We start from the raw sequence: 72,089 nt of genomic DNA, 5'->3' as shown, positions 1-72,089 counted from the left end.
CAAAACTTTGGCTTATTGAACACAAACATAAAAAATCTTTTTTTTTATATAAATTTTATAATTAAATTTACTAGCCGATAGGACATAGGTACTAATATATCATTTGATTCATTCTAATGAAATACTCATCTTACTAGTCAATAATAGCTCTTACTTATTAATGTGACCTTAATTCATATCCAACCTATCCTTATATTTCATCTATTTGTACATATGGATACTTAGCCATACATAAAACTGATTAGACAAGTACGCAGAGACATATCTTGCTAATGCAAGTAACCTTGTTTCACTCCCCAACTCTTTCAACATCGTTACCAACTTCATGGAAACATCCCTGATGCCTTTTCAATTTCACCACTTATTCCATCTCTCTTAAGTTTTGCAATATAATTCATGCTAAGTACTTATCTTACTTTTAATTTATAAGTCAAAGAAACTTATACATTAAAAGTGAAGTACAAAGAGTACTTCAACTCAAAATAAGAAGAAAAAAAGGAAAAAAGGAAAAAGGAAAAAGAAAACAAGTACTTATCTTAGTTTCTATAAAATTTTCAACACTAATTAGTACTGCTATAAATGTGGTAAGGTTTTTCTATCATATGCTTTTTTAGTAAGTAGTGACAATGTTGTCTTAAAATGCTTTACCTCCTTGATTGTTGCCTTCATGATTTTTTTTTACGAATGTGTTAACAAAGCAGTTGTTGGGGCCTTCAACCACCAGAAGCTATTATTTTATGGAAAATGCTAAAGTGCACGAGATTTAGAAGCACGACCAGGCACGAGTATTTTTTATTTCAAAAAAATCAATTTCAAAATAAAAATAAAACATTGATTTGGTGCTACATATCGCTAGAAACTCCATGTTTTCTGCTACATCTACAATCTGCCTTCTGCACTGCGGCATCTCCATGTTTCCTGTGGATGTGCGAGCAAGCACTTGTCTCCGTCGTGCGTGGCAAACCTCACGTCCCTCTACGTCAGTGCGTCCGACATCAATTCCGCCAAACCCTCTGGCGCACCGCCATTAATCATCTTCCAAGGTTCTGAAAAATAACAGAGCAAGCCTTGGAGAAGCCACCATATGCGCTACAAGCATGGTAGCTGGGGAGGCTGCGGCACAAGCCTCCAGATCTGTAAGGGAAGGTGTATGCGGCGGTGTTTTCCGGCTTTGCGGTAAGAAAGTGGAGAGAATGAGGGTGACGTAAAGGAAAAACCCATATAGATCCACTGCATAATTGAGTTCCATTCTTCATTCATTCAACAAATGATTTCAGAAGTTGTAACTGTAAGTAGAAGAATTGAAATCTCACTCGATCGATTGAGGGGTTGGGGAAGAGGAATATTCGAAGGCACGGTGGTGTCGGGGTACCTGTGCCTGTGTCACTCAGTTGGGCGTGAAGCAGACATGTTGGTGATGGACCTGTGTGGTGAGGTGAGAGGAGATGATGGGTGGGGTTATTTCTGGAATAATATAATAATGAGGGGGATATTTTTGGAGTTGCACATCGACCTAAGGAAATATATCACTGTCGTCGCTCTCGTGCCTTATATTGCTCGTACCATATAGCACCACTCTTATTTTATAATCATATCCAAGCAGGTTTGTGGCATTTTCTACCCATGGCCTCCATTTAGTTTCATCCAATTAAGCTTCGTCTTGTCATGGATAGATCGCCTAGCTAGGTTTAGGTTCACAAGCAGTGACAATTGCCATATATGGTTGCTATGGCTAAATACTTATGGGTGATTGATTGTGAAGTAGTACCATGAGGGATGGGTTGAAAAACCCCCTAGCGGGGAGTGAAAATAACATGAAATTGTAAGCTTGTTTGAGCCTGTCACTATATATATAGCATCATCGTATACAACTTGCGATAAAAAGTACTTTCTCCGTTCCTAATTATAAGACCTAATACAAAAAATTGCGCTTATTAAGAAAACATTAAATGTGTCTAAGTGAATACCGTTGGATTAGCGCTGACTTTTTTGCCTGACTTTAGCGCTGACTTTTTTGCGAAATGAATACTGTTGGATTAATGTTGAGTTTACTAACACTTTCTTGATACATCGGAAAAGAAAAAAAATGTGGAGTTTACTAACACTACATTTAGTATCGGCCTAGAGGACAATGCTAAAAAATTATTTTCAACCACTTTAGTGTTGGATTAATGTTGAGTTTGCTAACACCAAATATACCCTCATGTCGGGCCCAGCACTTTTACCTCATTATCTATGTTTTGGCCCACTTTAATAATTGATTTTTAAGAAAAAAAAACTGATTAAAAACTATTTTTCAAGAATAAAAACTGTTTTAAATAAGATGTTTTTCAACCTTAAAAAAATTGTACTTTGAAAGTTAAAAACAAAAACTGAAAAACATCTTGATGTTATGGTATTTTAGTGTTTAAAACTAAAAATAAGAACAACTTTAAAAACAACTTTTGAAAATGAGTTATAATAAATAAGTATTTCAATTTTTAAAAACAAAAAACAGTTTTCAAAAACTATAATAAAATATACCCCTATATTTTTATAATTTTTTTGGATCGTCCTCGACGGACACCCTGATATATAAAAGTAGTGTGCTTTTATTTTCTCTGAAATGTAATGAGTGAAACTTCTTTTTAAACCGTATTGAGTGAAACTTTGTTTGGTTTTGATTTGCATTTTGAAATAAACTAGATATTTGTTATATTTAGAGATGTCTTTTGGAGTGTAACGATCAATGTCATTTTCATTTTTAATCCACTAATATTCAAAATATAAAGCTACGTTATTTCATCATATATATTAGAAGTTTGTTGTGATACCTTAAGTCAAATTAAGACACCTAGAATGAGTTGGTTTAGTAATAATGACTCATATATCGGTTAAAATTTTGATTTTATTCTATCTTAGTAACGCAACGCTTCATTTAGGGACGTGAAATTTGCGATGTGTGTTTTCTGAGTTTTATCATCCATCAACCATGGTTATTTTACGCGCATCTCTATCACCATCATTCGTTTCCACCACTTATCCATTTTTCATTAGAAAATGAATTTTATGAGATAAAGTTATTTGATAGGTAAAGTAAAATTTCAAAATGCAGTAAATAACATATAATAATATATTGAATTACTTAATGCAAGTAAAAAAAATTCAAGTATCAGAATTTGCCTATAAATTATAGAAAAGAAATCCAATGTTGAATTGAGAGTATAACAGGGGCATTCATTACAACTAATTAAATAACCAATCATTTATGTAATCAAAATATATAACAATCCTATATCTTTGTGTAATCCTTTGACAAGGACACAAGTCTTGAACCCATGTAGTGCACACAAAAGAAATGTCGCAATTAACATGACTCGGGTCTGTAAAATGATCACACAATCACAGTTAAGTTAATCAATTAACCAAAGAATGTTTTCTGCCTGCCAATACCAGATTATTATATATATCGAACGTATGGTAGAGTAGAATCCCTTTTGTCCTTCCAAAAAGTATAGAGGATATACCCCTGGCCAAGACGTGGCACTGCAATCTCTCTTCCTCTAGGTATAGAAAAACTGAGAGTGATAATCTTGCTTAAGTTATTAAGTGATCAAACTTGTATGACTAAATATTCATTCACATATGCATATTAATTTCACTGACAACAAATGAGAGATATGAAGAGAAAATAAAGAAATGGATATATGATGAGTGATATGATAGGAAAACAAGTGAGATATGAAAATAACGTGAGTTAAAATGAGTTGGAAGAAAAAATTAAGAGTAAATTATATTTAAAAAGTTTGATATGAACATACGTATTTAACCTTTGTAATAAGGGGATGATAGGCTTCTGGGGTCTTAAATCAGTCACTCTAACAACTTAATCTTTGCTCGGCTAGTCGATTTGGATGAGTTAAAACTTTGTTTTGGTCATCCCAACCAACCAGCCCGGCATTCATTTGGTTATAAGTCTTTCGAGGCACTGTCCACGACAATAATGGGCATGCGGCCATTTTGGGCCAGCGAGAACAACTTTAATTCATAATAAGATAATGAATTCTTCATATATTAAAGTGATTTTCTTTTTAAAATTAATTTTCATTTTTAAATTATTCATTACTTAAAAATTTAAGGGTATATGCTAATTATATTTTACATTTATCTCTTGGTATCTCTAATAAATAAAATGGGTCAGGTCAAACTCTTCCCTAAAATCTAGTTTATATGTGAAGGTTGCTTAACCTTTTAAAAATATTTATTGGGCTATATATATCTTTACTCTCTAGTCAATGTGCGACTTCTCAACACATCTCGTCACATTCATTGTTAGACATATGAAGCATGAGATTAATTTGCAGTTGTAGGAATGAATATTTGCAGGTAACGCTCCATATATGGACACTCTAATATTCACATATAAATCTAACTCTACTACAAAAATTAATTTAGGTGTGAGTTGTTCTACTCTATGGACTTTTAAACAAATACTTATAAGTACTTTACAAATACTTATTTATACATATATATCTAGTGACTTTTAAACAAATACTTTAATAAAATTAAATTTTATAAGTAGTGACTTTTTTTAAACAACCTCCATATATAAAAAGAAGAACTGAAGAAGGCACATATATCATTGAATAATGATTCATAGACATAGGAATAGTAGAAACACCCCAAACACCCCTTTTTCCTGCGGATTTGGCCAAATAATACACTGAACTAACCACCTAAATACACATGACTAACCATAAAGCACAGAACCGTGTAAAGTTGAAATTCCTAAATTAGGGATTTGGCCAAATAATACACTGAACTAACCACCTGAATACACATGACTAACCATAAAGCACAGAACCGTGTAAAGTTGAAATTCCTAAATTAGGGATTTGGCCAAATAATACACTGAACTAACCACCTAAATACACATGACTAACCATAAAGCACAGAACCGTGTAAAATTGAATTTAGGAATTTCAACTGAGTTTACACGGTTATGTGCTTTTATGGTTAGTCATGTGTATTTATGTGGTTAGTTTAGTGTATTATTTGGCCAAATCCGCAGGAAAAAGAGGTGTTTAGGGTGTTTCTACTATTCCTATGTCTATGAATCATTATTCTATATCATTATATCATGGTTATCATTATATCATGATGACTTCTTTAACTATCACTCCAATTTTGAAATGATGAGAGAATATATGATAAAGCCATCACTGCTTGACAAGATTCGATCTTTCTTTTTCTACCATGACAAAGTAAGGAAATTAGCTAGAAGTAGATGTCCATGTATAATTGATTAATTTATAAGCTGCCTCGAGATGACAATGAAGTAAAATGTATTTTACAAACATCTTAAATCTAATTGTGCTAATTTGTTGGTCAAATGTCTAGGTATCATGTCAGATAACCTACACTAATGATTATAAATTTAATATGTTTTCAAAAGAAATAAATTAATATGCATACTTATTGCCTATTGGGATAATTAGATTCTAGACCATACAAGCCTAGCGCATGCCATATGGCAAATGCACAACGAATAGTAACTACCCGGTTGGACTCTTCAAGAGTGCATATTTTTATATATCCAGCAAACAATGTTCATAATATATTTTTTGAACAATGTTCTTAATACAAACTAATCATCATACGTTTAATTTTTTAAACAGCAGAAAATTTCATTCATGTACCAGCTTCATGGAATCTCCTCAAGAGAGAGAGTTACGAAACAATGGACCATTAATGATTTGTCTATATATATATAAGATGCTTCTCTTTAGTACACCCTTGTTTTGCAAATTGCAACATAGTCCGACAATGTCTTTTTCTTTCAAAACATTGACAATCTTAATATATTTCACTTTGATCCCTCAAGAAATCAATTATATTTAATACATTTATCAGCTTCCAAAATCTGTTCTGACAATTATTTACTCATAGTATCGTGAGAGTCAAATCACTCTCAATCACAATCTATTTAAATTGAAATTGCGAACAGAACAATGAAGCATTAAGAATAGCAAGAACTTCAGTCTCACAGGGCCATAAAATTCTCATTGCTTTTGAAAAAAATCCAAGGATCTGAGGGAAGATTTATTCTTTCTAAAGGAGTGCTAACAATACTCTATTTGGTACTTTCTTTTTAAGAGTACTCTCCTTTTGGTTAAAATTCATGTAGATTCTACTAAATTGAGAGTAAAATTAAATTCATATAATTTAGTAGGCCCTACATGAATTTTGACTACTAAAATTAAAGGAAAATGTAAGAAAGAAAATGTCATAGCATTTCCCTTTCACTCCTCCCATATATGCTCAACCTCAAATTGCTTAGAGTTGAAGATTAAATCATTTCTTCCAATCCAGGTTGACCAACTTACTGCAAACAGGATGGATTCCCAATTGATGTTCTCTAAATTTAATTTTAGCGAGCCCCATGGCATCAAAGGACCGCACACATGTGAATTTAGTGTTGGTTGACACCGACGCTATAATCTGGCCATCTAATATAGTGTTGGTCTATAGCCACTATTAGTTGGCATCGAGCAAACAAAAGGTTGGCTAGAGACTTGAGCATCTGTCACAATTGACGCTAAAAGATGTATTGTCGACATTAATGTGCATCGGTCAAAAGCCGACGCCAACTTCAAGTGAGATGTTTTTCTTTAGTTGTTTGCTTCAACTTTGTGTCGGTTTAGCCAACGTAAATCAGACAAATTTAGCAGTGGTGTTGTGACCGATGCTAAATAATTGGAGCTAAATCATCTCATTATAGTTGTTCCGGTGATGATAATTTGAATGATCGACACTAAATGTCACTCTAAAATAGTATGGTTATCCATCCGTAATTTGCATGAATCTTTGTTCAGGTACATGTATTTTTTTTATAAATACAATTATGGAAACCAATGTTAGAGTGATTATATATAACCACACAATTTTAGAATGATGACATTTAATAGGCATACATATGAGCAGTGGTTTTTAACCACTGTTAATATTAGCTCGCAGCTAGAAACCACTACCAATGTGTTTGTCTATTGTATGTCGGCTAAATTCGTATTCTAACTAACATTTTCGCCCGTATTATATATGAATCTAAAATTTAAGACTACAAACCTCAAATTTGGCGTTGTGATTGCTCATATTGTTTCCTAACTATGAGTTATATATGGAGTTCAATTCTCACTCATAGGAATGAACATATTTTGTGGTTATTGTGGATGCACTTGTGTAAAAAAAAAATATAAAGCCTACCCATAATATTGTAGTATTACTTTTGGGGAATTTGAATAGCCGAAAATGCAATTGAGGTGTCAACTTGGACCTTTTTGTGGTGATGAAAAGGCAGAAGGTGTGTATCTAGACAGTATTATGATCTCTTTGATTGACGTCAAGTTATCATCTAAAATTTTTACAACATTTGGTCGATTCGGGAATGCCATGGACCAATCATGGGAAATCTTTTATGCTTATATGATCACAGATTCTTTATCCCGATCCAACCATGCAAGCAAATCATCACTATAGTCAGCGTATATCGATCATAAGATCTCTCAAAGATAAAAGATGCGCAGCTATAAGGAAAAAAACAAGTATACTGCGCATAATGTTTGTGATTGTGTGGGGTATTAAAAAATAAAAAATTCATTTAGATAAACATTAATCATAATGTTTTTTAACAAACAAGCTGCATGATGAGATACACTTCACTGTTCCTAAGCTTGATTATGTAAGCCAAATAGATCCCCATTGATAGCATTTTGACTTATCAAAATTCTCTCTGCATAATTTATATCCGATCTGCTCTCTAGCTAGTAGCAATTTAACATGTGAATCTAATTATTGGACTGCATGTGGATGTATTATGTAAAATAAAATCAGAAAGATTTAAATAGATTATATAGTTGTTCGAAAATATTTGTAAGTTTTTAATTTAAAATGTTATTAATATTGCATTATTGTAGTGTTTTGCATTATGTATCTCTTTGTGAAGAGTGATTAAATTAAAGTCTCAAGTCAAACCAAACAAACTAATTATAACCCGAAGGCTAACCAAATCCTTAGAGGCAGAGCAATATAGGTGAGAACCAATAATAATCAATCATTACAAGCCTTCCTCTAATTAGTTTAACATTCATTTTTTTCTATAAATTCAAATAACAAATTGTACATCATAATATATACTCCGGGCTTCCAACTTTTAAGTCAACTTATGTTACCCCGTAAGAGGCTTAAACTTGGGATCTTCACATTGGGCTAATAAGAGCACGTCATAAGTGGATTGAACATCATATATTTCATCCAAAATTTTAAGGCATTAAGTGTATGAGTTCTCTCACTTATAAAGTATTCATCACTCCTCTAATCATCCAGTTTGAGACTTTTTACTCACACTTGAATTTCCAACAATTTCAACATCTATTTTGTCCATGTAGAGAAAACATAAGGTTGTAGAACCTATTCTAACAATCTAACCCACTTCATCAAAAGTTAACTACTTCCTTACTGGTTATGCATTCTTTTTTGCAACTAGTAAGCCCTTCATATTTTAAGGAGCTACTGAACTACTAGGCGGCAATATGAACTAAATGAATGGTCTTCAGTCGGAGCTCGGCAAAGTGGTGGTGAGGAAAGTTTGAAAAGAGAGGTAGAAGGAGGCTAGTAGCAGACGTGGGTACGTACGTAGCAGCAGGGGTTAGAAAAGATGAGGAAAGGAAAACAAAAAGAGAATAAGAAAATGAGGAAAATCATATCTATAGAGGATAGATAACTCTTACATAAGAGAAAAGAGAAAAATCAACCTAAAAGATTACATTACAATAAAAGGTCCATTTAGCATCAAAATTTAGCATCTATGTTGAATTAACATTGGTTAGCAGTTGGTCAGTCTAACGCAAAACACTAAAAAAAGTTACTTAAAAGTAGTGTCAGTTAGCGCCGCCTGTACGGATATTAGAGTCGGTAAAGGTCGACGCAAATGTTACCGACAAAATTATCGTCCACGTTGACCAACGCTAATAGGCAATTGATTCAGCCCATTTGATCCGCATATGCATTAGCACCGACATTAATTTCTATCTTTATAAACTCTCTCTGATCCCAACCATTCTCACTTTCACTCCCACTCTCAAAACCTTAACCCCCGGCCCCCCTCCTTCTCTCTCAATCTCACACACCCTTGCTTCCCAGTCTGCATACACCACTGCCGCCCAGTGCCACCACCTCTGACATTGCTCTACGTTGTCACTGCTCACTCTCGTGCCTCAACCTCTCCATCCCTCTCAAATCTTAACCCCTCTCACTCTCAATCTCGCTTGCCCTTGTTCCGCAGCCATTGCCACCACACAAGTGATGCTACCACACTAGCGTGGGGATTGGCATTGTCATCGACGCTATCACAAGGACACACCCCAAATTGGATGTAAATTGTATTATGGCCATTTTTACGTATATTTGGATAACAATATTTTAGATACTTATTTGATTTATGTGCTTTATTTATATATCATTTTATTCCTCAAATCAATTAGTTTAATAAATGTTTGATCTTAGTATAGATATTGTGTTAATTGCATCTTTAATCCTAAGTTTTGCTGTAAAATGGAAGTGCAAAGGGATTTGAAAGCCAAAGGATGCATTATAAACGATTTTCTCTTAAACCAAGAATTCTAACTTTTGTGAGAAGTTAGTAGAGAGAAATGGCATTTTAAAAAGAATATCTCACTTAAACCCAATCAAATGAAGAGAAAAAAAAATGCAGACAAAAACCTCCACTATAGCTCAACTTATTTTTAGTCCTGCACTTGTATTATGTGTAAACAAAACTTTTTTTAATTTCTTAAAAAAAGAAAAGAAAAATAAGGCCAAAAGTGAAACCTAAGTTTTCACTTAATTAAAGTTGATGATCATCACAAGGTGGCAAAACGAGCATTATTGTGGGATAATTGGTAACAACATAGATAGTGGCTCCCTCTCATAGAGACAAAGATTGCCACCTAAATGAACCGAAGGTAGGTATATATCTACATGGTCAACTATGAATGGTGCCTGCCTCAAAGATAAGGAAAGTAGATATCAATCTCCTCTTGATGTGAAAATAAAGTGTTTGCCTTTTTAGGGCTTTCTATGGTAGCCCACGAATTCCGTGTCAACTTGGGTATGTCACCAGTGAAAGTGACGCACATGAAGAAATAAAATCACAAATATATGCATACTTTTTCTCTTTATAGCACTGTTCTTGGATGGCTGCCCTTTGCATTCTCAAGTGCCACCTTTTTGCAATTAGTGCATCGCGCTTTCCATAATGTACGCATAACTAACTCTTTCAAGTTTCAACATGGGTCATCATCATCACATGGTTTTGTACCTTTTTCATATGTTGAATAATGGATTAGATGGTTAAGAAATTCAATTAATTATCTCTCTAATAGCTAAGATAGACCTTGCTGGTGAGTTTATGAGTTTATTATATATATGATCAATGAAATAATTAAGAAAATGTTCCTGGTTGGAACATTGAGAGATAGGGTAGTACCTAGAGTGTGGTGTGATTGTACTAGAGAGAGAGTTTAGAAAAAGAGAGAGTAACTGAATTTCATGTATTATTGTGGAATGAGCCAAAAAAAATCTTTTACATTTGATAACCGTTTCCTATTTATAGGGGTGGGGGTGTGGGCCCCCGTGTGCCAGCCTATCCTAAGGACTGGTTGGGCTGCGTAAGCGGGCCTAAGTTATAAGCCAAATGACCCGCCGGTGGGCGGGCAACCTTAGGGCGTTGCCCCTATAAGGCTCACCCGGTCCATAAAATATTTAAATCATCTTACCACAAAATTTAATACTTTCCAATATTATTTCAAGTTTTTAATTGCTTGTGTTTTATTTATTTATTTTTATTGGGTGGGAGCTTGCTTGTATTTTTTAGAAAAAGCTCATGTTTATATATGCATTTGGTGCGTAAATGATAAATCCACTACTTAATTATATCATCAGTTTAGGCATTGAGTTAAGATCATATGTCTCTAAATCATAAAAGGCAACCGAAAAGACCCACAACCGATTAGTGGATTGTACATTGGTTAGCTAAGATGACTAGAAGTGAGTCTTTCGTCCAACTTATAACAAGTGACCTTATAAGCTAACATGTTTTTAACATAAAAATGAGGTGTAGAGACGTGAAGGAAGAGAGAGATAGGAAGAAAGGAGAGAGAAAGTAAAGATGTGATAGGTGATTTGAATGATAAAGAAAAGAGAAATAGATATAAATAAAGGTGGAAAAGAAGTGAAGATGTGTGTATATATCATAACTCTGTCCAATTTATAACAAGTGACCTTATAAGCTAACATGTTTTTAACATTACATCGAGGTTGCTTTTGGGCAATCATTGTCTCAGAAGGCTTGCATATTAAAGACTTCATATAGAGGCGTAATGACTCGGTTATAACTTTCATAGCACAAATAAATACATGTTTGATCATTCATTTATATAAACATTACTTATTTTGTTATCTCATGTTATTCTGTGACTTACTTCTTTCTAAGCGCCTTGATATTTACTTGAGCGTGGTAGGAAAAAAATCCCACCAAGGGCAGATTTGGCTAACAAAAACCCAAAAAAATGCTAAGAACACTAAAACTTGGAGCAAATGCTCGTTTTCCTTCATATCCATTAAAGAAAAAGACATACAAATTTATATAAATAGTCATATACCAAGAATTAAAGTGGACCTTAAGGGCGGTCACATCCTAAGAGAGAAACATTCTAGATTATTTAAAATAGCATACTCCAAGTAGAAAAATAAAAGCAACTAACAAAATGTAATTTGGTCCCATTGGGCCTCATGACTACTATTTCCGTGACGAATGGGTTTGGGAGCTAGCTTTCCTAATTGCATACTCGTGCAATTCAATAGTTTGTTCAATCAAGTTCATGCATGCTTAGACACGCATATCTGAGAAGATCGTTCTCAAAATCTTCTTTCTAATAAAAAATAGCTTCCAAGAAAAATTCAGATGACAAAGATTGTGAAGAATATATATGACCAGAATGCTGAGTGTCCTGCACATTCAAATCACAAATGTAATCACTTTTCTGTCGGCTGAACACAATCCATGCATCTTTTACAAGTTGCTAAAATTGAAATTAAAATTCACATACTCACTGTTCTCTTCTATATCCATCCATCCATATAATCCGTTCAGATTATCTTTTACATATAAAAAAATAGAACATGCAATCAAAAAGATATTCTAAACATTTTTTCAAACTTCATTTCAGTCGAATTAAATGAATTCTGATATGCCAATTATATAGATTTCATTTATTTATTTGATTCTTAATTATCTACGTGATTTATGATGAGAATCTTGAGTATCTTTTGATCCTTTAGTTGAAAGATTTAGTAATTATGATAATTAAGTAGGAAAACTTTAAATCACAAAAGAGTTATCCATTCAAATGAATTACATATGGATGTCCGAACACTAGAGGCAAAAGGCACATGCTAAAGTGGGAAAGAAAGAGACGTAGTGGGAATCAGATTAGCACACAGCAAAGTGATGTAATTATATAGAGACAACACATACGGTTTTCTATTTTTTGAAATAATTAATTAATTAAAGGACTTCAAAATCGATCCACAACGTTGCTGTGTATGTATACATCACACGAAGGATTTGGATTGAGACACAAGTGTGAAAAGTGCTTTAACCAAAATAAAGATGCATTAGACAACCCCTTTTGAAAAATAGAATGTTTCAAGTTAGTCATTTGTCATGATCCAAGGGATAAAGATGGATTTTATTTAAATAAATTATTTACAGGTTAGATTCTCAATTAACTTTTTATAGTAGTTCTGCATAAATAAGCTTTTGCGTGACTTTGGGCTCAAGGAAAACACTTTCATTAGTTGTGAAAGGAATCGAGCTCAGTCAAGGAGCTAGCAAGTGAAATCAGAGACAAGCATATTTAACCCAATCTACATTACTACATAGAAGAGAATGTTGGAGTGAGTTTCAATCATCAATAAAAATTATTCAGATAGAAAAAAAAATCATTTTTTTTTACGTTCAAACGATTACTTCATTGAAAATGAAAAGCCAAAGCATCTGAGAGAATACAATAGTTGAAACAAGAAGAAAAATTTCCCACCAAAACCTCATTACCTACAGAACCTAAATACTTAATTAGCTATGGTGTCCGCCACCTTATTAGCATCCCTATATGCATGTGCAAAGGAAACAAAACTATACATAGGTCTAGTATCAATTAGGCCTGATGGGCCAGCCTCAATGGCCCGACCAAAAATGTAAGTTGGGCTACTAAAATTTAAATCCGACCTAAATTTGGCATAACCCAACCTAACACAAAAATTAAATTAAATTTTTGTAGAATTAATGTTTAAGTGAAATTTGAAAGTAATGGATCATGGGCCAAACCGATTGACAGGGAGCCCGTTGAGGGCTTGGTTGGGTTGGTGAATCAGTATATCACTTCAATTGGGCTCAACCAAATCAGTCCAATAATATGTTGGCTCTTAGTGGGCCAAACACCGAACTGACACCTCTAATATGCTGGCATATTTGGTTTGACCCAAGGCTTTGCGAAAAATTAATTTGTTAACTACCCAAGGCTTTGAATAGTTCTAATCAAGTAGTTAATACAAAAAAGTTCTAATCAATGGGCATATTTTGACGTGTCCAAAAGACCAAAATATAGATCTTAGCAGCCCAGGTTGCGTGAAGTTGGGCTTGGCTAATGTGATGAGGTTATTGGCCCATACCACAATTAGTGGTCACATAGTTCAACAATTATTCGACCCAAAAAAAAAATCAACAATTACATTCTTTTTTAATTTTAATAAAATAAAATATAATTAGTGATGTGGCAAAAATCAACTGCATACATGTGGTGCAGTTTGACTTTATAAAAAAAAATTAATGGTTCTATATCAACAAAAATGACAATGATGTAAGAATAGTAAAAAATCTCCACCATCTTCAGGTCCTAACTTAATAAGGGCTGAGAAAGGGGGGCAGATAACTGATTCCCCAATGCTGACGCCCTCTGAATTGATCAAAAAATGGAATTAAGTATTACGTATGTCCTTATCCTTTTTCTTGTTGTTATATTTATCCTTTGATTTTTCTTTTTGTTGGATAGCAGGGATCATTATGATTGAGTGATCACTATCGCCTTAAATTCAACTTGGAACCTTATAACAAGCTTGGCCTAACAAATAAAATAGTCCATGGATAATCAAATAAATCCAAATTGATGTGCTTGCATTTCAAAACCCAGCTGTCTATATAATAGAAGGCACTATTTATGGTTTACAATTATTTGCAAAATCAACATATATAGAGTTTGGTCTGTGTAATCAGCACCACTATTCACGATTCATGCTTCACTCTGCCATGTCCCATATGTTGAGTGCCGCATGTAACAACTAAGTAATTGGCAGCGTGAAGTGTTCCAAAAAAGCAACATATACACACCATATAATAATTAGAGTATGTGGAATGGGAATTGCCAACGTATACTTTTTTGAACCACCCTCTCTGCTTGATTTACTCGTGTACTATGGAGAAGTGCTTGAAATGCAGGAAATGCTTGTCGTGTCGTTCAAGAGGATATAATTTTTGCAATATTATCTCAAATGTAATGGAAATTTGTGGCAAAATGAATCATTTACTGTTTTCCAATTTACTAGTTGTAGAAAAAGGACTTAGGCCCAGTTTGGAAGAGCTTATTTGAGCTTATCTGACAGCATAAGCTCTTATGCCAGTGTTTGGGAGAGCTTATGCAAACAGCTTATGGTCTGCCATAAGCTATTTTCAGCTTATTTTCATAAGCTACTCAGGATAGCTTATGAAAAACAGCTTATGCTTATACACAGCTTATTTTTAATTTATTTCAATAAATTTTTAAAAATAGCTTATGAATAAGCGCTTATGTCATAAGCGCTTATGACCATAAGCGCTTAATTAAGTTGTTTATCCAAACGGGGCCTTAATGTTGTTACATTATCAAAGTTCCCTAATATTCTCATATAATTGAAGTGCATTGTTGGAAAATTATTCCTTTGTTATAGGATGACTGACTGAACGACAATATATTCATGTCTTGAAGAGAACGATTTTTTAAGCACACTTTACCTTTCAAGCTTGGTGCATTTAGGTATGTGTTCCTACATCGGTTAACCAGTTTCTGTTAGTGATGCGTCAACCGACCTACCTAGAATTTGTGACATGAATCAACCATTAAGATGATATGGGAATGCCTTGCAATTAATGGAACCTAATAACGAGCAGTAGAGCCAATTACTCATCCAATTAAGGAGTGTATGAAGAAGACTGAAATTAGGGAGTTTTATGGAGAATGGTTGTATTTTTCTTTATTTTGTAATTAATGCTTCTATTATTAAAGGGCATATGGTTAGAGAAATAGGACATGCTAGTCATTCATCTTTATGACTAGAAAGTTGAGTTGGATTTTTCTGATCCAACTCGGTCCTCAATTTCACTATTTGAATACAAATTAATGACATTAATCATTATGTGAAGCCATAATATTCAATTAGCTTCTCAATTTCATAATTTATAATGATAAAAGAGAAGGATATCCTTGCATTTATGAGTTAGTGTTCAAGTTGAAATTTTCTGACTTTGTTGTGTGATAGTATAAAACATTTCCATAAGAAGAAAGGAAGACTTGTAACCTAGAACTCAAAACCTCCTTTGTTTCCGTCAATTTAATTCATAATTGAATTGCAATCTGGTCAATCTAATTCATAACTGAATTGCAATCTGATAATAGTCTTCCTATTACACCCTTGAATCAATAGTTGTATAATCAAAAGACTTTTATTGCATAAATTATTATGCGCTGACTTTTTCAGCCACAGATCTAACCTAGAAAATCCAACGGTGAAAAAGTACTCAACCGCAATTTCAATGGTATGGCACGTTGATGCTCTAGAAATCAAGTTTATAGCTAGGGTTATGAATCTGTTGTACTTTGTTACCACTTTAATCATATTTATTTTGAACTACAAATTATGGCATTCTTCAAGGAGTATATTGCTCTCTTCTGATTTTATTCATTATGATCAATTTCTAGAAGCAAAGTAGAAATGCCTGGGACATTTAATTTCATTATCTGCTTCATCATTACGTGCATTATTATAACGCGGTTCCATTCTTAGGCTCTTAGCAGAAGCTAATAGCTATCATAGCCTTTACTTGAGGACTAAATCAAAATCCAGAATTACCAAACCTGCCAGCTCATAATTAGTTAAATCTAATCCATGATTATCATCTACTCTGCTTTCCACTACTTTGCAAACTTGTCTTCTTGTCATTAGAAGGACTCGTTGCTTTATTGACTGGTAAAAATATCAAAAATGTTACTAGTATATACACATATTAGGCATACAACAAACATATATTATGCATGTTACTTGCTAATCACTATACACATACTCCTATCTACCATAAAAAAATATATCAGATCATTTTTTATGTACTTTTTTTCTTTTGATAAGGCATTTTCTTTTGTACACGCACTCTAATTTTTAGGCGAGCATATTTAATATGCAGAAGTTTATTCTTATTTCACTATAGGAAATAAAACACTTTAATAGAGTACCAATCTTTTTGTCAGTTTGTAGCCCCCACATGAAGCAAGGTACCAAAAATTAATAATGTTTCATCAAACACTGCTACTGCACCTAGAAGAAGAAGTTGAAGAAATGATTGCCCTGCTTTCACCATTATGGATGGAGCTAAAGCAATTATTTAAAATGGAATTCTGGAGTCCCAACAGCAACTACCTCAGGTGAAAGTGAAACTATGTATACATTAGGTAAAAAAGATTAATATATATAATATTAAGACCACAAATTTGGTAAATGAATTTGGTCGACATCAATTTTGTTTATAAAAAAAAGGGAACTATTTTATGATAATCACTATCGATCATAGCAACCCCCTTTATTCCGGGTGAAGTAAATGACAGAGTAAAGGGGTTGCTAAACAAATCTAAATACAGAAAAGAATGTATAACATATGATATAATAGCACTCACAAGTGGAAAATTAAACAAATCACATCCACACAATTTTACAAACACGTGGTGTGCTATTTAGTCGAAGAATTCCCAATTGAATTTGGGATGAACTGAATTATTGGTCATCACTGAGCTGGATGTGGATGATGAAGATGTGGAAGTAACTGGAATCAATGGTGGGAGAGAATCAAATGTCTCCCATTTTGTTGTTACTACAACTTCTGAGTTTGAATTTCCGTTTGAGTCCCTTTGTTGTTGCTCCACATTTTGTTGTAATCTATGATGTCCATTTGACACACTTTGTGGTTGCTCTTGAATTGTTGCTAGTCTCTTCCCATTTAAATGCTTTTGTTGAGGTTTCATTTGGGCATGACCTCCATTGGTTTTAGCCATAGAATTCTTAACTTTCAAGATATCAAGGGTTTCAACATACTTTTGAACTCTTTTCACCTTCAAAATGATTAACTAACATAAGAACCAAGAATGTATATCCACTTAAATGCATGTTTAGATACACGGTGAACAAAATTCACGATAGACAGAAGCAACTTCTCTCAACTTTTGTGGTTGTCCACCTTAATTTTCACCATGTATCCAAACATAGACTAACTGATCTTGAAAGTGACACAAGAGAAAGGATTTAAAAACTGTACCTGTATTTTCCTTTGCAATTTAATATCCCCATCAGCCATTATACCATCCAATTTAAGCAGTTGATTCATCAATAGCTCAATCAACCTAAGCACATCTGTCTCCACAACTTTCCCACCCTTGCTAATTATTGATTCAAGAGCAGATACCTAAGCAATTCAAATCACTCATCAGTCATCACTATCAGCATCTAACAATTCAAGCATTTATTACAATCATCCCACCTTATTCAAAATCAAATATGCTGAATTTAAGAGGAAAATTAAAAATAGGTACCTGCCCTGCAAGCCTATCTACCTCCAAGCTGATTTCAGAGATAGATTTTGCAGCTTTCTCCATCTTTGCAGTTTTCCTCATTTCCAAATACCTCTTCTCTTGACTAATAGGGTCCTCTATCAGCACTAGCTTGGATTTGTCTTTGACTCCTACCATGTCAAGAAACGCCTTTGAATCTCTTTCCTTGTCTTTGAAAAATAGCTTTTGGTCTTGGTGGTGCAACCCAGTTGGCCCAGACAGCATTTTCTTCAATTCCCCTACAAGAACAAAACCATCACTTAGGGAAATAATAGACTAAAAACAATAACAAACAGAAAAAGAAAGAGTGAATGCTCAATTTTTTTCATCGAAAGTGTAAACAACGATAAATTAGTCCCTAGAAGAAGAAAATACCTTCCTCTCGCTGAATGTGTCAAATGGACTAATCTGACTGACAATTGACACAATTGGAGACGGCGAGAGTATTTCCTTTTTCTATGGACTAACTTGACTGACACTTTCACGAAATTGAGCATTCACTTGAAAAAGAAAATGAACTATGAAATTGAAAAACTAAAGATTTTTTGTTGTTACCAAATGTAGCTTGTGAACTAATGTTGACTTCATGGTAGATTGAACCATATTTAACCCGAACTCGAATTGTCGGTGGCGGCGGCACGGTGCTCCGATCGGAGTCATCGGTTCTGCGCTGAACCAACATTCCTCCTGGTCTCATCTCCCATTCCATGGCTCTTACCTCAGTTCCTGAACCACCGGAGCTTCTTCCACTATTCATGGTTGAAACCCCGTTTCCCATGCTCCTCATCTTCATCATCTTGTCACTCTTTCTCTTTCACAAAACTCTGCAACAAAAAGCTGTTGTTGCGTGAATCCAAAACCAGAGAGAGACAGAGAGAAACAGAGCCTTAGATCTCAGAGAACTTTTGATTCTGTGACAGAAATCTCAGCCCTCTGACCCAGACATTCAGGAGCCAAATCCCCACAGCCACGCGTAGGAAAAGAGACACAAACACGGAAAAAACCAAAACCCAAGCAAAAGAAGAGAACCTTTATCTTTCTCACACAAGAGAGAAACAGAGAAAAACAGAGAAACTTCAACTTTTACTTTTTCCTCTATGGTAGAAGAATCAGTGGCGTTTGCCTGAAGAAAAACACCAACCCTTTAACCCTCCAAATCTTAGTCTTCACGGCAAAAACCAAAACAGAGATCGCCGGTGCCGGTGACCGGAGATATAAGAGCTTTCACTTTCACACAACTCTCATCTGAATGAAGAAAAAAACAGGTAAAAAACAAAAGATGAACCTGCAAAAGCTGAAAGCACTGATGTTTGCAGCAAAATGTGGAGATGAGAGAATTTTCTGGCGCAAATAGAGAAAGATAAGAAAGGAAAAAGAATCTGATGAAGGGTAAATGAGAGGAAGTGATGTCAAAATCCAGAGAGAAAAACAAGTCCAATAATGAATGAAGCAGGAATTGGTTTTTTTTTCTCTCTCTCTCTCTGTCTGCCTCTTGCAGTTGTTGTGGAGGAATCGGTGAAGAAGAAGAAGAAGAAAGAGAAAATGTTGGAAGAAAATCAAAATCAGAATGAATATAAAAACGAGTGGCCAGCTAACTATGCTGGCAGCCTGTGACTTTGATTTTGATATATACTGCTACTATACTCTTTATTAATAATCATTTCTTTCCTAATATATCATACCACCGAAAGTCATGAGATTAATTGCTCGATATCATGTGATCATATTAAGTCAGCAAGATACTCCTAACAAATTATTTTATATTCAAAACCTATACTAGTTGGTTAAGAAGTTTAATTTTGCAGTAGACTTTTATTTTCCAAAAAGATCTTACTATCTTCATAATTTGTAGTCATGATATTATAATTTTCCGAAACTTTACAATCATGTTAGATGAGTAGAACTCTAATAACAAATGTTTTTTTATGCACCCTCATAGATCAAACTTTGGACTAAATCTTTAACTCTTTACTATAGACTTTGTAAGTATTGTGTCAATAATTATTTATTTCTAAATTAGCCATTCCTAATGATTGTGCATAAAATAAACACCATCCTATAATTAAGAGCGATTTGACTCAAATTATTCTTTATTTTGTTCTTTTCTTTTCAACAAAATTTAAGAAAAAAGGGTAAGGGGAGGGAACAAAGAAAGCCGCCAAAGGCGAAGCATTCTTTTCCGAAAGGGTTAAAAATCTTGAAGTGGAAATCTGGGTTTGTCTGAAAAACGAACATGTGTTTAGGTGTGTTGTGTTGTAGGATAAAGATGCTGAGTCTGGGGGGTTAACTGGACGACACGTGTCAATATCTTGAAATTTGCGTGATAAGGATAATCATGAGGGTTCTCTAATCATAGTGAGTTAATGCAGTTAATTTTTAGGCTAAAAATTACTTTTGGCCCCTGATATTTTAAGTTTGTGCAAATTCTACTCCTACTCTATTTTTGTCGATGTTTCTACCCCTCATGTTTTCAAACAGTGCACCGTCTACCCCTTCGTTAGTCAAACATTAAAAAACTAACGGTATGAGCTGATTTGGCTTTTTTTAAAATATTTTTCTGATCTGCCACGTGGAAATTACAAGTGAAATTGAAAAAATGGGGTATGAGAGATTCAAACTCAAGACTTGTAAGTAACAAAATATGCATTTACCCAATTCAGTTACATACATAATTGATATATACATCAAGCAAATTTAATTTATATCATTTCCTTGATCATCATCAACTTCATATACTTCTCTTCATCTCTCCAATCCACTCAGGAACCTCTCCTGAGAAAGCCTGACTGACGGAAGGGTAGACGGTGCACTGTTTGAAAACATGATGGATAGAAATGTCGACAAAAATAGAGTAGGGGCAGAATTTACACAAACTTGAAACATTAAGGACCAAAAATACTTTTTTAGCCTAATTTCTACGAGGCACACAACTCTGAACGTTCAAGTTTCATCTTGCCACGCTTCAATTGAGTTTCACCATGGTGCTCATTCAGTCAAACCACGTGTGCTTACTCTTTTTTTTCTTTACCCATTTTTCCTATAATTATATAATAATATTGCTGCTGGTACACATTAATATGTTCTTGTATAATCTCCGTCAAAAAAAAGTTCTTGTATGATCTTGTTGGCATGTACTGACCGTGAAAGCCTACATCATTTCTTTCTAAACTTTAAAGGGAAAGATCAGTGGGTCAAGTCCAAACAATGGGACCTAGTTTGCACAATTATGATAATAGGGAGATTAAAAGTGTAATTAATTTTTTATTTATTCTAAATAACTTGTTTAAAAGAAAGGCCACGTACTTATTAGAACTGGGACATTCTGGTCTCTATCACTTCAGGTAAAATTTCATTTTGATGACATTACTTTTTTATAGTTCCATTAAATGCATGTATTTTCGTAGTATATCAATACCTCTATTAAGCAGGCAACTAATATATCTGCCATTTTTTTCCTTTCTTCTTTAAGAAGTATATTGTATCTTATAAACTGCATGCTATTTGGAAGAGTATTTTTCCCCCTTTTCCTTCACTTCTCTTTATGATATATGAATCTTTGGAGGTCGTCGTTAAGTCCAATAAGCCTCATAAATGGTTTGTGTGATTGAAAGCATGAAAAAGTTGCCTTAGAATCAGATAGGGAAACTAGAAAGTGACTTCCTGCAAGTGTATGACCACAAGAAATTATGGGCAAGACCTACCCTTTTCTTGGAAAATGAGGGACTCCAGCCCTAATTTTCATTCTCCACAAACCACCTTTCACCCTAATTCTCTCCCACTTCTCATAATCTACTTAATTTTTCTCGTTATCACTCATGCATTTAGTTTTCCACCACATATATTCTTGTTGTCTCTTCTCCTGAATTTTAGTTTCAATCAAATTGATGCGGTTGAATGGTTTATGTTGTCACTAATTTCCCTTACAAAAGATCTGACAGAGCTTCCTAAATCCTATAAATATGACTCTAACAAAGTGAAGAAATGAATCTTTGAAAATTAGTCAGAATTACCTCATAGGTTTAGTCTTTAGATCAAATTGATGGAGGAATTGAACTAGCTGGTTTTCTTTATGTGTATGCTTTGTTTTTATTTTGTAATCTTGTTAATTGTAATTTAGTGAGCAAGCATATTTTGGATTGTAATATGCATTGTGAATTACTCACTTGTGCTAGCTTCTCATTACATTATTGATGTAATTGTTGTTTGGTTGCTATATTAGCATTAATCTAAGCATCTTCTTCGAATATAAAATAAAAAATAATTTAAAGTATTTGAAAAATATCTGTTTAATAATTGTGATTTCAATTTTTTTAAAATAACTTAAATATAAAAACATGGTTATTTAGTATTTACAAATATTTCATATATAGTATTGAAATATCATATAGCTCCGATCCTCCACCCACTCAGCTCACCACCTCCACCCATTGTAACATTACTTACCATTTTACCGTTAGGCAAACCCTTTGGGTATTGAATGAACTTTGAACCTTTGAAAAAAAAATTGATAAATATGTGAATTAGAGAAATGGCGAAAAAAAAAGAAAAGAAGGGACACATGGCGTGCATCGAATACATCAAGTAAGGTACTAAAATCTAAGCAAAATTTACGGAAAAATTTAGTATGCACAAGTAAAAACTTGTGCATAGTTACACACCATGCTTTTGATCTACTATAATAAGTTTTAAAAAAAAATCAAAAAACATATTTATTAATAATCATTAAAACAGTAATTAACATTTACATTAAAAAATACTAAGTCAATTATTTCTCCATAATCAAAATTACAATCTCCAAGACCGGTATGATTTTTTTTTAAGAACAAAGAGGGTGAAAATCAACATTTATTAGAGATAAAAATCCTAAAAAATAAAGATGGACTTTTATTCTCATAAGCCATCCATTGTTTTTTTCTCTGTGGTTTTCTCGTTCCTCACCAAAATTGAAGCCTCCTCCTCATCAATTTGGCTGCCACACCTGCTTCATGCCCACCTGCTTCATGAACTGGGGAAGAAGACAGATCCGACGAGTTCGCCACCGATCCTACGATATCTTTCTCTTCGCCGTCGTCGACGCTGAGCAACTAGTTTATATGCTTCTTGCCCAGATCTGGATAATGGGCTGGAGGTGATCTAATCTTCAGGGTTGGGGTTTTTCCAGTTGAGAGGAAAAGATCTAAACCCCAAATGATGGATCTTGAAGAAAGGTAAGGACTTTTATTCTGGGGTTTGCTTTGGGGTTCTGGGGTTCAAAGATCTCACCTTTATCTCTGATTTGGGTTGGGGGTGAGGGTGGGGTGGGTTGCGGTTGGGTTTCCGGGTGGGGTTGTGGGTGAGGGTGGGGTGGGTTGCAGTTGGGTTTCTGGGGAGGGGGTGGGGGTGGGTTGCGATGGTAGTTGGAGGTGAGTGGGTTTCTGGGGAGCAAGTTGAAGAGTGTGGCACTGGCGGCGAAGAACAATTGAAGCTTGAGGAATGGAATTGGAATTGAATAGAATCTTCTCTTTTCTGCAATTCTCTTCTTCTTCAATCCTCTTCTGCAATTGAAATTGAGAAATGAGTATATTATACTTATACATCAGTTGTTTGTTATGTTCTCAATTTGTTTAAAAACATATATTTTAAGACATGATTATGATGAAAGAATAGATTTTTTGATTAAAATGGGAGAAATTGAGAAATGGGTATGATGAAAATGTTGATGATTGGTGATGGTTGGGGTGGTGGGGTGATGGAGGAGGAAGAAGAACTTAAATGTTTCTGGGGTTGTGTTTCTGGATAGGGAAGATCTGGTAGAGCAATGTTGATAGCAAGGAAGAACATGTTGAATAATAACCTTTTTTTTAACTATTGAATAATTAACCTAATCCTTTATTAACTAATGTACTAATATTTATGTTTTTTGAATTTTTTTTTAAAACCTGCTAAACCTGCTACCATAAGTCAAAAGGCACTTGTGTAACCTTACACAAACTTCTATTTGTGTATGCTAAATTCCTCCAAAATTTACAGACAACCTTTTCTTCTGTTTTCCTCTGTTCAAAGTCTGATTCTGTAGAAGTGTATTCTCCACCGACACTTCTTCGAGTTTCACTGCACGTGACACTCTTGTGTCGTCCCACGTGAGAAACAGTGCTTTCAGGTAGAATCTAGTGCTAACGTACTACGATAGAGGTGGTGCAACCTACCGTGGTTTTGCTTTTTGGAATAGTAAGCATACATATATTAATGGTTCCATTGATAAATATGAATTTTTTTGAAATGATTAATATGAATTTTATTTCTTAAGAATTTTAACTCTACTTTTTAGAGGTTTGTTTTTTTGGCAAATTCTGTGGTACCCATAAATTTTTCTGGGTGTGATACCCACAATAAGTTATTTAATAGATTATTACTATGTTGTTCAACGTAAATTTTACATTTTCAAATTTTATTTTACTTTTCAATTAACTTCATTCCATAGAATTTACTTTTTAATGAAAAAATAGACGAGTAATGAAGATGAACAATGGTTGTATCGATACGCGTCAAATGACCATATTTGACAGAATAACAAAGGTTAAAAAACACAACAAACAAATTTCAGGTCTCTAACAATGGAATACTACATTACTATGATATAATAAAATCGAACTTTTAACAGATATACAATTTTTACTACTAATTTAACTCATTTTGGGTACCACGCTTTGAATTGAGTCAAGGTACCACAGCAAGCACCTTGTTTTTTAGGGGAAGAGAGGAATGGGAGTTTTTATTTTAAATTAAAAGAGTTATGTAATATTCACGAAGTTGATACCGTTTGACATATTTAATTAACTATATTTTAATTTTTTATATTTAGTAAGTATTTCATATTCATGATTTTATTGTATTTAGTATTTACTTTTACTAAGTAGCCTTAAGAACTAATAAAGAGTTAAAAAAAAAGCCTTAAGAACTAATAATATAAAATTATTGAAATACTTTTCGATGGATGAGGCCTATTAGAGACAAAGTACCGACCAAATGGAATCTTAATTTAAACAATACTCCCTCCGGTCCTATATATAAGCAGCAAAAAAAAATTCACATAGTTTAAGAAATGTAGTTAAACTAGATAAAATGCATTAAATTTGTCTTGAATCAAAACAAACTTCCAAAATTACCCTTTGTTATTAGTGTTGGAAAGTGGGAAAGAAAGAGAATAATTAATGAGACGCATTTTACAAGTTATAATTAATAAGGGCATCATTGGAAAAAATTAATTAATATAGCTCAAACTTTCATTTGGTTCTTATAAAAATGACCAAGGTTTTTCTTCTCTTTTATGCTTATAAATAGGACCGGAGGGAGTACAAGTTTGTCCACTTAACTTTTTGTTAAGATAGTCAAATACTCCATCTTTTGTTCTCATTTTTTTATTACATGATAATGATACTAGTGTTGGTTAGCTTTTTGTTTCATATATGAAACCTCGAGTGGGAGATCATATAGGACAGGGGTGTTCATCTTTTCCAGAAGCATGTCAACGTAATACTCCTTGTTAGCTTGGCAGCCACAGGAAAAGATTGGCTTGATGCCCAAATTCAGCCATGGATCCTGAGGTGGTGTGCTCAATGTGCGATCGATTATGGATAACTTTGTGAGGAAATGCTGATGAAATGCCAACCTGACACTGTGCGAACAAAATCATATCAACAAAACACTAATATCAAGTTATCCAACAACTACATAAACACATTACATTTTGTCATAGAGAAATTTAAGATTTCACTCCTCTAAACTAAAAAAAAAATCACCTTCATAATCTATTGATTAATAAATTACTAATTGTGATTATGATCTTATATTAATGTGAATCAAGGGTCGGAACAAACTAATTCAAGCTCGTAAATGTCACATAGCAAATTCCAAGTGTTCCAATTAAAAGACACATGACAAAGAGTGTAAAAGAAACACTAAATGGATTCAGGATACTTGAGCTAAACAAAATAGTCTCCATATGAACTTTGAGCTTAATCATGTCCAGATGTCCTCACCATCATTAATTTGGGCCAAAGATGGAGCTTTTGAAGGAGTTTTGGGTCAGAAACATTCAAATTAAGGAATTTGGGCAGTAGACCATACAAGAGCGGATTGAAATTTAAGCTTAACCATGCTATTTCGTTTGGAGCTATTGTATTTGGAATAATTTGGTCTAATAGTTGTGTCTTTAAGCTTAACCATGCTATTTAGTTTGGAGCTAGAATATGTTCTATGATCAACTATTGTATTTGGAATAATTTGGTCTAATAATAGTTGTGTCTTTTCAATTAATTTTAGATTCTATATATGCCAGACTAATGTAATTAAGAAGATAGAGTTATTGAGTAATGCAAATAGAATTTTCTAGTATTCAAGGATTTGAGAGTCTTCTCTTTTTTTTTTGGTTACAGTAGGAAAGAAAACAGCAAACAAAACAAAAGAAACTAGCTAAAAACGTCCTGACATAGCAGGGATATCACTGTTGGTGGTGGTTGAGACCAGAGCTTCCAATCCCAATTCTCATTAACAGCGAGCTTGGCGAGGGCATCAGCAACTTGGTTCCGTTCCCGGGGTACATAATTAACAGACACTCTCCATTCCTTGTTAAGCAATGTTCGAATAGCAATAATCTCATCTTTGTGCCAATAAGTGTCCACGCCCTTATTGCTTGTAATGATTTGCTGAGCTTCCAGGCAATCTGTGTAGCAAGTAACAGATTTAATTCCCATCTCCCAAACATGCGTCAGACCCTTCTTCATTGCCAAGAGTTCCGACTTGAGAGCATCACCGCCACCTAAACTTGCTGCGAAACCACAAATCCAGCGGCCAATTTCATCCAGAAGTACACCTCCACCCCCCATTCTATTTACCTGGGGGTTCCAGCTTCCGTCAGTATACAACATCACAGAATTTATCCCGTCGGATGCTATGGGATTTGATCGCTGCGTGCCCTGGGCCAACCTGTGAAATTCAACCGTGTCCAGATGAATGCGTCGCATCACATCACCCGGCTGTCAAGGAACCTGCTCAAACACGAAAGAGTTTCTCCACTTCCAGAGATTCCATGCCATGGCGCAAAACAGAGTATTATCTCTATTCTGAAGGTGACCAAATAACCAGTGGCGGAAAGTTGCAGAATCTGAAATCCATGGTAGAAGCCTTCCCAATTGGTCGCGAACCCAGACGGAACCAGGGCAGCGGCGGAGCACATGCTCTGCATCTTCAACAGCCGCTCCACATCTGATACAAGAAGCCGTGGTAGCAAGGTGATGGCGATGTCGTTTTGCATTTGTGGGTAGCGCATCTCTGCCCACCAACCAGAGAAAGAATCGCACCTTCTCTGGTGTCGAGGCCTTCCAAATTAACTTCCAAAACCCGGTTTCTGGTAAACCATCATCGTTCAGAAACTGATAAGCCGATGATGCTGAATAGATGCCGTCGCTAGCTTCACGCCATAGAATTCTATCCTCACCTGTTTGTATGCTGGATATTTGCACAGATGATATCTCCTCTCTGATTTCTTGGGGCAACAACGTGTATAGTCTATCAAAATTCCAAGCACCTTGACGCCAAATGTCAGCCACAGTTAGTGTTGTATCCGTGATGTGCACAAAAGGAATCCTGCTTGCAATTTTTCCTGTGCCAAGCCAGTTAGAATACCAAAGGGAAGAGGAACCTGCACCAAGTCTAGGGCCAAACCCATCTGAAACAGAGTCCCTTGCTTTCAAAATTCCTCTCCACACATATGATCCCCCTGGTCTCAATTCTTCCGTCAATATTGATCCTGATTTAATATATTTTTGAGATAAAGCTTGCACCCATAATTTCCCCTTCTCATTCAAGAAGCCATGAACCAATTTTCCCAACAGTGCCTCATTATTTTTCCTGGCGCTCCTAAGGCCCAATCCCCCTTTAGCTTTTGATTGTGTTACATCTTTCCAAGCCACAAGATGCCAACTGCGTGCATTTCCTCCTTTTCCCCAAATACAATTTCGCACCATTTTATCCACATGATTACACACAGAATCAGGTAACCAAAGGGATTGCATAGCATGAACCGGTAGAGAAGATAAAATTGACTTAGCCAAGCAAACTCTTCCAGCCTTGTTTAAAAGGTTATTCTTCCAGGAAGCAAGTCTTGTATTTACCTTTTCAATGATTGTGGCAAGGTGATCTCTCTTGACCCTTCCTTGGAGGATAGGAAGTCCAAGATACTTGCCAAGGTTGCTGGCTCGTGAGATACCAACCAACCCTGACAATTCTCGTTGCCTCCGTTGACCTACAACCTTCGAGAAAAGCATCCTTGACTTCTCAAGGTTAACCTTCATGCCAGACGCTTCACAGAAGTCTGCTAGAGTGTGCTTGATGAGTCGAAGTTGGTCTTTGGATGCTTGGCAAAATAGAAGCACGTCGTCGGCGAAGAAGAGGTGAGAAATACCAACCCCATCCTTACTCACACGCACTGGCCGCCATTTTCCTTCCTCTACTAAATTATGAATCTGAATCGCTAGTCGCTCCATACAAAGCACAAAAAGATAAGGTGATAGAGGATCTCCTTGGCGCAGCCCTCGTTGAAGAGGAAAAGAGGGCAATTTCGAACCGTTCCACAACACTGACACTGCCGGAGTCCTCACACCCCACATGATGAGGTCTACAGTCCTTGGGGGAAACCCAAAGTCATAGAGTGTGGCCCGAAGGAAGTCCCAATTAACCCTATCATAAGCTTTCTCCAAGTCAATTTTGAGTGCAACTAGCCCGCCTCCGGTTTTCCTAGTGTGGATTGTATGCATAACCTCTTGAGCCAAGATTATATTATCCCTAGTTCCTCTCCCCGGGATGAAGCTACCTTGTAGGGGGCTCACGAGCTTGTGAAGTAGGGGCCTGAACTTGTTCACAAGAACTTTAGTAATTAGTTTATAAGAAACATTACAAAGGCTTATTGGTCTCAAGTCCTTCAGTTTGGTTGGGTTGTCCACTTTAGGAATGAGAACAAGAAGTGTTGCTAAGAGCTCCGGATTTGCTCCACCATTCTGGAAAGCTGATGCAACCATGTGGTGGAGATCTTCACCCAGGATATGCCAATACTGTTTGTAGAAATAGGCATGGAAGCCATCTGGTCCAGGTGCTTTGAAGGACTTCATGGACATGATTGCACTCCTGACTTCTTCCAAAGAAACTGGGGCTACCAACTTGTCTCTCTCCTCCATCGGGATAGCGGGTGTTTGGTTCTCCATTATCCGATTTCGCCGAACCTGAACATCAAGAGAAAACAAGTTAGTGCACCAGTTCCCATCCTCCAAAAACAGGCCATGGATTTTATTTCTCTTCCTCCGCACCACTGTTTGTGCATGGAAAAACTTAGTGTTCCGGTCCCCAAATCTGACCCAGTTCTCTCTAGATTTTTGGAACCACAGCATCTCCTCCTGGTATAGTATATCCCCATACTCCTTCTGCAGATCTCTCTCCAATCTAGCAAGAGACTCTGAATCTCTCCAGTCCTGTTCCTGTTGGATACCCTGAAGGCGGCGTTCTACTCGACGCTTCCGCCTATGGATGTTTCCGAACACAGTTTTGTTAAACTCCGTCGCGGCCTCCTGCACACGCTGGAGCTTGTCCTGCAGATTTCCATCTTGAGCTCTCCATGACGTGTTTACCACGCTCTCAAACGAAGGATGAGACACCCACGATCCCCAGTTGGTGCATGACACCGGAGGAGCAAAGGTGAATGATCTGAGTAGACACGAGCCAAGTGCTCTACATAGGCCTCAGGAAAGCATAGCCTCCATGCTACATCCCCAAGGGCCCTATCCAGCCGCTTTGCTACTGCTCGCCGTCCATTCACTCGTTGTTCCCAAGTGAATTTGGAGCCCATGAACCCTAGATCAATAAAATTGCAGGCCTCCAACATGTTCAGCATATTAGAAGCCCTTGTTGTTGAGAAGTCCCCGCCAACAACCTCTGACAGTGAACATATCTCATTCCAATCCCCTAGAGCTAACCACAGATCATTGACCCTCTGTTGTAGCTCTATGAGATGCGCCCAAAGCTCAATACGCTTGTTGGGATTAGGGCTTGCATAGATTGTTGTGCACACCCATCTCCGTCTAGCCGTAGTGATTGCCACTGACAATGTCTGCTCCAACGCTTCTAGGAAAGTGACTGCAAAGGTTCGGTTAGTTGTTGCAAGCACCCATAACCCTCCCCTATGGCCCATCGCCTCCACCTCGTGAATCAATTCATATCCCTGCTGCTGCCAGAAATTAGCAACTCTCTCAAACTTACAGTGTGTCTCACAAATAGCAAATAAGGATGGGTGAAAATTTTGAATTAAATCCTTCACCCTCCTACGTTCACGGACTCCAACGCCTCCTCTTATATTCCACGCGATTAAGTTAAAGTTGTCTAAATCCATCAACAACTAATCGCAGTGGATGAGTGCCATCCAACTTCTTCAAACTTCTTCAAACTTATCAAAGTTTGATAATCCTTGTGGCATCCTCAACACATAGAGGGTTCTTGTTTCTTGTAATTAAGGGTTCAAGTGGAACACCAAACCTGATTCTTAGCTTTCTTAAGGTGTGTATAATTCAATTGATTGTGGGTTCAAGGCTTCCTCGCCTTATTGGGTTCATATCAGACTTCCTCACTATTCGAGTCAAATCCAAAAATTAATATTTATTAAAAGTGATACAAGATATAGAGTTGGTTTTTTCTATTGTATAAAATTAATATAGAAAAATAAATTATTTTCACTCGTAGTGACATAAAACTCAAAAATTCATACAAAAAATTATTATAAACGAGGATAATATTTTAAAGATAATGATCTATTTTTTATGTACAATCAATCACCGAACCAAACCAACTTGATTAATCGTGATTTAGTTTGAATTTAGAGTAAACAGCCATTTTGGTCCCTGATTGTGTTCACTTATGACGGACTGGTCCTCATACTTTGGAAATTGTCGTTTTTCATCCTTGAATGTGTTGCCGTCGGTCAAGTTAGTCCTTGGTTGTGTTTTCCGTTGGTCCCTCAGACGGAAAAGTCCACATGACTTATTTTTTTTCCAAGTAAGCATCCTACGTGGCACCTTCTCTTTTTCCCTCCTAAAAAATAATGTCAATTTCATCCCTAGCTTCATCATCATCAATTCATCATCATATTATATATCTTCTTTCTCCAGACTTCATCATCACTATCAATCTTCATCTTCTTCATCATGTTACCCATAAAAAAAAATCATCTCCCACACATTAACTAAAAACCTAACACACACACTCTTAAGTCTTAACCCCACACACATATAACAGGATCAATAACAATTTCATATACATGGTTACCACAGGACAACATTCAGCTCCACAATCTATCTTCCCGTTTTTTTTTAATTTATATGCATTACGCCTTTTAATGCAATATTTCAAAGCTTCCTCTCCAACAACAACAACAACAAGGATCTTAATACATCAGAAATTTTATTCACAAGTTCCTCTCCAGCAACAATAAGGGTCCTCCTTCCATTCTGTCTCCTCCTTAAAATAAATAAACCCATATCAAAAATCCACCCCCATTCTGTCTCCTCCTTCCACAAGAACCCAGATGTTCAAACCAGAACCCAAATCTTCAAACCCAGATCTTCAAAAATCAAGAAGAACCCAGATCTTTAAATCCACCCCCCATTCTCTTCCGCGGATCCGTCACACCACCACCATCCATACACCTTAGGCCTGCCGTCCTCTCCACCAATCCTCTTCACTGACCTTCAAACCCCCAAATCACCATTGACCTTCGAAACCCAAACCCCAAACACCACTGCCACCACTTCCCCTCCTCCAATCGCACCACCATCACCCAAATCGTTCCTCGATCCGCACCACTATCACAGAGCAACAACTCCCTAAAAAAAAGCTCTGACCTTGTTTCCTGAAATTAGCCATGCCCGTAACAAAAACAGAACGACCCAGATGAAGAAATTGGAAAATTTCACTCTAAAACATAGCAGAGGCACAAAATAAACCGATCTTTGACACTGATTTTTCAGAATTCTCTGAGCAGATGGAGAGAGGAAGAGAGATGAAGAGGGGTTTAAATATGAAGAAGGAGGAGGAGGAGGAGGAGGAGGAGGGAGAGAGAGTGGAAGCGTGAGGGGCGATTTTGGTACCATGAGGGACGAGTTTGACCTGTTTTTTGGAAGGGAAAAAGAGAAGGTGCCACGTAGGATGCTTACTTGGAAAAAAAATAAGTCATTTGACATTTTCCGTCTGAGGGACTAACGGAAAACTCAATCAAGGACGAACTTGACTGACGGCAACACATTCAAGGATGAAAAACAACCATTTACAAAATACGAGGACCAGTCCGTCATAAGTGAACACAATTAGGGACCAAAATGGCTGTTTACTCTTGAATTTATTGAAACTTTCTTAAATAACAAAAGCAAACTAAACCAATCAAGTAACCAAAAAGGGAAAAAAAACTAAATCAATTAAGTGTGATTGGTTTGAATTATATTATACCTCAAATCCGAATTAGCCCAATATGTGAACACCTCTAATATATGACATAGGTACATAGTTTCCGTAGGATAACTCAAATGGTAGGAGTTGGGAAACATATGGGTTGGGTGGGGGAGGTCCAGGGATAGATTCATGGCAGGCGCAATTTATCTTTTCGATGTAAAAAAAAAGATTTAGGTACATATAAATAGATAAATGAATATTTCCGTTTTTAATGGGTCATTTAGACAACCCCTAATTAAAATTATTGAGAAAATATAGATCAAATGATTAATTTCAACATTAAACTAGTTAAGTAGTATAACTTAAAATATTATATTTATTTGACATTCAAAGTTTATGACCCATTTAATGAATATATCTTATGACAACTAAGAGCAACTCCAATGGGGGTTGCTTAACCTGATTCCTTAAAATAAGGTGCGTTGCTTATTTTTCTACCCCATTGGAGCTTGCTGAGGTGGCGTTGCTAACAGCTCAAAGCTAAGCAACGCTCCTTAACTTGCTGCAGCTATTAAAAAACTGTTTTTTCTCTTTCCATTCAGCAACAGAATAATCGTTAAAAGAAGAGGGAAGAACAGATCCATGAACAAGCATATCCAACAATAAAAGGAAACCAGAAAAAGAGATTTCAATTTCAGAAATTTCAACAACAATCCAAAATTTCAGAAATATATTACAGGAGGGGAAGGGAGAGGATCTGTGATACAAATTAACAATTACAGAAATATATAACACAGATTTAACAATTAAAATACAATTTTTTAAAACAAATCAAAAAAATTACACAAAAATGGAGAGGATCTCTCTTGCATGTCGCCGATTTGATGGCTGGAACCTCCGTTCTCTTGCATGTCGCCGATCTGATGGCTGGAACCTCCGATCGTCGATCTGATGGCTGAAATCTCCGAACATAGGAGAGGCTTCGATTGAGAGTGAGAGAGAACGCGGATGGAGGCTTCGATGAAGAGGGTTTGAACGAAAGGGTTTGAAAGACAGAAGATGGAGAGGGTTTGAACGAGAGGGTTTGAGAGATGTGGGTTTGGACGAGAGTGTGAATTTGGGTTCGATCTCATAGTAGAGGAAGAGGTGAGTGAAGGTGAATTTGAGTTTCACTCAATCTGTGAGAAGAGAAGGTGAATATGGAGAGTGTGAGAGAGAAAGAAGCTTCGAGAATGGAAAAAGTGAATGCGTTGGGTGAGAAATAAACTGAATGGTGAATGCGGTGGGTGATAACGTGTGAGAGATTGAGTGAATGGATTTTTTTGGGAAAGAAACGGGTAATGAATTGTTTTGGTGAATGGATCAATGGATTTGGCCCAAATTAAAAAAAATCAAATAAATTGAAATAGATAGTTTTTTTTGAACAAAAAATAGATATAGTTGTTTTGTTATATTTTTTTTAAGGAGTTAATTTGTTATATTCGAACAAAAACAACAAAAAAAAGTTGAATTTGTTATATTGTTATAATTTGATAAAATGAGGTTAATTAAAAAATTAGATAATATAATTGAAATATTATATTGTTATAAATATTTATATTTAAATCATGCTTAAGTGGAAATAAAAATATAAACATATGAGGTACAGTGGGGTCCAACTAAAAGTAAAATAAGCAACCATGCATTGGAGAGAATTCTGCATGGATTGCTTATGAGTTGCTTAAATCCTATGTGGCAGTCTGGGCCCACCAGAATAGCACTTAAGCAACACAACAAGCAACCAAGCATTGGAGATGCTCTAAGTAGTATCTAATGAACATTCCTCACTGGTGAATTGCTCATTTGGTTATGGGCCACTTGGCATCTGCTTCAAAGCAAGACTGCCAAACACCTTATCTATAAAAAATAGGTGGGTTAATCCTCTAATTGGTCCTTGTGGTTGTGTGGCCGTCTGAAATTAGTCCCTCCCGTAAAATCTAAGTCCTCGAGTTTGAAAAAGTGTGTGTAGCAGGTCCTCGCCAGAGGGACTAATTTTCACACACTTTTCAAACGCGAGGACTTAGATTTTACGGGAGGGACTAATTTCAGACGGCCACACAACCACAGGGACCAATTAGAGGATTATCCCTAAAAAATATTTGCTTATATGGTTACAAAATATAGAGGCTTATCTTCTCTTTTGAACAGAGAAGCTTGAACAGCTATGTCAGCCTTAAGCTGCCAATTTCATTCCATCAACTACTTGAATTCTCAGAATGTCAAAAGCAGAGGCAAGCATTTCATTTCTTGCTCAGCACAACCTATGCAGAGCAATATAAAGGTATATACCAAGTTGAATTGCTTTTCAAAACTTAACTCTTTTATTCAATTTACACCCCTTTGTGGAACAGGTTGTGATAAATGGAGCAGCCAAGGAGATAGGAAGAGCAGCAGTAGAAGCTGTGACTAAGGCCAGAGGAATGGAAGTAGCTGGAGCAGTGGATACTTATCATGTTGGGGAAGATATTGGAAAGGTTTTTGCTTTTGGTCTCATTTTAATTAGCTGCATTAAAACCAAACTAAACTTCTTCATTCTGTATTTAATGATTAATATTTCAGATTATTTTCTTTTAGGTTTGTGGTATGGAAGAGCCACTTGAAATACCCATATTAAATGACCTTATTATGGTTTTGGGTTCTATATCTCAGGTAACGTGAAGCAATAACAAACTTGTCATTATGTAATTAGTACCTCTTCAGTCTTTTGAGTCTTGAATGATGTTTTGAATTGCAATTTGCAGTCCAAGGAAACAACAGTTGTGGTTGATTTCACTGACCCTTCTTCAGTATATGACAATGTCAAACAGGTTTGACTTCTGATTAGCAACTTAATCAGTTGGCAACTGTACTGTTATTTGTGTGAACCAAATGGGACTTAAAGAAATGCTATTTACAGGAAATTTTTCCAGCCCAATTTGCAAGAAAAGATAAGTTTAGGTGGGATTCTTAAATAGGCCTAGCATTACTATGATGTAGTTACAACTTACATCAGCATTTATGTATGATTTGGTTTGAGATAAATGTGTATCTTTTGTCCATTAATTAGTATTAGATTACTAGTTTTAAAAGGGATGTTTCATGACTAAAGAGAACAACTTCAAGTGCTCGGACAATAGGGTCAGGATTGAAGACTTGATTGAATCTCTTTGAACCTCTGAAATTATGGCTGTAACATTAGACTTTATATCTTGATACCAGGACCACTTATTGTGCTGTTAAATTTATGCATGGTTCCATTTTTCATTAGGCAACAGCATTTGGCATGAAAAGTGTGGTGTATGTGCCGCGAATCAAATTAGATACGGTAGCTGCATTGTCTGCATTCTGCGAGAAGGCCAGCACGGTGAGCACGGGGTGAGACATAAAAGAACAATACAAAAAGTTTACTTGAACTTATTTATGTTCTCTTTTCTATTTCATGATCCATTCAGTTATTTCACACACCATGGTCCATATATGAACAGCAAGTGTAGCAGCTTTAGACTAAACCTGTTGCTGAACAATTTGTTCTTTTTTGGCATGGATTATCTTTAATGCCAGGGTGTGTTGGTTGCACCAACCCTTTCCATAGGATCAATATTATTACAACAAGCTGCAATTTCAGCTTCTTTCCATTACAGCAACGTCGAAATTGTGGAATCCAAGGCTAATGCAAGTGTAAGAATTTATTTTTGTTGATAGTTATATCGATATTTTGGTATCTTTTTTTCTATATGGGCGAAATGAAGCATATAAAATGTGTTTATGTTTATAAATAAATAAAATAAAAAACAGAAAGTTGCAACTTAAGGGGTGCAAGACAGGGAAATCCACAAAATAGAAGCAATAGAGTACATGTGCCTAGCCCCATTTATGATTTATTTCAAGTAAAAAGTACTACAATTCATCCAATGGATGTGAAATCAATGCACTGAATTAGCCTTGGTGAACAGGATCTTCCATCAGCAGATGCAAACCAAATTGCCAAAAATCTATCAGATCTAGGCCAAATCTATAACAGAGAAGATCCTTCAACAGATGTTTTGGTAAGCATAAAAGCACCACCAGTTTATGTCAACAATATGATTTTGGATTCTTTGCGGTCAGGGAATTCATACATTCACGCAGTCAAAGAATGTGAGTTGTTCAATCAAAGATCCGACGGCTCAAACTTTAATCTTATCTCTGTTGTCCGATCTTGATAAATATACGAGCCGACCGATCTTAATCCAACAACTCAGATTGATCGACTGTGTAACGTATGATTGCCCTAACTGTAAGGAACACAAATCCCACTGATACATGCAAAAAGGTACAAATTAATATGTTTAGTCTTTTTGCATAGTGAGATGTCTAAGTTGTTACATTTTATTTATGACAAAGGCAAGGGGTCAAGTCCTGGGAGATGGAATTCGTGTGCATAGCATGGTCCTTCCAGGCCTTCCTTCCAGCACAACAGTTCACTTTTCTGGTCCAGGAGAGGTATGTTCTGTGTGATCAAATTTGAGTCTTACTTTGCTTGGAAGTGTGTATCTTCTCATCTGAGGTCAATTATATTGTTGCTTCAGATCTACTCCATCAAGCATGATATCACAGATGTGAAATGTCTCATGCCAGGGTTGTTATTAGCCATTAGAAAAGTAGTACGTCTCAAGGTAGCTAACAAAACTTTATGAACTCTCAGTTTTTAATTGGTATCTTGATATCATTAATTCTGCTTGATCTGATTCAATCTTTTCATTGCCCCTTTATCATCTTGAAGAATTTGGTATATGGCTTGGAGAAGTTTTTGTGAACATCCTCTAGGCCCAAGGGATGGCCACACGAGCCTGCAGCCAACAAACATCATAGAGAAGGACTGAAAAGAAGTGAAACAGAACCTACCAAATTGCTTTCTAGCGGCTCAATTATTCATTCATATTATTTAACATCTGAACTATGATTGGATGTTTTTTTTATAGATTGTATTGTATATCCAAATAGAATACAGATCTCATGAAGGCCCTTTTGTTTAAATTCAGTGACAAAATTAAAGAGAAAAAAGGGGGAGAAAGTGTGGTGGAAGAGAAAGAATTCAAGGCAAAATTGAAAATTGGACTGGATACAGTATGAGATGTAAGAGCTGGCAAAAAAAAGTAGACTAATTTTGTTGTACTATGGAAACTTTTCCAAGAAAGATGAGTTGTGCAGTATTTTCCAAAAGAGAATGTTGAGATTTAATGATTTATTGTGATCCAAGACTAATTTTGTACTCCCTCCGTTCCTAATTATAAGACCTAGTTTCAAAATTTTCATGTTCCTAAATATAAGACCTCTTACAATAATCTAGCAAAAGGTTTTGTATTCTTCCATATTTGCCCCCTCACATTAATTGTATGTTTTCAATTCCAAAGTTACCACCTACCATTAATTATTACTAATCCAACTAACTATGACTTTTGATATAAATGCAATGATTATTAGTGAGAGAAAATGATAAAGGGTAAATAGGGAAGAATGTATGCATTTTTAAAAGATCAATACACTAATTAGTCACATTAAATGCTTTCTTAATAAGCGCAATTTTTTGGAATAGGTCTTATATTTAGGAACGGGAAGAGTACTATGGAATTGCCTCAAAAGACTCGTTTTTTTTAAGGAAGGACATTTGGAGAAATATTTAGCCAAAAGAAGAAATACAAGTCTCGAAACCCCCAGTTTTATGCAGTGGTTTTCAGAAGGAAATCTAGATGGACTCAAACGCTCAATGGGCTAGATTCTCTTGGTGATTCGGCTGACTTAGCCCACATGTTTGGTGACTTTGAGTTGAGACTTGAGTTGGGTAGGGTTGAAATATTTATTTCTTTCTCTAATTATCTTTTTCTTTAATTTTTTTACTTTATATTTTTAAGTATAATTATAGGTAAATTAATCCATGTAACCCATCAAGTTGAGGGTATAAGTTATGTTAGCCCCACCTTGCCACCAACCCGCCTGAAATAGGGGCGGAGCAACTAGATCCACAATTGAAAAATGATTTGAACATTGTAATCCGTCTTGTTTGAGGTGAGTTAGGCGGTTGAAAAAATATATATTCTTTGTGAATTAATCTCATAAAGTGGGGTTAGAGACTCACTCCCAAAATGGCGGCTAGCAATTTAATCCACATAAAAAGTCTCAAAAATAAAAAAAAATAATTTTTTTAGTAGATTATAAATTTAAAAAAGAAAAATAAATTCAATCGGTCAACCATCCCACTTACTCTTACTTTAACTTATTTCTATTGGATTATGCATGATGAGTCAAAGTAGGCCGGTGGACTTCAACCTTCTAACTGCCCCGCTTAGTTAGTTGAGCGGGTTAATATGTGAGATATCATTCCTAGATTAGAGCATCCGGTCTAAAATACTTTAAGACCTCTAGATACACAACACTTGAAAGTTCAACCTTTAAACATACATACAACACAACATCTTAATAACAATAATAATAATAATCCTTTCAAATTAAAAAGAACCCTGATTATGGCACACGAGGCAGGCTTTGTTTCTATTGTACGTGTTAGTCACACGTGTAAAATCTGACTCTCTGTCTCTATCCATCCTTTACCCTCTTTCAGTAAAAAAATCCCAACACTAAACAACACCCACCCCCACAATAAAACAAATACACCCTTTTCATCTCGCCAATCAGATCGCACACGTGTCCATCACACTTGCACAACACACCCCAACCACAACCAAAATACCACATTTACCCTCGCAAAACCGAGCCTAAAAGGCTAAAACCATTCACGACAGCACCGAATAAACTACGCTTTGGACATTACCAGGTTCCGTCACCTGCTGAGTAAACCAATCAAACACCGCCACGTCATCAGAAATCCCTCACCGACCTCACTCTTCCATCACATACCCACACGTGTCCTAATCTTTACCGGGAAAAGCCGGTCACTCTCACAGTTCCATTCCCGCGAGGTATAAAGCAGTCTTCTCTATTCACAGTTTCTCTCTTTCTTTCTCTCTCTCTCTCTCTCTCTAGCACGAAAATTTTCTCTCTCTAGTTTCTCTTCGATTCCCGTTTCGTAATTGAGCATAGAAAAGCGTCGTTTCGCTTTTTCCACCTTCCCGTTTCGATTGTGAGTATCTTCCCTCTGCTTATCCTCATTCTCTGCCATTCAATTTTGATTGCTACTCATCGATCTCTGAAGCTGTGATGTTTTCTTAGTTTTCAAGTTTTTTCAATTTTTTTGCGATTTTTTGTTGCTTGTTGCTGCTGATCTTCTTGTTTTAGTTGAATTTGTCTTTGTCTTCATTTTTGCTATTTGGTTTGAGCTGGAAATTGGAGTTTAGTGTGTGTTTTGGTTAGAGCTTGTTTCGGATTTTTGCCCTTTTCGTTTCCAACGCAGCTTGCTTTGTTGCTTCTGAATTTGTGTGCTGAATATTGGGGCTTTTTCTGTTTCTGAGTTCGTTTGCTTGCAGTTTCACTTTTGCAGTTAGATTCGGGTTTTGGGCTACACAATGTGTAAAAAAGCTCGGTTTTTTGAATAGGGGGGTGCCAAAAAATCAGGGGTTTTTGGGGTGTAACTGGATTAAGATTTCTCTGCCTTGATTAGTGTAGTTTGGTTGGTTCAATTTGTGGACTGGAGACTGTTTTCGATAGTATTTCAATCCTGATCAGTTTTTTTCTTTTCTTTTCTGAAGTTGGTTGTGTTAGATTTTTTTAATGCTAATTTGTTTCCATTTTACTTTGTTCGTCGCAGATCTGTGTCAGAAATTGTCCAGATTTCAGAAGAACAGTGATAGTGGACACGTTTGATTGCGAAGGAGTTTGTAGATTTGTCAAGTACTTAATTATAGAGTGAAATCAGAGGAACATTATACGCAAACAAATACCTTGCCGATGTTTCATGTGGATTTTGTGTTGTTTTATGTGTGTAGATTAAAGTTTTGACATACAAGTTAGGCTGGCTCGGGAGAGCTACTTATACTCCAGTCACCAAGCGGGGGTGTCCCCCATGACATCTTCTCGGGTGGCTGGAGGATTAACACACTCATCATCAAGTTCTGGCATATTCTTTCAGGGAGATGGGCAGTCACAGAATGCAGTTAACTCTCACTTGAGCTCATCTTATGGTAACTCATCTAACTCGATTCCTGGAACTGGGCGTTCAAATCTGGGTCTGGTCTCTGGGGATATGAGTAATGCTGTTTTAAACAGTGTGACAAACTCAGCACCAAGTGTTGGAGCCAGTTCTCTAGTTACAGATGCCAATTCTGCACTTTCTGGGGGGCCCAATTTGCAGAGAAGTGCAAGCTTTAACACTGAGTCATACTTACGTTTACCTGCTTCACCGATGTCATTTTCCTCAAATAATATTAGTATTTCGGGGTCATCAGTTATGGATGGTTCTGTAGTGCAACAGAGCTCTCATCCAGACCAGAATGTTCAACAATTGCAGCAGAATCACCAGCAGCAACAAAGTGCTTCTAGTGCTACATCTTTGCTTCCATCTCAAACTGGCCAAGGTCCACTTCCAATGGGTGCACGAGTACCAGGGTCTTTTGTTCAAGATCCAAACAATTTATCTCAGCTGCAGAAGAAACCTCGTCTGGATATCAAGCAGGAAGATATGCAGCAGCAAGTAATACAACAGCTTCTTCAGAGGCAAGACTCCATGCAGTTCCAGGGTCGTAATCCACAAATACAGGCTATGCTTCAACAGCAGCAGAGACTTAGACAACAGCAAATATTTCAATCGATGCCACAGTTACAGCGAGCCCACTTGCAGCAGCAGCAACAACAACAACAACAGCAGCAACAGCAACAGCAGCAACAACAACAGCAGCAAATGCAATTGAGGCAGCAGTTACAGCAACAAGTAATGCAGCCATTGTCTGGAGCAAAGCGCCCATATGACAGTGGTGTTTGTGCCCGTCGACTGATGCAATACCTTTATCATCAAAGACAACGACCAAGTGTGAGTTTTTCATCTTAGGCTTGTTTCTGCACGGTATTTTCTTTGTGAAATGTGTTTGAGATTTACTACATTTATCTATTTCTATTTTCTGTTCTTCCAAGTATTTGTCTTGGGTCCTTTCAGACAGTCAATCAGTTTATTTATATAAACAGGTGATTGGTGTGTTAAGTACTTTAAAGGTTCTACATCAGTTATAACTAATGCAATTCTTATGTATCCCAGGATAATAGTATAGCCTATTGGAGAAAATTTGTGGCTGAATATTACTCACCTCGTGCAAAGAAACGGTGGTGCTTGTCATTATATGATAATGTTGGTCATCATGCACTTGGTGTTTTCCCCCAAGCAGCTATGGTAAGTTTTTGCACTGTTATTTAGCCTTCTATTATGAGTAAACCCTCATATTCGCCACTAACTTCGACACGTTTTTTCATATTACTCCCTAACTATCGTTACAGGAGCCGAAGTACCAGAAGTATTGACCTATTTTATTAGTCATATTAGTCCCTATTGGAGGACTAGCCTGGTAGTTAAAACCAAAGGTGGAGGACTAATATGACTCGTAGAACCATAGTTGAGGACCTTTTTTCTTTTAGTATAGGGGGCTACTATGAAAAATCTTGCCAAGATTAAGCATGAAAATGGGGGCTCACTTCTTCCATTATTGTATCATACTAGGATGAGCCTTAGCTGATGACCAGACCTGTATTTGAGATATTATTAGGTTGCATTTGCTTATCATTTATTCATCTTATTAGTGACATACCATGATAATTTTTCTTTATGCATCTGATTTATGTCTGAAATAATTGCAATGGCTTAGAGAACTTCTTTTATGTCTATGTTACCTTGCCCTGTTTAACTTGACATAGATATCTGTTCATTCAGGATGCGTGGCATTGCGACATATGCGGTTCTAAATCTGGAAAGGGATTTGGTAAGACAAGAATATTATTTTTTTATCCTATCATACTATAGTTCCAGCAAAAAAAGATATTACTGTAGATTTCTGATTGTGTATCATGAAAGGGGTATGAAATATGTTCTTTTGGCCTAATGGCGTAGCCCAAAAGCCGATGTCTTGGTTTGAGTGGTTTTTTGGCATGAATATATAAGTTGAGGTGAATGAGGCAAATGAACTATGTTACAGGGCACCATATTTTAACATATGACATGTCTTGTTAAGGTGTGATTATAGAAATTTCAGGCATTGGTTTGCATACTGTTTATATTTTATACTTCATATCACAATCTATATCTGTTAATTGCTAGGGCACACATAATTGCTATAATTTCTCTTCTTGACCGGCTTTACATGTTATGCACTTATGCTTCAATATTCAGACTTTATCGTACATTTTTTTTTTCCCTCACCAATTGCTTGTGTTCTTACTTATCTTGCTTGGAAATCATTCCCTTTAAGAAAATGCTGCATTTGCTACTAATATAGAACATCTTGTATCCAAGGTTGGCCTGTAAGTGAAGTAGTTCATAAAAGTGTTAAGTGATTGAAATAATAAAAGGACCTCACTTCACACAAATTGATTGGTTGCCCTTCATCTGTTTTTAGATGCTCATATATAAGGTCTAGGGATTGTTTATTGTAAAAGATAATCTTCATTATAAAGTCAGAGAATACTTGGTGTTGGTGCACTGAGTGCCCGCAAACATATGCAAACTGTGAGTGATCAGAAGTGGATGATGATGGAAAAGAAGCTATTATAGATGCCCAACGTGCTCTCTTGATGTGTCATAAGCTAGATTCTCAATATGCTGTCTTTTTGAAATTTTTTGTTATTACATCCTAATATCTGCACACTGGATTTTCTCAACAGAGGCAACTTCTGAAGTTCTCCCTAGACTTAATGAAATCAAATTTGGAAGTGGTGTGATCGATGAACTTCTGTTTTTGGACTTGCCGCGTGAATATAGATTTCCTTCTGGTGTGTTAATGTTAGAATATGCCAAAGCAGTTCAAGAGAGTGTGTACGAGCAGCTTCGTGTTGTTCGTGAGGGTCAACTCCGTATCATATTCACGCAAGATCTGAAGGTAAAAAACATTGTTGTCATAGTTAATTTTGTTTTATTTGAATATTTTGTGTATAAGAACCTTCTGTAATTTCGTTAATATGCACAGATATTATCGTGGGAGTTTTGTGCAAGGCGCCATGAAGAACTCCTTCCTCGAAGGTTGGTTGCACCGCAGGTATGACCTTTTGTTCTTGGGCGAGTATTTTCTACATCTTGGCAGCTTCTATTTATTTAGGAGGGAGGTCATTATTATTGGTTAACAGAATATTTTTGCTAAGTACATCACTTATGCTAGGTTAGTTAATGGTTTGCATGTTTCATGATATTTCTGAAAAGAAATTCGGCAATATGGTTGTAATTTGTTGAGTATTTTTTCCTTCTACTAAAAATTTGATATCTCTTTGAATCTCATCCTGTTGACATAATTGGTATGGAGATCAATAAGTGTTATTGTGGAAGCTAATTCTTATAAGCCATACTTTTGTAGGTAAACCAGTTGGTTCAAGTAGCACAAAAATGCCAAAGTACAATTGCTGAGAGTGGATCTGATGGGATTTCTCAGCAGGATTTGCAAACAAACAGCAATATGTGAGTTTGTGCAGGCTGTGCCTCCCTGATATTATGTTTATCCATTTGATGCAGCAAGATATTATGTTTATCCATTTGGTAAATCAGATTGTCGGACAAAAGGGTGTGGTCTAGAATAGTTGGAGTTTTTGGTCTAGATTGTCGGACAAAAGAAAGCACACCATGCTGATTCTCCCGGCTATTGTTTAGGAATATTGCTGCCTTTTTCCAGCTAAATATTTGGATAAATGGAACAATGTGTCTAAAGAAAGCAAACATCATTGTAATTCACTAACCCTAAAAGGATGCAAATGACCTAAAATGAAAACATAAGAAGTTTCTGTCTTGAACTTGTTTCTTTGATTGGTTCATTTTAAGGTAACATTTGTATCATATACCACATGGATAAAATAGTGAATCTGTTGACAAGGAAGGATTTGTTCAAGATTAAGAGTATCTAACAGCATTGCAACTTTAATTTCATTGGTCTTTCTTTCTACTTTTCTTTGTCTTCACTAACTGTCATTTTCTGGTGGGCACTTTTTAAGCTACATGTAGGTAACAATTAAAAGTATATGAATAAACACCATATGGTGCAGCTGCCAGTTAAATTCATTCAAATAATATATTTGTAGATTATGCTGGTCTTTGATTCGTACTTTATTTTTGAATTATTTGAGGGAATTGTGTGAGCTAACAGAACTATAATGTGTCTACACCACTGGGTTGAATATAATGTCCTTTTTGTATCAGGGTATTGACTGCTGGGCGTCATCTTGCGAAGAGTTTGGAGTTGCAGTCACTAAATGACTTAGGTTTCTCCAAAAGATATGTGAGATGCTTGCAGGTATACTTTTGAGATCCAGATTCATAGTATCCTGTTCTGTAACATGCACAAAATTCTTTAATCTCAATTTCGTTACTTAATTTTTATTTTTATTTATGCCTTATCATCCCCTGTCTCAATGGTTGACAGATAGCTGAGGTTGTGAACAGCATGAAAGATCTGATAGATTTTGGCCGTGAGCACAAAATTGGTGCAATAGGTAATTCCTTGGCTTTTATTTATTTTGTTAATGTATTGGGTTCTGATAGTATATCTTTGTCATATTAAAACATAAGGATATGTGACTGTCTAAAATTGTTTTTCGGTATTGTATGTCTGATTGTCCGTGAGTCTGTCACCACTACTGACATTAAAACATAGTAGGCCTTTGCTAGCTGGGATGAGTTTTGTGAACTTCAGGACCCAAGGATGCTATACCTAATACCTCTGATTTTTTTTTTAGCTCTAGCCTCCAGTATAATGTGAGATATGAAGTAAAATCAATCTATGTTGGCATTGGCCTTGTTCCCTATGCTCTTTAAACTCTTGCACCCTTGAATTTGGGATACGTTTCAATTGGAATTTGAAAAATGAACTGGGGAATTGGTGAAGGGTTGTGAAGTAGATTTACTGGGCATGTTTCTAATGAATGTAACTGGATAAAGTATCATCTTTTTCTTTCTTTTACCCATCTTTGTCATAATATCTCTCTAGAAATGAACGGTTCACAGCTTACACATAAATCTTATGTAAAAAGCTCGAGAGAAAAATCGGAGAAAGAGAGCTTACAATTTTCAGATTCAGTTGATTATATTGAAGAATTTTGATGCACATCCAATAAATGTGCTTTTCTTGTAGGTTGCACTCCTTATTTATAACTGTTCCAAGCCGTTTCAATATCTATAAATTGTCAGCTGTCTTTCTTGCACTGTATACTGATTCTACACTCATCTGCAGAAAGCTTGAAAACCTATCCTCGACATGCAACTGCAGCCAAGTTTCAGATGCAAAAGATGCAGGAGATGGAACAACTAGCCAATGTTCAAGGTCTGCCTACTGATCGAAATACACTGAATAAGCTAATAGCCATGCACTCAGGCTTGAACAACAAAATCAACAATAATCCTAATATGGGTAATCGAGGTGCTTTAACTGGATCGGCTCAAGCTGCTTTGGCACTGTCCAACTACCAGAATATTCTCATGAGGCAAAACTCGATGAATTCAAACTCTGGTTCGCTTCAGCGAGAAGGATCATCTTCTTTCAATAATTCAATTCCGAGCCCATCTTCAACCATGCAAGGATCTGCTGGAGCTTCTGCTTTAATTTCAGGTTCATTGCAGGGTTTACCTGCTAGTGGTTTCTCCAGTCCCCATCTGCAACAGCAGCAGCAACAGCAACTGCAACAACTTCAACAACGCTCTCTAAGTGCAAATAGCATACTACAGCAAGGTCATTCACAGGGCTCTCAGGCAAACCAGGCTCTGCAACAGCAGATGATTCAACAACTGCTGCAGGAGATGTCTCATAGCAATGGAGGGATGCAACCTCAGTCCCTTGGTGGATCCAATGGAAATGGTAACATGGCAAAGAATGGTGGGGTGGGCTTTGGTGGCCAGACTCTACGCGTAGCTGGAGATACTTCTAATGTTTCTGGAAGTAATGGACCTGTACCTAGCCGGAGCAACAGCTTCAAAGCCGCTTCGAACAGTGATTCTTCTGCAGCTGGTGGCAACAATGGATTTAACCAGAGAACATCTGACATGCCACAAAATCTCCATTTGCCAGAAGATGTGGATATTGGCAATGATTTCATGGATAGTAGTTTTTTCAACAGTGATCTAGATGATAACATGGGCTATAGCTGGAAGGCTTGACTAACACAACTTTGTCCATTCATTTGCTTATCTTGGCTTTTAAGTGTTGAGCATATTATCTCTGTACAGGATATTTGGAATATCTGATGCTTATTCTCTGTGTTGACTGCTCATTTTCTTGATCGAATTTGTGGTGACATCATGGCAACATGCACTTAATTAGGTTTTTTTAGGTATCTTGTTTGAGGGTTTGGTCTCGCAACGGCAAGTGTAATACTATTGGACAATTTTAAGAACAGCTGCAAAAAGCTTCCTATTAATATTTCACTTAAAATGCTCTTTCACCTGGTTTTTGGCTTGCAAAACATTCTTTTAATTCAACAGTCCATTTTTTAAAAAGTGAAGTAAATGTGTTGATTTATATTTGTACATCTTTTCTCCAGTTACATACAATTTTAGTGGAGACCATTTCATCATAAAACAATGAAGACTCTAACCCAACTAAAACAAGGGCGACTACTTTCCACAAATACCAACATACTTTGGGGAAAAATTGCCTGGTCCTTTTCTCTTACAGCATCATATTCACATTCAATAGAATCAAAGCTTTTCTCACCATCCGTTTTTCTCACGTCCGTTTTTCTCACGCTCCAACGGCATAGAGAAAAGCGGATGGTGGGAAAAGTTACGCCCAACAAGTTAAAGATGTTTGAGTCTTTCTCTAAAGTCAGTTGGGCAAATGATGGCACTATCTATGCAGAGGCCACCTTTGGTATGAGTGCAATCAATTTGGGCCAGAGAAAACTTGACTTTGATGGGCTCATTGGGCTGTTCAACTATGAAATTCCCAACATGGTAGTAAGCCCACTCTCCTGGCCCGCTCAAGTAACATTCTGAGAGTGAACGCTGGCCGTCGGATGTGGAGAGTTGGAATCGGACGGGCTTAAGATCCCAGCCATGCACTTGATCAACGTTGCAGACGCGCCGGCCCAATCTTTTGGAAGCCTTGCCCAATTGGAGTCTGAAAATTATGCTGTAACTCCCCACAGGAAATACAAACTCTAGCTCCCCTACCACTTCAACCCACCACATTTGTTGAAGATAGGCAACGTTCTTAAACCTGCAAAAACAAAATTATAAGAAATTTCAAGTTGATTTGTAAAAGCCATGAAATTATGAGTTTGGACCTTTACAAAAATTCATGTTAGATTGAGGTTCTTAATGAAACTTGTTGAATGGGTCACATGCTACGCGCATAAAAGAAGATTTTTTAACACCAAAAAGTTCTGCCTTTTGGATAAACGAAAGGAATATATTCCAATAATAGCAGGAATAGAATAACCATGTTATGGATAAGCTATTATCATTGGAGGTTCTTATGCCGAGTATTAAATTAATACGCATAACGATGCATAAATGTCAAGTTTATTACACTTAATTTATGAAGAAAGGCACATAGAGGTAATAAAGAAATGGCCAAAGAAGCTTATGATTCAAGCAATACACAAAATACGTAGTACAACTAGTTATACTCACGAATAGAATATAGCATTGCTTCTATTCTTTAACACATAATCGAAATTTGTTAAGATCTCTTTCCCTTAAACAGAAGTCATTTTCATGAGCTGTTTCGGTGTTTTTTGTACAATATATTCTGAATGCGGATTGCTTGCACTCTTCTTTCTTTTCTCCATTTACAATAAAGATGTTAACGGTTGACCACCAAAGCATTAGTTTGCAAGAATATGGCAAAGCCAATGGCATCACCATCTATCTGTATATGGTTTTAAATTTAATTCCCACTCGTTAAGAAACTTGTGTCTTAAACATCAGGTGAAAGCTTCAATCGTAATTTCAGGAAAATATCATGTTGAACAGCAAATTATATATTTGTTATTTTCAGTAAAATAATAGGTAGAACGAGTGCCTCCCAAGTTGTTCAACTCCACAAGCATTCCGGTTTCTTCTAAATATGTGTATTCTTTCAGTTAATTGTGCCTCATCACATAAGTTTTTACATTAAGTAACAACTTAGAGATTATTATTTGCATCAATAAAAATCACGCCAATGGTAGTTTAGTACATTGAACGTTTAGATTTAAAATTTGGTGAAATATGTATGTCAAATTGATCTATTTTTGTAAATATTTAACGAAGTAAGAACTTTTGCATGAACTTTCTAAAACTAGTTTGATATTATTATTGATTGTAAGTGGTTCAGACAATTTTCACTTTTCTAGTCGTTTTTTATAAGTACAATTGAGCAAAACTAAAATCAATTTAAAAGAAAATGTAAGCTGATTCAAAGATACTATAAATCACCATAATTTTTGTTAATTCATCGATCGACGGCCGCCCATGCTTCAACATCTAAGTTTTCACCAGAAAAAGCCAAAATAAATATCTGTATATGAGACTCTTCAAACATGACTTATTGTTATTTATTCGATGATCCCTATAGGGCGCGACCAGCGAGAAAATGTTTTTTAATATACATGTAGACTCTTTCTACATTCTTTAGCATCATATCCTATTTTCAAATTTCTACCATTTTTTTTCTATAAGTTTTATTGTGGATCCATTATTTCCTCTTTTCTTTTCAATTTACCAAAAAGTACTCTTCCATTATATATAGGGTATTTATTTGTTTAGAAATGACTTTTCATTCTTATGAAAAAATTCTTTTCCCCTCATTATAATGGAAAGAAGATATTTAAGTTCGCCGCAACTTGTTAAAGAAGAAACAATATATTTTAATCAAATTTCTAACATAAAACAGGGGAAACATAAAAACTTGTACTTTTCAACAAGCTAGTGGTAATTCTCTGTAAGCACAACCAAGTCAATGAAAAAATCAGACAATAGAAATGGCTTAAGACTGAAGACATATGCACACGATTTGACCAGAAACATTTCAAAACATTACCCTTCAATCCAGGGCCAAACAACTCAACATCAAAACAAGAAGCAACAGAGGGGATGAAAAAAGTTCCAAATTTTTAAGTTGGAGAAACATTAAAAAACCTATACATCGCTCACCTGGATTCCTCAGTTGGAATGTAGTTCCAGTATCTTCTATCATCTATTCCTGTTATCTTCAAGGACTTTGATGACATGAACAAACAAACCTGTCCACTGCATTTGTCCAGCCAAACCTCCTATGATAATCACAAAACTGTTAGTAATTGAATATAATATAAAATAAACAAAAGGAAAAGAAAAACTCAAAATAATTGAAATGGTATGGCTAGTTACTGATGCCAAGGAAGAATCAATCCAACTAAGACTATGACTATGAGCACCACCGTGGTGCACGTTTGGAAATCATTCTACAAAGATATAATCAATTATGTGGACAAACTTATGTGAGGTACTTCTCGGTGTCATAATTAATTATAAGGAAAAAGAAGTTGATCCAAACATTGTGTAAGTGTAACTTACTTTGTTATCACCATCAAAGCGATTGGGCTGACACAGTTTTGTGTAAATCTCTTTCTTAGTCATGGAAGCAAGATTTTCTTCACCAAGAATTTTATTGGCAAGAAACTTGTAGCTTGGCGGTAACTTTGATTCCCAAACAAAGTCAGCTGAGGAAGCTCTGTGAAAAGCTCTGTTTACTCTGGCCAATTTACAAATATCTGGTGGGTCAAGATTCATGAACAGTGAGGAGATGCAGCTCTCTGGGATATCACCAAGACCAGACCTTGGTGATGTAGAATTAGATCCTTCATCATTTTTTTCTACTGCAGTTGAAGAAATAGCAGCCCCCATAGAGGAATTAATTGAAAAAATAAATGTGAATTTATTGAAGAAATGATGGAATCTGCAGAAAGTGAAGAGAGTTTTGGTTTAAAGGTAGAGAAGGAGGAGATAAAGTAGGTGAGAGATTAAAAGAGGAGAAACAGAAAATGAAGAAGGTGGTTCTTCCATTCTCTGTTGGTGTGGTGTGGATTCTGGAGAAGGTAGTGGCCATTTGGTTTTAGCTTTATAAAGTAGATGTCAAAAGGGCATAAAGTGAAATTCCATCATGTTAATTAATTGATGTTCAAAGTTTCCGAATAAGAAAAGCATTTCTTGTTGAAGGGGACGTGTACACAAGTGTGCATGGAATTGGAATTTGGTGGGGTGGCTTCTTGGTGTATGGTGTTCAAAAATTGGATTGGTTTGAGTTTGAAGTAAAATAGAAATGAATCGGTCAAATTTAATTGGTTTGTTTGTGTTTAGTTTACTTAATATATTTTTCAGCAAATCTTGTGGAGATTTTAGGTTTTGGGTCCACCTAATATGCACCACTTTTTAGTGGTGTAACTTTGCACCACTATGTTAATTGTCCATTTTACCCCTGTTCAAAAAATTAATCCCATCAAAATCCACCCGGTAATACCAATATTTTTTTCTTTTTATAAAATAATTTTTTTTAACAGGGGTAAAATGGACAATTGATATAGTGGTGCATATTAGGTGACACCTTAGGTTTTTACTAGACTCGAATCAAATAATTAAGATTATTTCAATAGAGGATATTTGTGGTTAATTTTTTTATTTACTAAATCCGAACGAAATTGATTCAATTAAGATATGGTTGATTTGGTTATGGTCATATAGTTAGAATAAAAAGTATTTGAAAAAATTATTTTCCTATTAGTTAGAATAAAAAAGTATTCGAAAAAGTTATTCCCCTATTTGTTAACATTTTATAGGTATAAGAATATGAATTTCACTAAATTAAAAAAACCTTATTCTTAAATAATTTTATAAATAAGTGAAGTCACTTTGAAATGTTGATATCTATTTCATTTTATATCAATTTTTATAATTACAAGATTCTCCAACTTATTAGACTTCTTATCTAAAATATATTAATAAAAGTGGGAATAAATATAGCATAAAACACCTCATAACTAAGTTGACAAAGTGAAAATAATTTTAAAATGATAAAAATATAAAAGATTTATAAATTGTAAGAGAATGATATTTATGCACTTGCACTGTCATTTTTTACATTGTCAATCAATCTGATTTTAAGAATGTGTCACATCAATTAATTAAACTAAATTGATTATCTCATCTCTTGAAAACATAATTGGTTAATGGTCTAAAAAATATTTACAATGTCACTCGAACAATAAAAGTTTTAAGAGTATAAATATAAATGCTAAATATATATGGAAAATCATTAATGGGGTGTTCGGGTTGGTTCAAATTGAAAGACAATAAATCTAGAACATGGAGCGATTACAATTCGTTTGCCTCATATTTAACATGAAGTGAAGCAATTTACTAATAAACCTGAATCACTTAGATTGTATGGTTTAGATCATTGAGTCAATCTAAACCGATGAGCACCCTCAGTGTGTTCTAACATATTTATTTCAGTTGAAATTGGTCTTTTTTAATTATATTTTTAGCTAGACACCCAAACAATGTTTGCATTTCATAATACACCATATTTTTTTCTTCTCTTTCTGACCTATCAAATTACGTATAATATCTATCACTTTTAACTTATATTTCTTTTCAATATGCCCACATTGGGTGTACAATAAGCATTTTCCAAGATTGAGCTGTTGCATTGGTTGACTCTTTCGGGTTAAGTAATTGACTCTTTTACTTTGCTAGTTTCACTTATATTACATGATTGAATTTGTGAATAAGCATTATATATATACTATGATCGCTTTTGCGAGATGCTTCACTTTTTTTTTCTATTATATGTACTAACAAACGACAAATGTAAATAAAATTACACAAGTAGATTAAGTAAATTAATCAGGAAACATGGCTAATACTTCCTTTTTTTCTCTCATCATGGCTAAAAATTTGGTAGCATGCATGTAAAATTATTATATTTTTGTTGAATTAGAAGACTACATATAGAATGTCTTTTTTTTTCTGTTTTGAAATAACACACGCTACAAGTGAATTGTTTGAGTCGTTTCCCGTGACCATGAGACAAATTGACATCAACAAAAGCAAATTAGTGAAAAAATAACATTGATATATTCTACGACATTTTTTAAAGACTTTAGAGCCCAGAAAAACTAAACAAATAGAGATTTTCGCATTTGTAATATTTTATTCAATATTCAGACAGACAAATTACTTTTAATTATAGTCCACACTTCACGCTAGACTTGTAAGCAAGGCACATGGACATGGCTATTAGCCTATTAGCCTATGATCACTAATTCTTTTTAATCACCATGTGTTTTTTATTTTCATGTTTGCCACTTTAATTACTATTTTGTCAACTACTTTTATGGTCGGTCTTTTCTTAACTCTGTTATTAATGCTTTAATTAAAAAAAAACAGTAAAGTTACTTAGCCCGAAGAAGTCTAGCAATGGAATGCAAAATTGAACAACTAATATATATATGGATGTTCACTTTTGTGTTTTAGAGTTGAGTTAGGAATAAATTTTGACTTTAGCTTGGTCTATGTTCACTATATGAACATTTGACACTCATCGTATTTTTTTTTTATCAGCAATTGATAGTAAAAAGATAAATGTAGGGGGCACAAAGGGTACCCCAACCCTTATACAAGTAAGCTGCTCCCCAAAAAACCAGAAGCAGAAAAATGGTATGATTAGGTAAGGCATTTCCAAGCCTTAGGATAAGAGTTTACGGATGAAAGTGAGAAAAATGGTGTTGGCACGAAAAGGTGTTGAAAGACCTTGGATGAATGGAGGCGGACATGCCTGATCATAGTAGCTAATGCGGGTGGACCGGGATTGAAGGATGGTCGTTCGGCTCAAGTCGGGGGGGGGGGGGGGTATTTGAAAATAAATAAAAAACAAAGCAAAAAAAAAGGAATTAAAACATGTTAGCAATATTCACTTTAAGCCTTTAACATTCTCTTTCCATAACTCTCATTGATTGGGCGGAATCGTAACATCAAAACCAAATCAAATCAATTCAAATCTAAATTATCAAAGCAAAAAAAAAAAGAACTAGAAGGAATTATGAAACCATCAAGCGAGGGAAATTAGCTCAGTTCCAAATCTGTGCATGAATGAAGAACACGAGAATGGATTTACAATGAAGTAGTGAGAAGTGAGTAAAGAGAAACATGAATAATGCAGAAACCAGATCTAAGAGTTGACAACAGTAATTAAGGTTCGCGAGAGAAGATATTTATGAAACTGGAGTAGTAATTTGAAACACAATAACTCGGTGAAAACGAAATTGAAATGTCTTGGCTTCCTTATTCCTAAATGATTTGACACCATCAACAACACTAGCCTCACCACCATCGCCAAAAAGCGAACCTTGCACGCCATCATAACGAACTCTCTCACCTTCTAAATAGAACATGTACTGTGATGGTTATGAAATTGAAGCTATCGAGATTGTATGAGGGTGAGCCCTAACATTGGAAGATTAACTTTTTTTTCAACAAAATTTTATTAAAATTATAAATTAATAAAATTTTCAGAGAAGAGTATCTTATGACGAATATGAAGGATTAATTCATACGAAAAACTATAGGAAAATTTGTAAAAAAACTCCCTACGAAAAGTAGTAGTAAAATCCACATCTAATAAATTTAAAGGAAAATCCACAGAAAAATAAAATTCCTACAAATATTTGTTGCAAATTTGTTTTGTAATAAAGTTTCCAAGAAAATTTAACATTTCTTATAATTAATTCCTGCATTTGAAATTTACATAAAAAAACTTAAAATTTGTAGGAGAATTGATAAGAAATTTCTAAAGAAAAAATCCATAGGAAATAATAAGCATATTTTTAGTAGTGATAGTGTTAGTGACAAGGATCAAAATTTACTATTGAATTAAACGAAGAATCTAAAAAGAGTAATATATTATTTATATATATATGTTATTTAAATTAATAATAATCCAAAGGTGTTAAATTTACTTAGTCATCGAAAAAGAGAAGACTTTTGGATATATATATATGTTCTCTGCTCAAGATATGGCTGAAAAGCCAATCAACCTAGATAGCCAGCATGGATGAACCGACTAAATGTTTGTTGCAAATTAGTTCAAACTGTTGGGCAATGAGTGATCTGTCTGAAAATATCTCACTCTCAAATATGTAAGTCAAGAACATTAAACTACTACAATATGATTATTTGTTTTTTCTCCTTAATTTCAAATGGGACCTTCAATTACTCCTCGCCCTTGACACAAATATTATATTGATCGAGTTGGTTTTAAAAAAAAAATCGAAGATCATATCCGTGCTTGTCTGTGACTATAAATGCTAAGAAAAATATATAATATATTTGTCATTCATCACAATTACACACAACCACACATTATTTATAAATTATTCAATAATATAATGTTTCCCTTAGATGTAAGAGAGAAAATGCCAAGTTATGTGATAGATATCTATAAACACTACAAAGGGAGAACTTTCCCTCTACTGTTCACCATGAGAGTATTATAGGATGTGTGCTGGTGCACCATAAGGTCATATTTGGGGTTCTTTTTTATTCTTTACGGCGTTATTACTTTGACTGATTAACTTTTCATGTTTTTACATTTAGAAATTCTTAATTTTTGTCAGAAATTATTCCTTTTGCAACCGTAAGGCAGGAAAAAAATCTGTTTTCTTAATTATATGATTATATTATATTATATAAATTATGACTATGTTTGGCATGTCATTTCAGCTAGCTTATAGCTTATTTGACTAGCTTAAAGCTTATTTGACTAGCTTAAAAGCTCTATAAAAATGTTTGGTGAATGAGCTTATTTCAGTAGCTTAAAGCTTTAAGCTATAAGCTATCTCAGGTAGCTTAAAGCTTAAAGCTTATAGCTTATTAAATATATTCTCATTTTTATCCTTATTATTTTATCAAAATTTCACCTTTAGCCTTATATGTTTTTTACTAAACCTATTTACCTACTCATTTTCCGATGTACCAAGAAAAAAACTTATTTATTTATCGGTTATCACATTTGTCTCATATTACATCGTTCCCGCACAGAAATAATTACTACTTCAGAATAAAATAAATAATTTTATATTACAAATTATTTAATTTATTTTATTTAATTTAATAAAAATATAGAAAATTAGATAAGTAAAAATGAATATTATATTTTTAAGATGATAAATTATTTGAGTGAAATTAAAATATTTATAATAATTTTAATATTAATATCATATAGGTATTAATGTGAAAATAAAGTAATATTAAATATAAAAAAAATTATACAACTATGTCTTTTTATGTCATTTTACAATTTCAGCTTGTTCAACGACTAGTTTTACCAAACACTTTTGTTCAAATTACGTAGCTTTTCAGCTATCAGCTATCAGCTTTCAGCTAGCTTATCAGCTTTCAGCTTTCAGCTAGCTTTTCAGCTATCAGTTAGCTTTTCAGCTTTCAGCTAGCTTATCAGCTAAACGTGCCAAACATAGCCTATGAGTAGTAAGAGATTGCATATATTAAATTTTTTATCTTATATAATATTAGCAAAGTAATTGGTCATTAGCGATTACAGTTGAAAAATAATTAATGAATAAATTGTAATTTATTAATTTTCTTTTGAGTAAATTTATTAATTTAGAATTGATTAAGTTGTTTTCCGCAGGAAATCAATCATATAATATAACTTAATTTATGTAAAACATTAAATAGTTATAATTAGGTAATTCAATTCATAAGTTTAGGTTTGGTATAGGATTAAAAATAGGGTTAAGTTTTAGTTTATAGTTCAAAACACCATTGAGATTAGGTTTCCCCTTTTCGTATCAGCCGTCAAAGAAATGTATCCCTCTTTTTTCTTTTCTTTTCTTTTTTGATAATATCCCTCTTTCTTCATTTTTCTGTTGAACGCAAATTTCGTATTGTTGGTGTTCGATAGCAGTTATCGATGGCCATGGAGTTGCATTCAGGTTATGAGTTTAAAGTTTGTATTGTTATCTGTATTAAAATTGTGCGCCGGGCTACATAATTTTTGTTAATTTTGATTATCCAAAGTTGTTTTAATACCCACAATTTGTTGGTGTTCAATTTGAGTACCTATATATTTGTCTTTTCAATCTGAAGAGGGTATTTACTTTTTGATTTGTGTAAAGTGTCCGTGGTACTAGATGAAAAACTTTTTCTGGTGAAACGAGTTATGGATTAGTTGTATTGTTTTGTATCTATGCTGTGTGATATAAAAGGTGTTTATGGGTTTGGGTTTTACTTTTTGTGAAAGTACTTGGTGCTGAGAAACTTTTCGTGAACAGCTAATTATGTGTGTACATACCTCCTCCTTTCTTTGGCTATATAAGACCCTTCATTTGCCATTTTTTTTGTTTGAAACCAAAGTCTCTTATTTCTTAAGTTTGTTTCAAATTTATTGTGATTGTGATTGTGATGTCTTCTTCTGCTTCAATTGATTCTGTGTTGGGTCTTTGTCCTCCAAACCATAACTGGAGGATCAACTATCAAGGTTAGGGTGGTCAGAATGTGGATCGTTGATTCCTACATGAGAGATAACAAACCTGTGTCAATGGAACTGATATTGGTTGATCAATATGTAAGTATAAACCATGCAATTGACTTTTGTTAGTTTTTAAGTGTTTTATAAGTTTCAATTGTGTTGTATGTGATTTTGTTGCAGGGTGGAAAGATTCAAGCTACAATAAAGAAAATTTTGTTTAGGAAGTGGGCTTGAAGTCATAGTTGAAGGAAATGTGTATGTGGTGACATTTTTCCATTTGATTCCAAATATGGGTTCCTATCATCCCACTGAACATGGTTTTAGGACGTTGTTTAATAACAAAACCAATGTGATCCCGTGTGAGAGTAGTATCATACCAAGGTGGGGATTCACATTGAAGGATAGTGAGGCGGTAAATGGAGATGTTCTGCCGCCTGAGTATTTAGTAGGTAAATCTTAATTCAATTTAAGTTTTAATGCAATAATTTCATAAATTCTTTGAATACATGATCTATTTCTGTGATTTCTGTTAGATGTGTTGGGTTTGTTGACTTCTGCTTCTGAATTGAGGACCTATGTTAAGGATGGAACTTCTACTAGGATGATGTTGATTGAGATTAGTGATGAGAAGTAAGTTTATTCATTTGAAGTGTTATCATGTGGTTTAAATTATTGTTCATGCCTCATGGTTGCGGTTATTAACCTTAGTTGTTGATGTGAACAGGGGAAAAGTAGAGTGTGCTCTATTTGGGGATTATGCTGATATTGTGTCTGATTTTATTGCTGGCAATCCCAATCAAAAACCCATTATTGTTTTCCAGCTTGCTAAGGTGAAAACTTTTAGAGGTGGGATTTCCAAGTTTTAGATGTTGTATGAATATGATTTATAAATACATTTTTTTATCAGTTCTTTTAATCTGAATTTGTGGATTTATGGGAAAAAAATGTTTTGCAGAATGTGATGAAAGCTTCTAGGATTATCTTGAATCCTGAAGTTGCTGAGGCTATTTCTTTTATGGATAGGTAGAAGAGATTTGTCCTGTTGAATGGTTTATTTGTTTAGAATAATTATTTCTTTCATGGATAGGTAGAAGAGATCTGAAGTTTAAATGTAATTTTTTTTAGGATATCTATTGTTGATTTCAAAATCAATGAGCCCGTTTGTAAAATATCTACTTCGAAACCTGCTGTTCCTATGTTTGAAGAACATACCTCCTCTTTGGGAGTCGATTGAAATCGTTGGATTTGGATGCGGCTCTACCTTTCTGTCGTGAGTGAGATTAGGATTAACTCTAGGGTTTTATTTTGTTAACAAGGTTGCCTAATGTTTTTGTGTGCACATAGGCCCGTTATATGGGGCCAAAAATTTCTGGTTTGTGTTTAGTTTTTTAAAAAAGATGAATGGTTATTTAATTGTGTCTATAAATATTAGGGTATAATAAGAAGGATTATATAATGGCTATTATATATTGAGGGAACTAATTTTTGTTTATCTAATAACAATGTAAATAACATATAGTTCAAAAAATTTGTTAATGATAATTAATATTTATTTGAAAATATTTATGAATTTTGTAATAATTTTGCAGTTTAATGTATGTATACTTTCAGTGTAACCTTTGTTTACAAAGTCACTCAATTAACTTGTACCTCATGAAAAAGTAGTTATTTGCTTTAATTAAAATTAAAGGTGAAAGTAATCATTTTTCCTATGTGATATCTGGTGATTTGTTGTGTGTGTATAACTAGTGACAATGTATATCTATTAATATATGTGAATGATAAACAATTAGATGTTATAATATATATGCATTAGATGAAATATGTTATAGTCAATTATTAACAATGTGATTTTATAGAAAAAAATAGATTATAATCATTTCATTTCATATCATAGATATTGAGGAAATAAAAATTTCATTAACAAGTTGAATTTAAATTTTTAAATCAGTAGTTCATTTTTTATTTGCAAGACAATTGTGTTTGAAGTTAAAATTGAAATAAATATTAAATGATCAAATTAATTTCTATTATATTATATATAATCATAAATTGATTATAGTTATTAACAAATTATAAATCCACCATGTTATCTAATAATTTTGAGACCTCACTCTGGAGAGTGAGGCACTCAAAAACCACACTCTCCTTCACAAATTGTCACGTCATTTTTTCTAATAAAAAAAACTCACTCTCTCTCTTCAATTGAGCAATCGTGCTTCTCACGCGCTGTGCTGAAACTCTTCTTCAAGTATGTTCTCCACATCCTGCATTCTCCTCTTCCAACTGAAACCTCTCTCTTCCCCTGAAATTTCTCCACTTCGAATCAGTTATTCACAATCCTGTAAACCTCTCCCAAATCAGATATTATGGAATTCAAATTGATTTCCGATTTGCATTTTGAAAATCCAGCGCCTTGGGGGAAAATTTGGGGCTTTTTCAGGAGAAAATGCGGAATTCACATGACATTCCTTTCTATTGAATTCCCATTCCTGCTCATCAATGCGGAATTTCGGAGTTTCCTTCTGCAAAAAATTTGAAGCGAAATTTCAAGTGGTCGAATCGATGTTGTGGATGGAGGTTTGGTTCTTATCAGTAAAGCTCTGAAGGTCTGTTTCAACATCTTATGGGTATGCTTTTTTTTTTCAAGTTTCTATTTTTTACATTTCTGGAACTTTTCTCAATCGACTTCGTGCAGATAAACAGAATCTCAACTGATTTGTTTATATGAGACATCAAACCATTTTAGAATTGAATCTGTTTTCATTTCCAAATTTCTGAAGTCTGAAAACTGCTTATAGTGTCTTATAATAATAATTGTTGTAGCAGAATTTTTGGTACAATATATTTGTTTCTTCTGAGTTTTTTTTTTGACACTGACCAAACTAGAATTAGTGATTTAGATGGCCAAAGGAGTGGCGAGGGAGAAAGAAATTGGACTATTAGTGAATTAGTATTGATTAGTATTGATGTGTGTACTAAATAACTTCTATTTTATATGTTTAAGATTTGCATATTCTTTTACAAATTTGTCGATTTTGCCTGTGTAACGCAACAACGGGGGATTTCTTATTTGCCACAAGGACATAAGGATGAACCCTCAGGATCTTTCTTCTTAACCCTTTTTTTTTGTTGTAACCTTCATTGATCGTGTTTTGCATGTTACATTTCTGGAACTTACAAATGCTTAAACTGAATTCTGATTTTCCATCATATGACTTTACACTGAAAATATAAAGGCCATCCTCTTGATCGTGTTTTGCATGTTACAAAAAATCAGAGATTCAGGAGCAGATGAAAGAGGCTCATGAGGTGAATTCTGTACAACTAATAACTTTGGAGATTATACAAGCCACAGAGACATTGCAGCAAGTTTCTTAGAAGTGAGAAGAAACCTCCCTGAGAAACCTTGCTTCCTCACCTAATGCAGAATTAGAACAAATGAAAGTGCAAGAGGAACTTAAGGAGAATTAAAAAGGAAGAAACAGGTTTTGTGGAGGAAAAAGATTATGATGCATGTTTCTTTACCTATATGAAATTACATCTCTGCCTTATATTTTTAATTAGTTTGACTTTCTTATGTTTTAACCCTTCCTTAGGTTTAGTTTAGTTGGTCGATTGGTACTTGGTGAGTTAATGCATTGCTTTTTTTTTCTCCTCTGTTTTAGTATAGTTTAGTTAGATCTATTAAACATATATGTACCCATCAAAACAGTATCCTACAAAATCTGTTTTAACATATAGATTTGTTTGGCAATGGCATAATTCTATTGAAACTGGTTTGCTCAATAGACACTTTCTATCATTTGTCTTAATTGAATTTATCTAATTCTGTCAACTATCTATATGTTGCATGTTGTCTTCAGGATAATGAATATCTTTGATATCTTGAAATAGTTAGATGAATAGGTTGCCTTAATATGTGTGTTAGCTGCTGAATTCATCAACCTGTCAAAATGCTTAGGAAAGAAAGGGTTCTAGCACAAAGATGCAGGTTGGTGTGTTCATTCAGATTCGTTCTAAGAGAAGAAATAAAGGGTTTGAGCACAAAGAAACAAGTTGGGTGTGGTCATTCAGTTTCAATGTTTCATTTTGTTTTTAGTCATGGTAACAAACGCTTTTGATTATTTAAGAAATTCAAAATGCTTTTGTTCAAGCACAACGAAGCATTTTAATGTTTACTCTTTCTATATTGTAATTGATGTTGGTTGTTTCTACCCTACATTTGTTTTTGTTTTTAGCTTCATGAAACTGTGTTTGATTAAGATTTTCACCTGGTGTTTTTTAATAGAATGGGAACTTTAGATGATAGAATTGGCAGATTTTTCCTTTGACTAAATACCCAAAATAATAGTTTCTTTTAAGCTATGTTCTGTCTTCTTTTGTGAAAGTTACTTGCAATCTCTTTTTTATCCAAATAAATACACATTAATTCTCATGTATGTTAGAATTAGCTCGAAGTGTGATGCTAGAGTATCCTTAGATCTTTATACCTCATGAGTGGGAGTGTTTTCAGTTAGGTCAAGGAGAATTGATTATATTAATTTCTAAATAATTATACAAGCTCAAGAGATATATTTTTAGCACATGCTCAAGAGAGCCACGGTGATAAAGTGGTGTGCTTTACTTTGTAAGTTTTAACGATTAATTCTTATGGATATCAGGGATTGCAAGAATATGGTAAATGGCTTAACCAATACTGAATCTCGAGTATTCTACCAAACCAGTCATTCCTTTCTATTCTCTTGACAGAAATGAATTATTTCAAAATTTAGAACAAAATAAAAGCTTTGCTGGATTGTCCAAGTAAGCTAGGATATCACGATTTATATATTCTCTACTATCTATATTAAAAGTAGGACAATCTTTTCAAATTCAAGTAGTAATTCTTTTATTTCCATAAAAAAAGTAATAATTCTTTTATTATTTTTTCATTGTATATGTGAATTAACTTTTAAACATAATTTGATCTAATTATTTACTTTCTCATATTTTATTAATTTAAGAGAACAGACTAAGTTCAATACTTGGAATGTAATCACGCTAAACTTCAGTTTGCATAAAGGATAAAAGGGGAGTGCTGCCAACTTCAACTTCATAGAGTTTTTATTTTTTCAAAAACAAACTTCATAGAGTTAGTAAAGTGTTAATTACATTTTTAAGCTAAAATATTTAATCTTTATATACTAATTAAAACATTTTTTAGATTTTTTACAAAGAAAAATACCCGTCCACCCGTGCATTTGCACGGGCTACTTACTAGTATGATAACAGAGAAAGAGAAAAATACTATATATAAGATGTAAGATGACATATATATTTTTTTGATAGGCAAAAATGACATATATATAATAAATGATATTGTTGATCGTGTATGATGGTAGCTGGCAAAGGGAGAATCACGTGGTCTTGTGTTTCAGAATAATTAATATATAAGCCATCAGCACCACGTGTTTTACACTTTTGACATAAAAAATTATTAAAAATCACATAATAATTAACATACAAAGTAATTTGTTCAAACTTCGTAGTACACTTTTTTTCCCTCTTAAATGGTGACATAGTAATTAGTATACTGAATATTAATTTAACAAACAGAGTTATTAAATCCACGTCCACACTGGAATCAACCATCATCCTCAGTTCCTCACAAATATAATTCCTCGATGAAGGTGACTAAGGATGAGTGGATTATGAGAAATCATGTTAATAATTAGGGATAATTGATAATTAGAGACATGGATGGATCATGAGACATGGAATTTGGAAGGCTTAAATCAAAGAGGTGTGGTAGTCGTTGATTCTTATTCTAATTTCTTACCGGATTCGCAATCTGGATGTTGACTCTGCAACATGGTTTAGCTGTAAAATATTTCTATACAATTGCTAATTAAAATTAAAAATTGTGGTGGAAACCAACTTGTATATTTTTCGGCTGCTTCTACCGTGTGTCAGTTTGAGGTACCTCAGTTACTGTTTCCATGTAAAATACAAAATTACCCTTTTAATTTAAAATTACTCTTGCTGGCTCTCCGGCGAGCCATACTGCCGGCTTGATCCAGGTTGCTGACTATCCCCACCATTTATCCATCTCCTCTCCCTTGGAACCTGCCATCACTCTACATCTACCACCGTCATCAACATCAAATCCATGTCATGTGGATCCATCATATTAGTGTTAAATACCTTCCTTCATTTGCTTTATTAATCAGCAACACTCACTCACTCAACCACCGCCATGTCTACTCGCCGCGGCGGCGGAGGCGACGACGCCGTTAGATCCACCACCAGGTCCGTCACTCCTCCCTCCACCTCTCCCAAACTCCCTACTCTCTCAACCTCCACCGAAAAGGAGAACAACCCTCGCAACCCGACCCAGAAATCCGTCATCAAACCCGTCGGGCCTTGATCGCAGATCCTCCTCCTCCTCCTTGCTCCCCAGCCCCTCCGACGTCCGCCAAACCCGCCAGGTCTCCGTGGACCGGGCGGCCAAGGAACCGGCCCACCTAAAGCGGCGCGGTGATCTAATTAGTAAACCAGCGGAGAAACCCAACAGATCTGAACAAGGATCTGGCAAAGTGGAAGAAGTGGATCTGATTAGTAAATCACTTGAAGAATTCGGATCTGCCATGTGATCCCTGCCCACCCCAACTCCATTGTCATTCTGCTCACTTTTAGTATTTTAATAACTTAAAGTTTGATTTTTTAATGGCTGAAATCTGATTGTTTTGGTTCTTATTGGAAGAAAATTAATTAAAGTTCAGATTTTTTTTAATCATTCATACGCAGAGATCATTTATTTTGTTTAATTGAATCAACCCCAAATCAAATAACAACAATATCAACATCATCCAATTCTTAGATCTGAAAATTTTGGTGTTTTAAGATCTACAATGGAGGATATCTGGTTTTTTTGTATTTTGGTGGAGAAGAATAGAAGATGATGTGGTGGTTGTGGACTTGTGGAAGGGGAGATTTGGTGGTAGATCTGGAATCCTTGTTGGCTCTGTTTTTGTGGTTCTGGTTTGGCTCAAAACAGAGGTTGAATGAGGCTGAGGAGAGGAGGGGCACGGTGTTGGGTCAGAGGAGCGGTGGAGGGGAAGGGGAGAGGAAGAAGGACGATCTGGTTATCCAAGTAGAACAGTTAGGAGAAATGGGGAAGATAAATCACGGGTGTTTTGGTCATTGCATAATTTTTGTATTTTAAATCTAAACCATTGAATATTGTAATATTATATCTAAGGGTTCTAATTAAACTGAAGCACCGTGGGTCCCCACGGTAGATGAAACCATATTTTTCTCTTGATTTCATTTGAGATTTTGGATCATGTTCATACAACTAATGTTTTCTTCCTATTTCTTAACAACACCTTGAACTCCACGAGCATTGAAATGAACCATTAATAATAATATTGCCCCTCAAGTCAAAAAAGTCTGTTTTTGTGCTTTGGTGTCATCATCAAGAAAGCAAGAAGGAATAGGAAAAAATGGGAATCTGTAAATTCAACAGTTTCACAATGTGGAAGAGTTGTGTCCATGAATCAAAATTTTCTACAAACGTGGATGCACTTTGTCTTGTCAAATGTTTCAATCTACTTAATGAAGTCTGGACCTGTGGACCACTATAACTATTCCACAGAATGGGCACAAACATGGGGCGAAAATAACTCACTCAAACTAGTGCGTTTAACTTCTGATCATAACCACACACACTTCCCTACTCAAATTAATATCCTAAACCAACCAGTAACCTTCCCATTGGACAGAATTTCAAAGTTTGATGCATTTCAACAACTACTAAGTACTAACTATTACTGATTAGTATGTATTCGTGCAATGTAAATCACAAACAGAAAATGCCCAACGGAAACTATTTGAAGGATATGCTGTTTACTGCGCATTCAGGAAATAAAAGAGAGAATATAAGACACAAGCAAGAAACACATATTTTCAAAACATAAATTTTGTGTTTGGCTAACGGTTTAATTGAACTCTTATGACTACAACATTTTATCGCATAAGCATGTATTAGTAAACAAGCATTTATAAGATAATTTAGAAAATTTATTGAAATACGCTCAAAATAGGTTATAGGTTGGAGAAAATTAATTCATAAGCGTTTATTCATAAATTAATATGAGCATTTATATATGAAACTAAACTCAAAATTACTTATATGCAGACTATGAGCGAATTATATAAGCCCTTTTAAAACATTAGTTTGCATAAATAATGTTTATGAGTTTGGATCCTCTGCTACTTTTACGACAGACGTAAGTAAACATAATTATTTTAATTTGATAATATATTTTAAAATTGACTTATCTTCAACTGTTGGTTTTAAAATTCACTGACTATGGTCGTGCATAGAGATTAGAAAGGTGTAGAGCCTTAGAGGATATTTGCCGCGGATGATTCAAATTTAATTTTTTATTATAAGATAAACTCAAATAAACTATTTAAAAACGACACTTAAATATATATATATTTTTTCTCAAATTCATGTGATGAGAGAAAACATCTTTTCAAGCAATTGAGAAAATTATCTCAAATTTTTAGATGAGAAACTATCTTATTCTAATAGTAGCAGAATCAGATAGTTCACATATACTGGTATGGTTTTGATGACGAACTAGTTCACTAAAAATCTTTGCATAAAGGACAACGGTTTGTTAACTTGTGGTTGGGAAATACTCATCATTTCAAGAAATCAAACATGAGCCACAAATCACTTTCAGGCATGGGCCAAAATATAACAGCGCTATCAAGTATTGTTCACATATAAACATCAGTTTTTGTCTTGCATATACAATTTCAAATTAACGATTTGAAGAGTGACTTAACACAACACACGGAATGGTGTTAATACAGTAACATAATTAATGCATAGTTCTAATAATCTTCATTCATTTTCCTCAGGTTAATTGTCTACTTCACTGATAATAAATCAAAACGTAAACGAAACGTTGATGGGTTTGGTAGTACTAGAAATATGAATATATCAAAATTGATGAATAGCATTGTTTTTACAATAAAATTGAGCCTTGCATCCCAATGGCGTCTGGCTTTTGTGTATGGGGCTGCATTTTCTTTATTTGATCGTGACCCTACATTACAAGACCCTCATTAATCATTACAACCCATTAGATTCATGTGATTGAGTAGGGCTGCACATGGGTTGGGTTGGATGAATTTTTAGGTTAATCAGGACTCGAACCGATCAAAACTGTTTGGGTTGGGTTGAGTTGGATTTCGTGAATTTTCACCTATGAACCCGAACCAACCCAATCCGACAATCTTCGGGTTGGTTTGGATGGATTGATTGGATCGCTATATTAAAATAAAAATAAATCTGAAATATTAAAAATATTAAAAAACAAGTACTTCAAGTCTCTAACAAGCAATTACATCATATAAGTTCATAACTATCGTCTACACGCATCTATACAACAACACATAACTAAACTAGTACTTCAAGTCTTTAAATATGACAAGTAATTACAAACAAATTAGTCTCAAAGTCTCCTAAAATTCACTCAAATAGTAGGACTCCAAGTCTCCTTTCCATAAATTCTACTAGCAGGTTAGGTAAAAATTAAAATTATGAAAAATATATATTAAATAATATATTATTATTATATGATTGGATTTCGGGTTTGGTTGGAAGAATTATTATGGAATCCGATATCCGATCCAAAGATGATTGAATCGTAATAAAATCCATTCGATAGACCTGTTTGTCCAATCCAACCCGCATTTTTACCATTGAATCGGATTGGGTTGGATGAATTTATTGGGTTGACCCGACCCATGTGCACCCCTATGATTGAGACCAAGCCCAAGTGCCTCTCATGGAATCTTATAGAGAGTGAACCCAAATTTCATCACCTGCTTTGCGTATGAAAATTGATAACCCTACAAATTAATGAATGTATTGAATTATAATATATTAGCCTAATGATGAATTACTGGCTGCAAATGATACATCTACCTTAATTTAATTTTTTATACTTGCTATTTTGTATTTTACGTTTTCGGTTTTCCTTAATTTTTTTTGTCAAGCTAAAATTAAACAAGCTTATCAAGCTATTGGGCCTCCCTCGCATCCTTGGCACAAATATCCATTATGTGATTATAAAACTTGTACCAGGTGAATCCCTTTCCTGGGTTTGTCGGGCTTGGAGAGCTGTTCACCGAAGGCCCAAAACTATGTTTACAATTTTTTTTTTTTACAAAAACATTTCTTCTTTTTTCAAGAAAGAACAGTTTTTTCATTGACAAACATATCCTCATGATCCCATCTTTTAAAAAATAATACTACCCCTAACTCTTTAAACTCTTTACCATCTTTCTCATTCTCTTCACCGTGCCCTATTCATCTTCAACTCCTTCTCTTCTTCATCTTTCCTCCTCCTCACCTCATTACAACTAAGGAAGTCCATTGCAAACTTCAACTACTTCAGGCAAGCTCCCTTTCCCCCTTCATCTTTTCATTGATCGTTATTTTTATCTTATATCTACATTATTTGTCGTAGAATTTGCTTTCAAAATGGAGAAATGATACTACCTACCATCCACTAATTTTTGGTAGGTGTACTTAAGTAATCGAAAGAAGAGTCTGGTAGTTTGGTGTCATTGGGTTAAATTAACCTATCATTCAGCAATTTAATCATCTAATCTAAAAATTGGAATTCGGCAGTGTAACCCAGTCTTGATATTTTGCCTCAAGTGCAAACCTGATGGTGATATTGAAAAGTATAAAGCTCCTTTAGACCATACTCTAATTCAGGCCATTGATCGCATGTCTACTTTGGTGTTTCTCATGTTATGTGATAATCCAATTTCTTGTAACTCCCTCAAGCAGCATGCGGATGAGTGATCCTCTATAGAGGCTGAATATCGCTCTCTTGCAAGTGGCATTTCAGAAGTTTGACAGATTCATAACTTATTTCATGAGTTAAGACTTTCGCATTTTTACCCTTGATCATTTACTATGACATGTAGGAGTCACACACCTATCTCAATCTCGTCATGCACTCTCGCATGAAACATAATTCCATCAAAACCCACTTTGTTTAGGACATAGTTTTCAAGGGTCTTACCACGATCTCACACATCAATGCGAAGGATCAACTTGTTGATTTTTTCAAAAAGGCATTACACATTTTCAACTTTTATGGTCCAAAATTTGCTATTACCAATGATATTACACTTTTGAGGTGGCGTATAACAGAAATTGTATCATCCTTATCTAAAGAGATTTTATTACATTGAATTCTTACTCAAAATCATCTCATTTATTTCTCTTCTTAATTTGAGGAGATTTGGTTGCATCACATACTCATTTAAAACATCTCATTTATTATGCAATTAATTAGCATTGACTGTATTATTTAATTTATTATTTCTTACCTTGAATAGTGAAAGCTAGTCAATAAAAAGATTCTTTAAGCGTATTATAAACATAATTTTTTTATTAATAAAATGTATTAATTTCACAAGCAAACTATATTTTTGTTAGAAAAGAGAGATACACAAAAATTTAACATTAGATAAATTTCACATGAGAGAAAAACACCTATCTTGCAAACTTTTCTCAATTAAGATAAAATCATATACAAGAGTAATAGATTTATAAACACTACTCAAAAAATGTTTTTAAATTGATATTTTTTTTCTTGACCAGGGTACCACCACAATCGATTGTAATGAGACTAGTTACTCATCTCACCATTAAAAGACTAACCAATGAGTTTTTTCTCTTAAAGTGATTTGACAATGTAAATATTATTTGATCTTTTCATATCCGAGATGGATAAAATTAACCCATTTTGTCATAAATGAGTAGAAATATAAATTTTTCGAGGATTTTAAAAATCCTAAATTAATGATATTGCATATTTTTTAAAAGTAGAGGTATATTTTTATTTCGCACTAAAATTCAAGCACACCAACCAAATCTTCGTGACCATCATTAATAAAAAGATAGTAATAGAGTCAAAATAATGACTTACATGGTTGCATTGTTACAAAATGGATATGCGTGATTCCTGAAACGCGTTTCCAATCCAATCCAAAATCTATTTGATTGATTGATTATTTCTAGTACAAATTGATTCTAATCACTTTTCTTTTCATTTGCCCCCAAAATGCTTATATTCATCCAAGAATCACAAAACCAAGAAACCAAAACAGAGTGTGATCATTGATCAAAAGAATTCAACTATGAATTCTTCAACTCCGCCACCTCCTCCGCCACGCAGCCACCACAAACCCATCTCCAAAACCCGCCTCTACTTCCTCACCGCCCTCCTCTGCACCGCCTCCTACCTCCTCGGCGTCTACCAACAACGCTCCCGCTTCCCCACAACACCACCACAACCACCCTGCATCGAAAACCAAAACTCCCTCACCACCACCACCACCGCCGCCGCCAACACCCTCGATTTCCTCCCCCACCACCAACCCTCTCACGTGCCAGAACTTTCCAGAACGTTCACCTTCCCTCGCTGCAGCGCCAATTTCAGCGAGTACACTCCATGCGAGGATTTCCAGAGGTCTCTGAGGTTCAACCGAGACAGGATGATATACAGGGAGAGACACTGCCCTGAACCCGACGAGGCGGTCACCTGCCGTATTCCGCCGCCGCATGGCTACCGGAACCCTTTTCCGTGGCCGGCGAGCAGGGACCACGCCTGGGTTGCTAATGTGCCTCACCGTGAGCTGACTGTTGAGAAGGCTGTGCAGAATTGGATCCGGTACGACGGTGATCGGTTCTTTTTCCCCGGCGGCGGAACCATGTTCCCTAACGGCGCTGATGCGTACATTGATGATATCGGAAAGTTGATCAATCTCAAAGATGGTTCTATTAGGACTGCTCTTGACACTGGTTGTGGGGTATGGTACCCTCTCTTTCTCATTCTTCTTCCTCATTGGTTGTTTTTTCTTTTTAATTTTTAATTTTTAATTTCATAAAATAAATATAATTGTTTTTATATTGTTAATTCTTTTTTAGTTTTTACCGGAGTCTTTATCTTTCTCACCTGTCTTTTTCGTTGAAGAGAATGTTTTTTCTTGTTTTGTTGTTCATGAAATCATATTTTTCTTGTTTTCAGATCAATGTGCTGTGAATAGTTGTAACTTTGTTTTTGCCTAGTGGTGACATTTTCACCAATAGTTCAGCAGGCTAATTTTTTGTTGATTTTGAAGTGAAAAATAATTCTATAGAGAGAAGTTTTTTATTTCCAGAATCAATTATGATAAAATGAATTGAAAGTTGGAGGTGAGATGGCATTTGTTTTCATCTGGGGTAGGCAAGGAATATTTGTTTTAATTAGGGGTTGTTCATTTGGATTTGTGTTGTATTAGTTCTTTTCAAAATAGAGTCAATTTTCTGCATTAAATATTTACTAATTTTGTTGTTGAACTCTATGAGTAAAATAAGGATTTGCTTTTTATTCTAAGAAAAGGAAATGTTGATATGATATATTCTTTTATTTTTTTAACATTTGTAGGACTTTTTTTTGTTGTAGTTGTTGTTGATGAATTTAAGCATTTGAATGGTGCACGTGCTGTATATCTGATGTGTACATGCTCCATCTGAAAAGGACCTAAAAGATGTTCCGGATGAGTGGAACCCACTCTATCCATTTTGTCTCCAGTACACACTACACATTGCTATAGATTTTGTCAACTAACATTTCAACATAGCAAAAATTAGAACATTATCATACACTACAATAATTTCATCTAAGAAAATCTTCCCTATACAACATTTATCAGAAGAAATCTCATATACCAATACCTTTTTTTGATGTTGTACTCACTCTGAGCCTATCATGAATTAGAGGCAAACGAAATTGATCAGTTTCAGAATTTCAGACTTACATTTGAGTTGAATTAGTGGACTGTGCAATGAACCAATTTCAAAATTTCCTGAGTTTTTTGTAATGCAGGTTGCTAGTTGGGGAGCTTATCTTCTATCCCGTGACATCCTAACATTATCCTTTGCACCGAGGGACACTCATGAAGCACAAGTTCAGTTTGCTTTGGAGCGAGGAGTTCCTGCATTGATTGGAGTCTTAGCCTCCAAGAGGCTTCCTTTCCCTTCCAGAGCTTTTGACATGTCTCACTGCTCTCGCTGCCTCATTCCTTGGGCTGACAATGGTATCTATGCATATTATATCTGTCAATTATGTTGGATTTTGTTCGAGTCGGGTAGAACAAAACATGACAACTAACTTGTATTGATTCATTCACTTGTTGGATTAGATGGGGTATTTCTAAACGAAGTCGATCGAGTTCTACGCCCTGGCGGGTACTGGATTCTATCGGGGCCACCAATCAACTGGAGGAAACACTGGAAAGGTTGGCAGAGAACAAAGGAGGGTTTGAACAAAGAGCAGAACAAGATTGAGAAGGTAGCCAAAAGCCTCTGCTGGAACAAGTTAGTGGAGAAGGATGACATTGCTATTTGGCAGAAACCAAAAAACCACTTAGATTGCAAGGCCAATCTTAAGCAGCACAGGCCTTTCTGCAATGCACAGACCAATCCTGACAAAGCCTGGTTTGTTCTTCAATTTTTCTCCAATCTCCTTGTATTTTGTTTGCTTGTTGATGAGTTTAGGTCCTTACTTTTTTTGTTTTAATTTTTGTGTTGGTTACTTTCAGGTATACAGATTTGCAAACATGTTTGATTCCAGTGCCTGAAGTGTCCAGCAAAGAAGAAACTGCTGGTGGAATATTGAACAATTGGCCACAGAGACTAAAATCCACACCACCAAGGATTTCAAAGCAAACCATTGAAGGTGTTACTCCTGAAACTTATGCAAAGGATTATGAGCTGTGGAAGAAAAGGATATCATATTATAAGAAAGTGAACAATCAACTTGCAAAAGCTGGGAGATACCGCAACATTCTGGATATGAATGCCAATTTGGGTGGATTTGCCGCTGCGCTAATTGAGGATCCTGTTTGGGTCATGAATGTGGTTCCTGTC

The 72,089-nt window shown here is 35.1% G+C and overlaps 6 protein-coding genes across 6 annotated transcripts in view; 3 read left to right on the top strand and 3 right to left on the bottom strand.

The window, feature by feature from the left end:
- Positions 1-16,819: 16,819 nt before the first annotated feature.
- On the bottom strand, positions 16,820-19,603 carry LOC130717839 (BAG family molecular chaperone regulator 1-like). Its single transcript, XM_057568214.1, has 4 exons — positions 18,555-19,603; positions 17,982-18,238; positions 17,708-17,854; positions 16,820-17,504 (listed from the first exon to the last, which is right to left on the bottom strand). The coding sequence occupies exons 1-4, from the start codon at positions 18,793-18,795 to the stop codon at positions 17,130-17,132; spliced, it is 1,020 nt and encodes a 339-aa protein (XP_057424197.1). The 5' UTR covers positions 18,796-19,603; the 3' UTR covers positions 16,820-17,129.
- Positions 19,604-26,446: 6,843 nt separating this feature from the next.
- On the bottom strand, positions 26,447-30,414 carry LOC130719949 (uncharacterized). Its single transcript, XM_057570539.1, has 3 exons — positions 29,657-30,414; positions 27,026-29,549; positions 26,447-26,872 (listed from the first exon to the last, which is right to left on the bottom strand). The coding sequence occupies exons 1-3, from the start codon at positions 30,412-30,414 to the stop codon at positions 26,447-26,449; spliced, it is 3,708 nt and encodes a 1,235-aa protein (XP_057426522.1).
- A 4,215-nt stretch (positions 30,415-34,629) lies between these two features.
- On the top strand, positions 34,630-37,799 carry LOC130717603 (dihydrodipicolinate reductase-like protein CRR1, chloroplastic). The gene is made up of 10 exons (XM_057567899.1): positions 34,630-34,782; positions 34,853-34,975; positions 35,076-35,150; positions 35,243-35,308; positions 35,749-35,844; positions 36,042-36,158; positions 36,434-36,526; positions 36,864-36,962; positions 37,049-37,135; positions 37,243-37,799. The coding sequence occupies exons 1-10, from the start codon at positions 34,666-34,668 to the stop codon at positions 37,273-37,275; spliced, it is 906 nt and encodes a 301-aa protein (XP_057423882.1). The 5' UTR covers positions 34,630-34,665; the 3' UTR covers positions 37,276-37,799.
- Positions 37,800-39,449: 1,650 nt separating this feature from the next.
- On the top strand, positions 39,450-46,853 carry LOC130717602 (probable transcriptional regulator SLK2). Its single transcript, XM_057567898.1, has 10 exons — positions 39,450-39,597; positions 40,222-41,439; positions 41,662-41,793; positions 42,328-42,376; positions 43,275-43,489; positions 43,577-43,645; positions 43,958-44,058; positions 44,791-44,884; positions 45,014-45,083; positions 45,821-46,853. Exons 2-10 carry the CDS (start codon positions 40,477-40,479, stop codon positions 46,738-46,740), a joined length of 2,613 nt encoding a protein of 870 aa, XP_057423881.1. The 5' UTR covers positions 39,450-39,597; positions 40,222-40,476; the 3' UTR covers positions 46,741-46,853.
- A 315-nt stretch (positions 46,854-47,168) lies between these two features.
- On the bottom strand, positions 47,169-50,657 carry LOC130717604 (F-box protein PP2-A13-like). The gene is made up of 3 exons (XM_057567900.1): positions 50,122-50,657; positions 49,720-49,838; positions 47,169-47,800 (listed from the first exon to the last, which is right to left on the bottom strand). The coding sequence occupies exons 1-3, from the start codon at positions 50,449-50,451 to the stop codon at positions 47,380-47,382; spliced, it is 870 nt and encodes a 289-aa protein (XP_057423883.1). The 5' UTR covers positions 50,452-50,657; the 3' UTR covers positions 47,169-47,379.
- An 18,457-nt stretch (positions 50,658-69,114) lies between these two features.
- Positions 69,115-72,089, top strand: part of LOC130717344 (probable methyltransferase PMT16) — a 3,766-nt gene continuing 791 nt past the window's right edge. The window contains exons 1-4 of the mRNA XM_057567547.1: positions 69,115-69,988; positions 71,047-71,257; positions 71,363-71,657; positions 71,762-72,089. The exon at positions 71,762-72,089 is cut by the window's right edge and continues 65 nt beyond it. Coding sequence (XP_057423530.1) covers positions 69,317-69,988; positions 71,047-71,257; positions 71,363-71,657; positions 71,762-72,089 — 1,506 coding nt within the window. The 5' untranslated portion in view covers positions 69,115-69,316. The remainder of the gene's footprint in view (positions 69,989-71,046; positions 71,258-71,362; positions 71,658-71,761) is intronic.

Source organism: Lotus japonicus, chromosome 5 (genome assembly GCF_012489685.1).
Source record: "Lotus japonicus ecotype B-129 chromosome 5, LjGifu_v1.2".
Classification (NCBI taxonomy): domain Eukaryota; kingdom Viridiplantae; phylum Streptophyta; class Magnoliopsida; order Fabales; family Fabaceae; genus Lotus; species Lotus japonicus.
This window is presented reverse-complemented; position numbering and strand designations above follow the sequence as displayed.

Coding starts and splice junctions, on each gene's coding strand:
- LOC130717602 (XM_057567898.1), top strand. CDS start 40,477: ATGACATCTTCTCGGGTGGCTGGAGGATTAACACACTCATCATCAAGT. Junction 43,646..43,957: donor GAAGGTTGGTTGCACCGCAG/GTATGACCTTTT, acceptor ATACTTTTGTAG/GTAAACCAGTTGGTTCAAGT. Junction 44,885..45,013: donor GATATGTGAGATGCTTGCAG/GTATACTTTTGA, acceptor AATGGTTGACAG/ATAGCTGAGGTTGTGAACAG.
- LOC130719949 (XM_057570539.1), bottom strand. CDS start 30,414: ATGGATTTAGACAACTTTAACTTAATCGCGTGGAATATAAGAGGAGGC. Junction 29,550..29,656: donor ATCCTTCGTTTGAGAGCGTG/GTAAACACGTCA, acceptor AAACATCCATAG/GCGGAAGCGTCGAGTAGAAC. Junction 26,873..27,025: donor ACTCTTTCGTGTTTGAGCAG/GTTCCTTGACAG, acceptor TGGAACCCCCAG/GTAAATAGAATGGGGGGTGG.
- LOC130717603 (XM_057567899.1), top strand. CDS start 34,666: ATGTCAGCCTTAAGCTGCCAATTTCATTCCATCAACTACTTGAATTCT. Junction 34,976..35,075: donor TTGGGGAAGATATTGGAAAG/GTTTTTGCTTTT, acceptor ATTTTCTTTTAG/GTTTGTGGTATGGAAGAGCC. Junction 37,136..37,242: donor GAAAAGTAGTACGTCTCAAG/GTAGCTAACAAA, acceptor ATCATCTTGAAG/AATTTGGTATATGGCTTGGA.
- LOC130717839 (XM_057568214.1), bottom strand. CDS start 18,795: ATGATGAAGATGAGGAGCATGGGAAACGGGGTTTCAACCATGAATAGT. Junction 17,855..17,981: donor TAGATAGGCTTGCAGGGCAG/GTACCTATTTTT, acceptor TGAATTGCTTAG/GTATCTGCTCTTGAATCAAT. Junction 17,505..17,707: donor AATTGCAAAGGAAAATACAG/GTACAGTTTTTA, acceptor ATCATTTTGAAG/GTGAAAAGAGTTCAAAAGTA.
- LOC130717604 (XM_057567900.1), bottom strand. CDS start 50,451: ATGGGGGCTGCTATTTCTTCAACTGCAGTAGAAAAAAATGATGAAGGA. Junction 49,839..50,121: donor GCTTTGATGGTGATAACAAA/GTAAGTTACACT, acceptor TGATTATCATAG/GAGGTTTGGCTGGACAAATG. Junction 47,801..49,719: donor ATTCCAACTGAGGAATCCAG/GTGAGCGATGTA, acceptor TTGTTTTTGCAG/GTTTAAGAACGTTGCCTATC.